The sequence below is a fragment of the Erpetoichthys calabaricus genome, chromosome 10 (assembly GCF_900747795.2).
Source record: "Erpetoichthys calabaricus chromosome 10, fErpCal1.3, whole genome shotgun sequence".
Taxonomy (NCBI): domain Eukaryota; kingdom Metazoa; phylum Chordata; class Cladistia; order Polypteriformes; family Polypteridae; genus Erpetoichthys; species Erpetoichthys calabaricus.
In genome coordinates this window covers 143,160,134-143,232,222 of record NC_041403.2, presented here as the reverse complement: position 1 = coordinate 143,232,222, position 72,089 = coordinate 143,160,134, and positions in this window count along the sequence as shown.

The following is a 72,089-nucleotide window of genomic DNA, read 5'->3' as shown; positions in this document are numbered from 1 at the left end:
GATGTGCAGCATTGCTCATAATGACACTCAGTTTTGTTTTCTTCTCCTCTGCTACCTCCTGGTTTATTCGGTGGGAATGGGTGTTACCAGCCCAGGAAACCACAAAGTAGAAAATCTCACTGGCCATCACAGAGTTGTAGAAGATGTAAAGGATGTCACCATCTACATTAAAGGAGCACAGTCTCTGCTCTGTACTTTCTTATATAGTTCCTCTGTGTTGTGAGACCAGTCCAGCCTCTCATTGATGTGACTCCCAGGTACTTGTAGGAATGGACTACATCTACAACCATAGCACATAGTGATATGACATAGAGGTTCTTTGATGCGGCCAAAGTCAATAACCTTGGTGTTGCTGATGTTAAGGTGCAGACAATTCTCTGTGCACCAAGAAACCACCTGACTCCTATACTCTGTCTCATCCCCTTTATCAATACATCCCTTAAGTGCAGAATCATCTGAGAATTTCTGCAAGTACCATGAGGAGAGAGAGAGGTTAGGAGCCCGTGCTAATACAGCACATTGCCACACCCACCACATGACAAACCAACTCAAGATCCCAGATTAGGATCCGAGTGCAGCCATGCAACGGGTGACGCTTCAGCACCACACTAGTTCAGATGGAATGGAATCAGTGTGAGTTTTTTAATGGTGGCTGGAGTGCCAATTCTGCCACCAACCCCACAAATTTTTCCCAGCAGGTTGGAGGGCCTTCATGGATGGCTGGATGAAGATTAACGTCATACCCAAGACGACTACAAGTGACATGACCTGACGTTAAATTTGTAGTCTGAGGTGTACAGAATGAAGAGAAAAGGAGACAGGACTGGTCCTTGTGGTGCTCCAGTGTTGCTCACAGTCCTTGAGTCTCACAAACTATGGTCTGCCTGACAGATAGTCCATTATCCAGGACACCATAGGTCCATCCACCTGCATATCTCCTTATACCCCTTAACAGGGATGGCTTAAGGGTATTGAAGGCACTGGAGAAACCAAAAACTCATAATCCTCACAGTGCTGATAGCTTTGTCCAGGTGAGAATAAGCCTCGTACAGCAGACAGATAACTGCATCCTCAACTGAAACTCTTTTTCTGATAGTCCAGGACTAGTCTCTCAAAGGTCTTCATGATATGAGATGTAAGTGCCACTGGCCTGTAGTCATCAGTTGAAGAGGCAGCTGCCTTCTTGGGAACAGGAACAATGCAGGATGTTTTCCATAGCATCATCTTTTTTCTTGATTCATGATCAACGTGATGCCCAAAGTCATCTGTGTTGCAATCCTTGTGGCACAAAGCATCATAGGGCATCTTCACCACTGAGAAAATTACTGCTATAGTGTTTGGAATTACTTCTATGACCCAGCTTTGGACAGGACAAGAGTAATGTTGGGGGTGAGCATGACAACCCAGAGAGAGAGGCCGAGAGCCTACTGCTATATAAGAGACACTCTCACAGACTGAACACTTGATCAATCACTGTATCGGTAGGAGTTCTCCTTCGCCTATGGTGGCTGAAAAGGCTGTCCCATAATCCAAGAGCTTCAAATTTAAGTCGTACTGCTGCTGTCCCAGGGAGAACGAATCACTAAGAGGAGGGAAACTCCATGAGCAAATTCCTCCACAAAGACACAAGGGCAATATCTTGGCGAGACTCTGTGGTGGGCATGAGGGTGAGCCATCTCATCTAGCAAAGAAGCTTATTGTAGTTTTCTGTTGTCACTTTGGTCTTCCCTTGTGCTTCCTTTACTTACCAATTTCACTGTATTTCTCTCTCTCTACATTTATTCTGGGTGCAAAGGGCTGCCATGAACACTTTAATTTGTAACTGGACCACTGTTTTTTTTTTAATCACAGAGAAACACTATAATCATGCTGATGATAGCTTAGGAGATATTTTTGAACTTTTAGAGTCCCTGTTTTAACTCTTTTTCAAATCGCCACAGTTTGTAGATTTCTGCAGTACTGCCTTGTCACAACCTTGCTAATAACTTTCCTTTTTTTTATTAATATTCTGGGAACCTTCCTGCTTCCAAACACACTTCTTAGATTTATTCCTAATTCTTAACAGCTACAGACGTCGAGACATTCGAAGTGTTAATGAATCTGCCAGAGCGCCCCAAGTTGATCTGCAAATCAGTTAAGACAGAATTAACATCTTACTACAGTAATTATCATACACATTAAAAGTTATTCTTGGGAGACGCTTTGGACTTTAAATATTAATTCACTTCTCCCAGTTTCCCATTACTATGATATGTAACAAAATAAATTAAAAGCAATTGATAAAGTAAAGTTTGAATTCACTGAATTTAAAAAAAGATAGCACAGGTTTCAAGCTTATTAATTTAAATTGATTTATTGAATTTGAAAAGTGGTGTGTGTGTGTGTGTTTGTTGGAAAAACTTTACACTCTTGTCTTTGAAATATCTGTTTTAATATTTTGTCGGTACTTTTTCTTACAATATTTCCTTTTGAATTTTTTTTTTTTTATTTAAGTTTCTGCAGCCTGCCATCGGCCCCTGGGCCGTGATGCTGCTCGGGTAGGCTTTGGTCCTCATGACTGTAAAGTGAATTATGGGGCATGGAAGGAGGGGTTTAAATCAGTATCTCCTTGTATTGAAACTGAAATGGAATTAGAAAATGATGAAAATGTTACATTGAAAAATAACTAGCGGCTTTACTCCGTTGTAACAATCAACTATCCTCAAGCTGAGTTACTAACACACCAAGGTTGAATTCTAGAACGTTCAAAAAACTATACCCCTTTAATTTACGGTGTGAAACAACCAAAATAGAGTTAGAATTCTAGAATGAATGCATCAATAACTACAAACACTGGAACATACATATCTATGGATACAGAAGTACAGAAAGACCCTGCTTAACGCAGGGGATATGTTCCAAGAAATCCCAGCGCTCAACGAAACAGCGTTAAGTGAGGTCATCTTAGCACGTAAATAATGGGGATAGGTGAAACAGGACAGAGAATAAATAAGTTTAGCATTTTTTTTGTTTTATTTTGTAATGTGTATAGTTAAATATTTTTTATTACATTAATTATTGACAGTTTTTATTGCTAATATTGATTTTTATTCATAAATCATTCATGAAAATCAAAAATATTCGAGTAAATACATCATTTATGTTTGTGATGGCTCTTAATGTCGCTGGAAATGCAGCAGTTGCTTCTGTATCTCCACTTGCCGCTTCTCCAGTAATCTGTATGTTATGAAGATTGGTTCTCCATCCTCGACTAGCTATGAAATTTTCACTGGTGTCACTTTTTTCATTCTGAATGTAGTTCAAAACTGATTTTGCTTTTTCCATTATGTTTCCTTGACTTAATGACATATTGTATTGTGTTTCATCGTCAATCCAGATGGAAAGTCGTTTTTCCATTTCCTCAATCACATTGCTTCTGGAACGGGTAATTTTTGTTGCAGAAGTTGTTGAGGTTGTAGTTGCTGATGACACGATTTTCTCTTTATTTTTTAAAATTGTCCGTATTGTTGAAGTTGACAAATTTAATGCAGTGCCGATATTAATGTGCCGTTCACCTACATCTAATCGTCTGAGCAACTGCATTTCAGTTTCCAGATAAATGCTTTTTCTTGTCACTTTACTTTCTTTTTCTTTGCAACCACTCATTTTAAAACTAAAAAGGGATAATTGTTATTTATTACACTAAAATAAAATGTTATGTTTATATCCTTACACAATAACGTTGATGACCAATCATAAATGAACAGTGACGTAGCAGGCATATGTAATGTATTGTAATGCACTGATATCAAACATGCTGTGAGACTGCATGCGAAAATCGACTGCATGCGAAAATCGACATTTTTGCCGAAAACCGTGCTTTTATGTGACTACAAAGTAAATCAATGTAAAATTAGAATTAGAAAAAAAATGCATAATACCGAAACAACATTAAACGGAGCAACGTTAAGTGGGGTCTTACTGTACAAAGTTCAAATAAAGTCAAGCAAAACGAGTCTTATTTTCTACTTTCCACCAACAAAGGGAATAGTTTCCGTTTTCATTATAAAATAGGACTGATCTCACCCTTTCCTTGTGGACCTTCTTAACTCCATCCAATGCTGGTTGGTTTTTTTTCCTTAATTTAGAGTCAAGGATCATCCAGTAAGTGTAATCCGTTATATTAGTTATCTGGAAGCTTCTCCATCCCACCTAGAACTCCACAACCACTTTGTAATACTTTGTACTTCTTTGTAATCCTCAAGCCTAGTCCTCACAGTCTACTCTTCAAGGCCTGATTTTTTTTCCAAGATGGAGGACCTCCTCTCTCTTTCCTCTTTTCTAGTTTTTCTTTTTTTTTCTCCCTTCCTCAGGATGATGAGCTTCCTGTTATACTTTCCATCAACATAAAAGTCCTTCCTGTATTCACCTCATCTCATGGCAGTCTTTTCAAATTAAAAGCTTAGAACGGAACTGGAGTTTCAGTAACCCCTCAATCCTTTCAAAGTGTAAAATTCTGGCTCACTGTGCCTTTGTCACACTGTGTGTCATTATTCCGTGGGAAGTGACGTCTCTTGAAGCACAAACCTGCTAAATCAACTGGAATGTTCCAGCAAATGATAGAAAAAAAAACAGATCTAAATCCGTTAAGTAGATTCTCTCGTTCTCTAGAAAGGTGCATGCCCCGAGGCTGGTGCAAGAGTGAGGAGGGCCCTGCTGTGTGTCTCTCGGATTCGCACAAATAAATAGCTACCACAAGTGAACTATGATGTTGAGCACAAATATCTATGCAAACATCCTAATCAATTTCCTGACATTAGTATGTCCCTTTACTTGTTAATACCATCACGTCCCTGTCTCTTCTTTCTTTTCTAAATATAAGTACTATAGAAAAAAATGTATTCTTATAATTGGTCATTTCAGGCCTAGGATCAGAACTAGTGTGGTGCTAATTCGTTGCTGCATGGCAGCACTCAGATCCCAGTTTGAGGCGGCCCATCCAGGTAGGAGTGTGGAACGTCTTGTCTCTCCAACATGATGATCATCTTCCTCTGGTGTCGGAGGAGCTATGTAAACACTACATTTCAGTGGTGATACTCTCTGAGGTGCACAGACCTGGGACTGGCCAGATCTCTGTAGGTGGTGTCATAAAATAACGAAGCTTCCACAATGGACAAAGAATGCAAAAAAGGCAAAAATGTGGTTCAAATACTTTTTACAGCAATTGACAATTGTGATTTACAAAATGGCGTTTTTATACTGGAATAAAATGGCGGATGAAAATGATATGGCAGGAGATGATGTTGTAACTGGCAGACGGATGTGATGTCATCAGAAGGAACCAAAAGTGATGTAATGGTGGAAGTGATGTCATCATCAGGAGACCGGACGTCATTGTGACATCATTGTGATGGGAGCCGGATGAGGAAGTGACGTTTGGTGACCATCTTGAGAACCCGGATGTATGGGAGGTATGTTATTTCTTTTGGCCTGACGAAAAAGAGAGAGAGGTGTTAGTACCGCAAATCAACCCCTTATCTTACGATATTTCACTCACCTCGGGGCTTGTTGACTGCCTCCTAAGCACACGTGTGTGATATGGGTACACCTTTTATTTGTCTTGTCACTCTGATGGCTGGTATACTCGGAGAGTAGCTGTTGCTGTAGCGGATCAGCTTCTTCTGATGGTGTCCGATGTCACTCCTTTCAATGAGTGGATTATGAGACTCAGATTATAGCACTCTCTGAGTGCCTTGTCTGTTGTCTCAGTGTATGCTCTGCCTACAGTGAGTGATGCCTCAGTGAGTGGGACATTTTATTCACAACTTTGGTTGGTGCTACTCTGAAGATCCAGCTTAGGTCCAGTAGGTTACCACCTACTAGTAAAATCTGTTCCTAGGAGAGTTGCAGTCAAGGCAGCTGATGGAAAGGTCCTTACGGATGACACTGCAGTTGTGGCCCCCTGGGCTGGCTACTTTGAGCAGCTGTTTAAAGCTGATTCTCCAGCTAGGACTTTGGATATCTCTGGGTCCATGTTTCTTGAGGCTGATCCTCCAATTAGCTGTGAACCACCCAATCTCACTGAGAATGCACAGGTGGTGAACCAGCTGAGGGTAGGGCAGGCTGCAGGGATCTGTGGTATTCAGGGTGAACTTCTCCAGGCTGGTTGTAAGGCTGTCCTGCTGGCATTGCAAGCAATCTTTGCTTCTTTTTGGGAGACTAGCATCATCCCAACTGACTGGAAAACGGGACTTGTCATCCCTGTCTGGAAAGGGAAGGGTGACCGCCTGGATTGTGACAACTACAGGGGGTTCACATTGCTATCGGTGCCAGGTAAGGTCCTTGCTAGGTTTGTCCTCAATGGGATCCATGACCACTTGCTCACCTACCAGCAACCAGAACAGTCTGGTTTTACGCCTAAGAAGTCTACCATCGACCGCATCCTGGCACTGAGGGTTCTCATGGAGCACAAATGTGGATATCGTCAGTTTCTTTGCAGCATTTGTCGATTTTTGTAAAGTGTTCAACTCAGTTGATAGAACTGCACTGTGGGACATCCTGAGTGTTCGCGGGATCCCCTCAAGGTTGCTGGATATCATAGCCAGCTTGTACACTGGTACTGGGAGTGCTGTGCAGAGTGGAGGCAGATCCTCTGTGTTCTTCCTGGTTGATTCTGGGGTTCATCAGGGGTGTGTTCTTGCTCCAACTCTGTTCAATGCTTGTATGGACTGGGTGTTGTGCAAGGTCATGGGGTCCAGCGGCTGTGGGGCATCTGTTGATGAAGAAAGATTCACTGATCTTGATGATGATGACGATGTTGTGATCTTCACGGAGTAAAAGGAGGCTCTGATCGGGGCTTTCAAGAGACAGAGCGAGGGGTCTGAGTGTCTGGGCTTATGAGTGTCCTGGATAAAAACCAAGATCCAGGCCTTTAATGACCTCTTGGGCACAGCCATCAGCAGTGTGTCTGTCTATGAAGAGAATGTCAACCTCGTTGAGAGATTTATTTACCTCAGCACTGATAGTCATGTGAGCGGCACGGTGGCGCAGTGGGTAGCGCTGCTGCCTCGCAGTTGGGTGACCTGGGGACCTGGGTTCGCTTCCCGGGTCCTCCCTGCGTGGAGTTTGCATGTTCTCCCCGTGTCTGCGTGGGTTTCCTCCGGGCGCTCCGGTTTCCTCCCACAGTCCAAAGACATGCAGGTTAGGTGGATTGGCGATTCTAAATTGGCCCTAGTGTGTGCTTGGTGTGTGGGTGTGTTTGTATGTGTCCTGTGGTGGGTTGGCACCCTGCCCGGGATTGGTTCCTGCCTTGTGCCCTGTGTTGGCTGGGCTTGGCTCCAGCAGACCCCCGTGACCCTGTGTTCGGATTCAGCAGGTTGGAAAATGGATGGATGGATGATAGTCATGTGTCTCTGTGACATGTCTGGCTTTGACTTTTGTCTCTTAGTATGTGTTTCTGAGCATGGTGAATTGAAATTTACCATACATTTTTGCTTTTGAAAAGAACTTAAAGGGTATAACATTATTGTGAACTCTTTGTGATGCCATTTTGTTTTATTTATGGGCCTCATCATTCTATAATTACTATAGTTAACACACAACTCCTAATTTTCAAGGAGCTTGGTCTTGGATGTTGAAGTGCAACGGGTTAAATGGTTGGCTCTGACATCCCATCTCTATCCAACATTTAAACCAAAAGAAAATCTTTCTTTTAGCTTTTCTGGTTACAAGATCATAAATACGTTTCTTAGACTTTTGTTTATTAGTTTATTAGATTATTGTTTTGTGTGTCTTTGTGCGATATTCTGGTTTCGATCTTTGCTTCATTTTCAACAATACCTCATCTCCTGACTCTTTCAGTTCAGACTGCTGTTTTCTGAAAACATCTACAGTAGTATTAATAACAGCAAGGAGATAAAGGTTGGTGGAGTGGTTTGTAATAACATAAATGCTGATGACACTATGTTGATAGCAGAAACAAAAACAGAATTACAGGATACTTTACGGCATACTTTGAATCCAGTCCTACAGACGTGCCAAGAAGATTAAGTTCAACACAAGTGGACTGTTTGGCGAATTCTTTATCTAAGTTTATCCTATCATCCATATAAAACACAAATAGTACATATATACGAGGGCAATCCCAAAAGTAAGGTCTCCTATTTTTTTTAGAAATACAAACAACCGTTTATTTTCTATAATATTTACATCATTTTAAAGGTTAAAGAATTATTTATTTTTCTACATAATCGCTATTTCGGTCGTTGCATTTTTGTAGACGCTGTGGTAGTTTTAGAATGCCCATGTCATACCAACTCGCTGCCATGACCTTCAGGAAGCATTGAACTTCATCTTTCTCCTCTTCGTCAGAGCAGAATCGCCTTCCGGACAAATGTTCTTTCAACTTAGGGAATAGGTGGTAGTCACTGGGTGCCAAGTCTGGACTAGGGTGGGTGGGTCTTCTGTCAGCATACGTGATACCCATCGTGCGCACACCTTCCGATATTGCAACTTTTCCGTTAAAATCCTGTGGGTGGTGCTTCAGGAAACCTCAGGAACCAAAATGCAGAGAGCATCCAGAGTGATCCGCCGATCTTTACGCATGTTTTCCACAACCTTCACGACTGTCTCGTCGGAAATTGACGGTCTCCCGCTCCTTTGTTCGTCATGAATTTCAGTATGACCGGCTGTAAACTCTCTACACCACTTGCGAACGTTTTTGACATCCATGCACGACTGTCCATATACTTCCGTCAATTGGCGATGAATTTCAACCGGTTTAACGCCTTTTGCGTTCAAAAATCAAATAACTGCGCGAACTTCGCACTTGGCGGTAGCATTCAATGGGAGCTCCATTTTCAAGTGCTGCCAAGCCAAGATTGAGCATCCCAGCGAAGCCGCGCATGCTTGTTTGGGAGTGGAGGAAGCACCAATCACAACAGTGTGGCCAACAGCCGTACGAACAGTTTCTCTACGTCCCCACCACTTTGGAGACCTTACTTTTGGGATTGTCCTCATATATTTTAGGAATAATTTACCCACATGACTCAACTTTTTGTACTCTGTTTATTGAGATGTTAAATGAAAACCATCATATATTGAACAGTTTTCAAGATCTTTCAGTAAAAGGTATTGTTAATGATGAAGCTCATTTGAAAAGCATTATTCAAAAAATGCAATTTAAGACAAGGTAAATATTTTATTCCCTATCTGGTGCTATAAGTCAAGTGACTAAGTTAAGTGATCATTCATACTATCCTTTCAAAACTCCTCACATCCTTGCACCCGATACCGTATAAAGAATGTATTTCTCTTAGTTTTACTAAACCTTATCCTATGCATTTACACTGGCATTGAGATACCTCAGAAATCTATTCCACATTCTGAGGAATTATTGTTTTATTAATAATACATTTGCTTCCCACTTTTGTTTTAATTATATTTATGTGCAAAATATGCTTTAATGGAAACAAAAAATGTTTACTGTTTTTATGATATGGCCATTGTTATTTGTCTGTGTATAACTGTGTTTAGCTCTGCTGTCAATATGGTAATAATCCTCTTCTTAGGTCCAAAGATGGTATTGATTTTCTTATTTGGGTCTTTGGACCCCTGACTTAGGGAAGTCATCAAAAAGTCAAGTTGTACAGTCTGATTCTGCGAACACCACTGAGAAGGCAGCTTAAGCTAAGAATCAGCAAGTGCTCTTTCCACTTAATATGTCATTTCAGGGCATAAGCGGTGTTGTCTGTGAATAATCGTCTCATGTATAGATCAGCACAGACCTGTTCTCTTCTCTTTTACTCACTGCCCATTTATTCTAACCATTCTCTATGATCACCACGTACTAGTGATTTCCAGATTAAATGGACATGAAGATGAGTGCTACCATTACCACTGATTAATTGCACTGCTGCTGTAATTATTATTTTTTGCCAGGGGCAGGCTTGGCCCAGTGTGCCAGGCTTCACCCAACTGAGGCCAAGAATTACGACTTTGTAATGCGTCAGTGGAGCACTTTCTCCATCGGTCCCAGGAAAATAAACTTAATTATATAGTCCATTCAATGGATAATTATAGTTTCTGTTTATTCAGATATTACATTGCTTCTTCATTTATTTACATTTATTGCGATGGGCTGGCTCTGTTAAACTCTTAATCGGCATTAAGAAATAAATTTGCTCCATGTGTTCGTGCTGAGACTGCCGTGTCTGGGGCTCAGCCAATGAAAACGTGCACCTCGGGGTTTTGAAAGTGCAGCTTCTCTTGGAGATGTGAACCTTCCTGCACCATCTGTTCCACGGAGGCAAAGCAAATCCAGGTGCTGATGTTAAAACTGGTCACAACGGCCAGCAGCAATTAAAGGCGCGTTTCATAATTGAGCTGATTATAGCCACCCGCTCATCTCTGGGCCTAGTAAAACTCTTATTTTTCCTTTAGGAAATCAGTAATAGACTATGCTCTGATAATTGGAGATAAACGCTGCAACAGGATACAGCAGACAGGCAAAACTTTAGGCTTTAAATCAAGAGCACCAAATATAAATGTGCCCAACTCATTTAACAGATTTGTTTTGCTATCCATTTCTAATAAAACATAAACATTTGAAGCGGAGAGTTCTTTTTCCTTGGCCTTTGTGTAACCTAAATCATTTTTTTACAGTTTGTGCTCTGTCAGTTCTTTAATAGCCATAAACATTAACTACTGTTCAGGACTGGGTAAGTGTAGTAGCAGTGCTGGAGCTACGCAAAAGCCAAGGGTTCAAATCCAGTCTTCATACATCTCTAGAGTGTCTAGCTTCACTTTCAAAGAGCCTTGAAAAAGGAAGAAGGGATGATTTAGGCATGGGCGGCTAGATTATATGGTGTAGGATGAACAATGAAATTGAAACGTTTCCATCTATCTATTATCAAACCTGCTTATTCCAGTTCTGAATTATTGAAGCCATAACGTATCTTTTGCACAGTAACTTTTTGGTTTTTGTTCACCTTTTCTATCAAGGCCCTTCCCTCCCATTTGTTCAATCTGGTCAGTTGGTCAGTTCTCCAACCATCTTCCATTTAAGAATTATGGAGGCCACTGTGCTTTTGGGAACATCAGTGCTACAGGGAACTGTTTTGTAACATTCCCCAGATCTGTGCCTCAATAAAACCCTGCCTCTAAACTCTGCTGCTGTACAGTTCCTTTGAATTCATGAATTGTTTTTTGCTCTGATACACGTTATCAACTGTGAGACATTCTACAGACAGGTGTGTGCCTTTCCTAATCATGTCCAATCAATTGAATTCACCAACAGTGGACTCCAGACAAATTGTAGAAACATTTTTTATGATGATCAATTGAATAGGTTGTGTTTGGCACAAGGACGTTCCCATATTAGAATATTAGAGAAAATCTAGATGAGAACAGGCCATTCAGCCCAACAATGTTCACCAGTCTTATCTACTTAATTCTTCTAAAATAACATCATACCACACTGCTTGGTAGCTTAGTCCATGTGTCTAAGGTTCTACGTGTAAAGAAAAACGTATTAGTGTCTGTGGGAAATTTACCCTTAACAAGTTTCCAACTGTGTCCCCATGTTCTTGATGAACTCACTTTAAAATAACAGTCTTGATCTACTGTCCTAATTCCCTTCATAATTGTAAACATTTCAGTCATGTCACTTCTTAATCTTCTTTTACTTAAACTGGAAAGGCTCAGCTCTTTTAATCTTTCCTGATAACTCACCCACTGTAGTCCTTTAATCAGCCTAGTCGGTCTTCTTTGGACTTTTTCCAGTGTGTCAATGTGATATTTGTAGCCTGGAGACCACAACTGTATGCAGGACTCCTGATGAGGCCTCACCAGTGCGTTATAAAACTTGAGCTTAACCTTCTTTCACTTGTACTCTACATATTGTGCTACTGTTTCTGTTAGCTTCTTAATGGTTCGTGAAAATTTTCTGGACATCGATAGTGACAAGTCAACTACAACTTCTGAATCTTTCTCATAAGGCGTACTTTCAATTCTTAACCTTCTCATTGCGTATTCAAATCTAGGATTTTTACTTCTTATGTGTAATACTTTACATTTACTTACATTAAATTTCATCTGCCACAAACTTGCCCAAGCCTGTATGCTTTTTGAGTCCCTCGTTAATGATTTGACAGATTCGGACTTGGTATCATCTGTGAACTTAACCAGGTTGATACTTATATTCCTGACAAAATCATTTATGTATTGTGGCCACCAAGGGATACTCCAGCTGCCCAAACACCTGACACAAAGGCTCAGACACAAGTGTATAAAATAAACAACAGAATTTTATTCATGGGAAACTCTTATAGCAAGCATTTCCCAAAACACCAAACAAAATTACAGAAGTAGCCCACAGCAAAAACTCTGCAACATTGTATCTTCTCTTCCTCTTCCTTTTTTTCTTTCTCCTCTGCTCTTCCAGCAAGCTTTGTCCACTTCCTTGTGACTCTGGCTCCGAGAGCAGTGGCAGGCAGCTCCTTTTTAGTAGTACCCTGAAGTAATTCCAGTGTCCCAAAGGCTTGGCCTGGGAGCACTTCTGGCTAAGGCGAGAGCCCCATGAAGTTGGGCCCACTAGTCCCTGCAGCACCTCCTGGTGGCACCCACGGAGCCCAGGTGAGCTGAGCCATAGAACTCTAGTTCCCATGATGCCCTGTGGGAATCCGAGGCACAGCTGCAATACTAATATAATAAAAGTTAGCTTCACTTTTAGAAAATGTCACTCTGCAACTTATAAAAACACCAAATAAAGAATATGAATACCATAAGGTCACAACAATGTAAAGTTCACTGTAAAGAAAAACAGGCAGCCAGTCTGTATCAATCATTCCATGCTGAATTGAGACATTTTAGAAAATTATCTTCTGGCGGTTGATGAGATTTATCCTGAACAAACAATCCTCTATTAAAGCCAGTAAGGAGGTCTCCAGTCTCTCTATTATGTAAAAAAATCTTGGGACGAGACGAGATGAGACTTTTTCAGAGAGATAATTTCACGTCCCGCAAGACGAGACTTTATGCCAAGAGATGAATTGAAAACCTTATAGGTCTACGCGGGGGCGGAAATAAAAGAGAAACAGTAGAAGAAGAAAAGACAAAGAATAGAAGACAAAATAGAACGTCGTAAAGAGGTTCAAAAACATTGGCGCAATGCACATGCAGAACAAGTTAGAGATTATGAAAGTACTAAAATTTGAAAGTCTCAAAAAACTGATAGTAAAGATCGCATTAGCGCTAACAAACGGAAATTATTACTCAGTGAAATAACGGAACAGTGAAAAGAGATCGAATATATGGACATAGCTGATATGATAGAGCTACTACAAGTTTAATTTCAAAGAAACCACAATTCAGTCAGGTTTATATTTATGATCATGGAGAAGCGATGCAACATAGAATCGAAAGAGTTAAACAATCGGACGTATTAGAAATTCTACAGCCAATAATGGATACATATGTCCAAAAGTATTGCACTTTACACAAAATTTATCTGCAAGACACGGACAAAGTTTTCTTGGATTTCTATATGAATTCGAAAGATCAAGCTCACATACATAATAAATTAACATGTGAAGAATTGTCAGTGATAATAGTTTTGAAAGACGGAGATATCAAAGACAGAGTTGATATTCATGTTTATCCAAAAGCACAGCATGATTCGTCGCAAGTGGCAGACTAGTGCAAAGGGCCTGCAAGGGGCTGGCGAGCGAAGCGAGCAGGGGGCAGACCCCCCTAGTAGGATGTAAAAAAACAAATGCTCATTGTTCTCCTGTCATCAACAAGTGTTAGCAATAATAATCGAGTGGGTATCTTCCACTTCTACTTTTGAATGATCCTCTTCCACAGCTAACTGCCTTGTAAGCCGAGAGCAAACTGTAGGGTGAGATTTTAGTTTCTGCCTTTCCTGATGATCAACCTTGGCTCTGTCCACAGTTTTCCTAAAGATCTTACCCTTAATAAACTTGAGAGTTTCATCTATGCAGAGAGAATATACAATATCACTACTGGCGAACACACAGCAGTTTGTGAGGTTGAGGGACCATGTATCAGAAATTGTGCTGTGTAATACTGGAGCACTTCAGGGAACTGTCATGTCTCCCTTCCTGTCCGCCCCTACACAACAAACTTGCAGTACAATACCAGTGCTTACCGTCAAAAGAAATTTTCAGATGACTTGCTCATCACAGGCTGCATTAATAATGGAGATGAGTCAGAGTATAGGAAGGTTGTGGAAGACATTGTCTTGTAGAGCAAGGTCAAAAACCTGCAACTCAACATCAGCAAGACAAAAGAGCTGGTGATGGACGTTAGGTGTTCCAAGGAGCCTCTGAGACCGGTCACCATCCAGGGGGAGTATGTGGAAGTAGTGCAGAGCTACATGTGTTTGGGGTTGACATAAGCAACAAACTGGACTGGTCTGACTACACAGTGACACTGTACAAGAAGGACCAGAGCAGACAGTACTTGCTTTTGATGTCTGGAGCAAACTGCTGGAAATGTTCTAACAGTTCATAGTAGCCAGTGTGGTGTTCAGCACTGTAGTCTCCTGGGGAAGCAACCTGAGCTTAAAAGAAACACAATGCCTGAATAAACTTATCAGGAAATCCTGCACCATCACATGGCAAACTCTGGACACACTGAAAGCTTTTGTGGAAAAACAGATGATGGTAAAATTGGATGCCATCATGAAAAACCCCCTCCATCCCCTTGTTTCTGCTGCTATATTCATTTGAATTTCCACTTGGGATTAATAACGTTTATCTGGTCTAATCTAATTATACATGTATTTTCCAGTTATTCCACGTTGGGTAGTTTTGTTTCAGTTTTATTAGTTAAAAGACTTTTCTTAAAAAATCCTGTCATGGCGGACAAGCATTGTATCGGAGTGCTGGATCGTGTTCTTTTCTCTTTTTCATTTCTGTCATTGTCAATGCACAAGTTAAGGCATTCATGACATGCTTTGTGCTGACAATTGGAGTTCTGGCTTGGGTGAATTTCGTCGGTTCTCTGTGGAGTCTGTCCTATCATGTCTGGATTTGTCTTGTTTCCTTCTTGACTCTGTTGTTTGCCTTGTGATAGGGCTCACTGTGAAAGGCATTATATTAAAACATACAGTTGCTTGAGTGGGTGAAGTTGCCTCCCCCTTACCACTATGCCAAGCCCTTAGTGTAGATACCAGCCTAATCCATTGCTTGGTAGTTGTATAGCTCCTCATAGACCTACCCATAAATACTATTCATTGTACTGCAGGCTTTACTGATAAGACTCTAAATTGATTTGAGTGGAATATAATACATACATCCAGAGGAAATATCCTCCATGCCATTTTTAGGTTCTGCTCACAATGGCATTTATTCGCAATGCTGTGAATATTTTCTGAAAGCTTTGGTATGTACACCTAACATATTCTCCCATGCCAGTGTGGATATTCTGTGGGTCCTCCACTTTCATACTAAATGTTCATTTGATTGATTGGATTTTTAAGTGAGACCTGTATGGGCATGAGAGTGCATGAGCATACCCTGGTATAGACCAGTATTTGTCTAGAGTTGATTCTTGCAATTTTTCCATTTTTTACTGGGATAAGCTCCAGCCTTCTGTTATTGCAAAATGTGGGTTCAAAAAATAAACTGAAATACCATTTCCTCCACTATCAGACAAACAAACCATCAAAAGGCCTATAGATGGATATGGCGTTTTGCTTTTGATTTACATCTAATTATAGATATCATTTTAAAATTAAGCATCAAACAAAATGTCATTGTTCGATATTTGTTCATGTAAGAATCCATAAACATATAACCATAAATGAAATAAAACGGCACTAAATGTCAAAGGAATCAGCAGATATTAATAAGCACTTCATTTTTACAGCCTTCACAATACCTAGAGTTGGATCCATTGTCAAATCTGAAACAAATAAAAAGGTCAGGAAGCGCCTTGGGGCTGGCGTTAAGATCATCAGACTAATGAACACAATTATTCCCCGTTTCCATTCTGAGGCCAGCAGACTTTGGGAAGGCAGTGTGCTTCTCCTAACGTCGTCAGAAAGGGATTAAATCTGCAGCCGTAAGAGGTCAAAAACAAAAAAACAAGTAATTCCCAAATCTCCCATCTTACCCTTTTCATTTGTAGACAGGAAATTGCCATAGATGACCTCTTTCATTCCCAATATTTCTTGCGTGTCTTCCATGCATTCTCACTTGTCAAAGAGTCAGGGTACACCACTGAACTGTGGGTAGGGTCAACTACCATCAGAAAACAGTAGTTGGATATTGCAGAGTAGTCGGCTGTTTCACGTATTGTTGTCTTACAATTTGCACCTCTGTTATGAGGCCCAAGCACCTGTAATGCCTGAATGGAAGACCATCTAGGAAAAGCTTGGGTTGCTTCTGGAAGTAGTGTGGGTGAGGTTATCAGGGGGCACTTACCTGTAATCTATGTGTACCCCACTGTCCCAGAGCAGTGACAGAGAATCTGACGGGACATTCTTTGTATGATACATAAAACTGTGTTTATGACTCTCTGAGGTCATAAAAGATTCCTGGGCATGTTTTTAGAAAAAAGAGTAAGGCTGTACCCCGATATCCTGACTAAATTTCCCCTCACAGCATCATCATGACCCTGAATCATCTTCTGTCCGTAACTGGCTAACTATCACCAGCAAATAGCTACTATAATATGTGTTGAGCGTACTGGTGCAAAAATAGCTACTGTCACATCGTCCAGGTGGGTACTACACATTGGTAGTGGTTAAAGTGGCCCCCCACTGTCTAAGTAAAGTGCTTTGAGTAGATTAGAGAAGTGCTATATAGATGCAGTTGATTAATTATTATCGAATTGCTGTGTGGAGTTTGTGTTGGTGAGACTTTTCTTTAACTACTCCATTTACTTCCACATCCCACCTTTTGTTGTTTTAGCATTTTAGATTGATTTGAGGCTCTCAATGGCCTCTCAATCATCCAGACGCTGTCACCAAAAGTCCATGTAACTAAAAACTGCATTCAGAAATTGTATAAGTTAAGCTATCAGAACATCCTTTTAACTAGCATCATTCCGACATTATACGGTTGTTCAGGGAGAATATAATAGAGCTCCCCATACCAGGCATTTACTTCATCTTGGCTGTCTTGTTTTCTTTTTCTTTTTTTTTTCTAAAGAATCTTCACTAAGATTTATTTCATCCTCTCTTTGCAGCTGTCTTAAATTTAAATTCTCTCGGTTTGTCTCTTGCTTCTACTGAGCATTTCTATTCTTTCCTCTCTCTCCTAAATAACACATATCCACTTATAATGTGTCGACGCAGTCTCTTGGGCTTAACCAACTTTTTGTTGCCGCAGCAACATCTTACATACATGCTGTTATAACTTCAGCTTTCTCATTTTGTTTTCTTTTAGGTTTATTTTGTACTTGCTCATTATCAGAAATACAATTCACTGCAATTTTCAAATTCCTTAACATGGCCTTTCCTTGGTTACCGGTATCACGCCGTCTACACCATTCTCTCTTTTAAACAGTACTTCTTTCTACTTAGTAAATGATTTGCTTGATTAATTTTGTTGCTGTTTTATTGGTACTCTTAGTGAAAAAAAAATTATATTTTATTTTTTAGTAGTTGTCATTTAGTTATCTCATATTTAAAATGTATAATTGTGTACACTGTAAATGTCAATCTCCATATTTAAAAAAATTTGGTAGTATTTTTAATTAGATTGCTACATATTACAAGGGACCACCACAGCGTTTCTTGATACATCCATTCAACATTAAACCGATTACAAACAGTTCAGGGGACAAAATTCATGCCAGCAATACCAGGCAGAAACCAACCTTAACCAAAGCACTAGGGCATTGTGGGGGATGTCTGCACCAAGGTTATTATAGTTAACGAAAACTAAAATCAAAACTGAAACTATTATTAAAAAAACATTTTCGTAAACTGAAATAAAATAATTAACAAAACTGAAATGAAAAACTAACACTAAACGAAACTATTAAAGTAGCTGGAAAGACTAACTGAAATAAAATAATAATTTACTAAAATATTTTTAGTTTTTGTTTTTGAATGAATATTCTTGCCGTTAGTCTTTAGCCCTTGTAAGTTTTAACTCTAAAACAGAAAGTCATCCACCACGAGCCGCCCGCACATTTTCATCCAGTGAACGGCGGCTGGTGATGGAGGGCGGCTGTTCACACAGCATTTGCGGTGACAGAGCAAGCTGAGTGCGGGTGCGTAAAGAAATAAGTGCGTGGGAAATAGAAAGCGATTTGCGTGCCACCTTTCCTTGTGCTTGTCAAGATGTAATTCAAATGGCTGAAATCAGAATGTGCTGGTCATCAAAACGTTTACCATATGGACAGAAAAATCACGAGTGAGTAACGTTTCAGTTTATTTCTCAGGTGTCTGGTTTTTGTTGACAACAATTCACCTGCCACTTCGCACAGGAGAAATCGTTTTTACTTTCTCATATACTAAAGTATAGTAATCATGAAAAAATTCGACCTCGATATTTTGATGAATCTTGACGTTATAGACTAACCAGTGTTCAACAATACTGTTTTTTGGAATTGTGTGTGTGCACGCGTGTGTGTGTCTGTTTCTGTGTAAACACGATAACTCAAACACAACTAGATTGATGGATGAAATTCGGCATGTGGTTGTTACACCACAATTATAGATCTGTATTAACTTTTGGGCCAAATTGATCACCCGGAAGTGGTACTTCACCTGAACACATACTCGATTTTTTTTTATTTATACAGCTGCAGAGTCCGATTTATTCAACTTTACTTTTATAATAATTGCTCAATATGTTATTCATTTGATTTGTTGTTGATGGTTTCTTAATGTTGATAATTTAAAAATATAATCATTGTCTTGCGGTTTACTCCTCAAATATCCATCCCCATATCTGAGTATACAAGAAAGTCGAGGGGAGAGCACTCCCGGTTTTTGAAAATAAAACGGCACTGATTGAGAGACTGACTAAGTCATCATACAAGATCAGCATATTGTTGTTGACCAATCACTTTTGATTTAAAAACAAAGCTTAACAACAAAGCGATATACAAACAAAGGTAGAGAGTTTGACAAGTGATGAAAAACTAAACATACTAATGGGTTTTTGTATTTATTCCATATTTATTAATTTATCTTTTTTAGTTCATATTCACAACTCAAAATACCTAATATTATGAAAGTAATCCATTAGCAGAATTATATTTTAAAATATTTGTCTGCCTTTTTTCAATGTTTTTCTCTCTCTGTCTAAATAGATAGTTGAAATACCATATTCTTTTCATCAGCCTTATCATATATATTGCATACAGGGGATTTTTCCTGCTTTGCATCCAAACCTGCTGTGGTAGGCTACAGGTTTCCTGTGATCCTACTCTGAATAAACAGGTGTAGATAATGTATATGTTGTTCTTAATCTCAGACGCTGTCTCTGTTGTTTTATGCCTGTCCGTACTCCTATTACCTGCTCTTGCTCTGCTCATTATGGGTTTACTGTCCTTTATGGTGGTCTATTCAAGACTCACTGCCCCTAACCTTGACACTACATGCTTGTTGTACTTTGTTTCCTAGGTGCAGCTAGGTGGGGTGTGCACACTCATCCAAGTCTAAGAGCCCTGTTCTTCCTAAGCCCCCGTGATTTTCATAAGAAAATATTTTAAAAATTATAAAATTGCGTAAAATTGTTCATATTCAGTGTCTACTTTTGATTATGCTTGTTTTTATCAGACAAAAACAAAACCAGATAGTAAACCAGGCAGTGCAGTAAGCTTCCACTAACGTTAAACTCGTATCCAAATCTGTTAAGTATACAGTTCTGTCTGATTGTGACACAAAACTAACTCCTTAGGCGCTCCATGCCATAATTACTAAAACTAAAACTGAAACTAATATATATAAAAATAAAATAGAAATGTTTTTGTGAAATAAAAACTAAACTAAAACTAAAAATACACGATGAAGGAAAACTAAAACTAAACTGAATTTCCAAGTAAGGTCAGAAAAAATATAGAAATAAAAACTAATATAAAAAGGCAAAACTATAATAACCTTGGTCTGCACAGAAAGACCCAGCTGAACCACAGATACGTGAAACAGAAGAACAAGTAGTGTCCTTTTTCATTATGGGTTATTGAGTGTAGAGTGTAGAAATGGCAAATTTATTCATTTAAAATTAAATCTACAACACTATAAAGTGTGCAGAAAATCAGGGCCTATAAATACTTTCTAAATCCACGGGTCATGATGTCGGGGTTTTGAATCATGAAGGATTAATTTCCACATGCAATTTGAAATTGTTATAATTTTTTACCATCGTATTATTAAATTATTTGTGCCTTTTTTACTTTTCAATGCAATCCCCCTCTTTCTGTGACGACTGCATTCATTTTGCTGTTGACAATGGTCCCCTGTTGCTACCATGTGGCAGCCTGAAGTTGGGGCACATGACCTTATTGCACGCCCGGTATAAGCTGCAGTAGCTCACTACTAACAATGATCGAGTTTGTGAACTGTTGCAGGATAGCTTAAAAAGATTTTTTGAGAATTCCGATTAACAGGTTTTGGCATTTACATTTGGTTTTGTTTCACTCTTTCGTCTCCTGGTCAGGTCTGTGCCTTTTCTATTTTGGAATGCCAGTATTATTTTTTCCTCTTCAGGTTTTGATTTTTTTTCTCAGATTTTTTGTAATGTTTTGTTATTTAGGTTAGAGGCTTCTTGCTAAATGGTGTGGCCACCAGAGGGCAGTCCAGCTCTCCAAACACCCGACACAGACAGGCTCTGGACACAAGTGCAGTAACAAAGAGGATTTTTATTCATGGGAAACTCTTTCCCAAATGTTTCCCACAGCACATGTACAATAAGTACAGCAAACACACAGCAACTCCTTGCCTCTTCTTCTCTTCCTTTCTCTCTCTCTCTACCTCCACTCCTCCCAGCAAGCTTCATCCTCCTTCCTCCCAAGTCTGGCTCCTGGAGCAGTGCCAGGCAGTTCCTTTTAAGTGATCCCTGGAAATATTTCCGATGTTCCAAATGATTGGCCCAGGAGCATTTCTAGGTTAGGCCGGAGCCCCATTAAGTAGGGTTTCGCTAGTCCCTGTGGCACCCTCTGGTGGAAACCACAGAACCCAACAGGGCTGAGTTGAAGAACTCCAATTCCCATGGTGCCCTGTGGGAATCTGTGGCACCACTACAACCCAGGAGGGCTGCCACCTGGTGATCCAGGAGAGATGATGTCCCATGTATACTATCTCTCCCGGTTCTCCTCTGCTGAGATCATCTTGGCCGAGCAAGGCTCACGGCCATCCTTCACAATGGTTATATAACTTCTGCCTGCTTTACCACAATCCTTTCAATATCCCTAAAATGATAACAGTTTACTTTGACTACTTAAATCTGTTAATATCATATTTGAGATTACATTTCTTATGTCCATTATTATTATTTTATTGTTACTTTTGTTAGAGTATCACTTTGCCATTTTGTTTCCTGCTTTTTATGGGAGCCTGCATGTAGTTGATAGAAATGGCACCTATTGATAGTCAGATGATGTGTAAATCACACGACATGGGATGTCATCTGTCATGCTATAAAGCATGGCAGTGCCATGAAGTGTCTAGAATCTGATCCAGAAAAATCAAAGGGAAAATGTAGTGTAGCTTTAGCCTGGAGGTTAATAGACCTTCTAACACTTGTAGAGAAAGAAAATCAAGACAAGAGCTGACTAGAAGGCAATAAGAGTTCATCTAGTATGAACCAGTTTATTGTAAATGTTTAAATGTATGGAAAAAATCTGAAACGGCTATACATGTAGGTGTATGAGATGTAGGTATGAGTGAAGCTCTGTCCTTTCCTTTAAAGCAGATCCATGCAGATGTGTACCTCAGGTCAAGTACCCGTTAGGAGAAAGCCAGTTTCAAGATGCCAAGCTAAATGTCATTGTCAATGCTCAGTAACACACACCACAAGACATCCTGAAAGCTGATACACCCATGAGAAATATGTGCAGAAAACGGAAACAAATACAAAGTGCTCATAGTACGCTGTGAAGCAGATTTCACAAATGCAGGATTTGCTTGATTCGAAGCCTGTCACCTAAGTCTCCACTCTCACCACTTTAGAAACACTGGATGAATCAGAGTTGATCCAAAGCCTATCATCCGGAAGCCTCCACTTTGGAATCGTTCGATGAATCAGACCTGACAAGCTGTGGTGGGCTGAATGGCTTGTTCCCATCAAAACGTTCCCTTCTGTTCCTATGAAATGAATGCAAGCTGACACTGTCTTCCTTCTCTCTGTTCATTAAGACTTTATGTTACTCTACAAGGGCTTTCAGTTGCCATCTGTCTTGGGTGGATTCCTTTTTTTATTCCAGGGGGATCGTTCTGCAGTATGAATAAGGCTCTTTGCCTTCAAATGGCATATTACACATAACAAATTTCTCTTCTTGAATAAAAGTCTCATTAGGCAAGGCAAGTTTTGCAGCAGCATTGACATTTTCACAAAATAAAACCTTTTGAAGAGTACATCAAGAGACAGCCAATTCAATAAAAGTCTAATATTTCCTGCACATTAAACATTCTCTCTGATTGTTTATTGTTCTTTATGCACAGAAGGGCTCAAAGCAAAGAAGAATTTTATTAGAAAAGAATTGCTGAGTTCCAGTATAGGCAGCCGACACAGTAATAAATTAAGCTGTCATTGTGAGTGCTGATATCTCCCTCAGTGCTTAGTTGGCAGCGTCCCTGCAGAAAGGTGCCATTCAGTGGGCTTGGTATTCTTTTCAGTGTCTGCTTCATGGGCGCACATGTGCATCTGCAGTTAAATGAAGACGTGAAGCCAAGAGAACGCCCTCTTTGTTTAACGGAATTGGTTAATGCCTTTCTCTCCAACCTTCCTATTATCTTTTACACTAGAAGATTTGTTTTCCAAAACAGTTCTGTTTTGGCATCCCTCATGCAGCTTGCAGTTTTCATGCAGCTCTTTGTGCTACTATAAGTAGCTCTCAGGGGAAAAAAGGTTGGTGACTCCTGGTATAAAGAAAGCTAATTGCTTGCTATGTCTGTATGGTTTTTTCTCGAAGTATTCCATTTGCCTCCCAAATCCCAAGGACATGAACGTTGGTTTGTCATTAATTTTGCTCTGTGATGTTCTGGCATTCGTTCAGCTCTGGTTCCTACCTCTTATCCAGTACTGTTGGATTTGGCTGTGGCTGCAGTCAACCCCGCAGTGTCTTCACCAAATGAAAGGATGGATGTTTTTTATCGTTTGTTCTAATGTGCGTCACACAGGTGCAGTAAAAAGTGATGCCACCTCGTAGCGCTTGGATCCCGTCTGAGTGCCATGTGCATGACACTGCTGCTGGGACTGGGTGACATTTCTCCAAGATCCTGACTGTGAAACAGATGTATGAACTTTTTTTTTTTCTGCTGTAAGTGGGTAAAGAGACCCATGAGATACATTAACTGACACGATTTATTATGTATTATTGAAAATGTGAAACCAATTGAAAATTATTATGCTCTTCATTAAGCCTGTTTCTTTTTTTCCTTAGGTTGAACAGTAGACACTAGTTCCCGGTTTCCAAAATGCATGACTAAAGCTCTAAATTTGTCATTTTACACATGACATCAAATCATTGTTCGTTAAAGCCACGTGCTGCTAATGTAAGTCCCAGCCCGCATTCCCTACAGCGATGTTAGAAGCCAAATCAGCATCAGCCTGGCTTCCGGACTTCTGATGTAGTCCACTGCAAGTGATCTGCAAAGCTTCCTGAAGTAATCTATTCCATAGTTTACACACTTCAGATGACCGCATTATCTACAAAGACACAGTTCACGCTCCACACCAGTGGCATTCTTGATAGCGTCATGCTGCACATCAGCAAGGGAGATGCTTTGTAGTCTCTGTGACTTCCATTTGATGTACAGGTTTAATCTTTCCGGAGGGAAATAAATGCAAGTAAAAATCATTCACCACTGTCTGCCATGCAACCTTTGGCTCGGCAGAGACTGCTGCTGCAGTGGATCTTGATTCTGATAGCATTTCTTGCCAGGGATGCCTGCAAAAGTTATTTCAGTTCCCCAGCAAATGTTCATCTCCTTGAAGATTAGTGTCGCAGGCAGCCAGGCCTCTGATGGCATTTCAAAGGTTTATTGCTGCATGCCCGGAAATTCCCACAGGGAGAATTTTTTTATGAAATAGAATTTTATTTATCCATAAAGATTGAAAGAATAACTGTAAAGAAAGAAGAAGTCCACCAAAGTCAAATAAAGAAAACAAGGTGCCCAGGGGTTCATTTCATTTCATTTCAACCAGCCTTCTGCTCATTCCCACATTTATACCAAATTTCTGAGGCTTTGCTTATAATTGAGTGAAATTTTTCTTGTTGGTAAGGATAGGCGCTTTCAGGGGTCAACTTCCTGACTCCTACACCCCGGTGAGTTCATGACACAACTTCACCAGTTTGAGAAGGAAAACAGGACCACCAGATAAGTGATGAGAGGGTTGTTTGTCCTCTTGGAGTAAACTCGAAAGGAGGATTCAAAATCAAGTCACACCCGAGCAGGAACACTTCCACCTACAGCACATTGTCTGTAATCTACTCTCTCTATATAAAATCCTAAGCCAAAAAGTGCAATCATTTTAGGTGATGTTTTTAATGTCTTTTTTTTGTCACGCTTTAAATCGGGCTTATTTTAAAACCTTTTAAAACCTTCATATAAATGTTTGGTATCATTCTTTTCAGAATTTATCGAACTTTAATGTGATATTATTAGATTTTCAAATTCTTATTCTGTTTTTAAATTATAAACTAAAATATCAAGAAAATCATTTGTATTTAGGTGATTTAGTTAGCTGAAAGTCGAGTTACGATGACCCATTGCATACTACTTTAGTTTTCATGTGATGTTTCCTGTTATTTAAATGAGTCATTTTTTAAAATAAGTTTTTTTTATCTATAAGAATGTCAGTTAAAACAAATGCATTATTTATTTAGTCTCTTATAAATACTCATTGAACATAGTGGACATCAGTTTAACGGGAATATTCCAATCGGTAAGAGAGTAAATATTTTATTCTCATTTCACGATTTTTACTCTGTTCAATAATAATTAATTTTTCTTTTACATATTGTGGCGAGCGGCTGGGGGCAGTACCCAGCCGGGACGCCTGGAAGGAGCGGAAGAGGGACTACGCCTCCTCTGGACCATGAGAGGGCAGCCGCAATGGTTGGTATGGGGACCACGAGAACAGAGCAGGGAAGCTCAACCCTATAGAGGCCTGTGGTCACCGCCAGGGGACGCCCAAATGCCTGAAGAGCCCTGGCCCTCAGCACTTCTGCCATACCTGGAAGTGCTGAGGGGAAGAAGACCAGGGACACCCGGAGTGCTTCCGGGTGCACAGCCAGCACTTCCACCACACTGGGGATTGCCGGCAGGCACTCATTGGGAAGCACCTGGAGCACATCCAGGTAGATGTAAAAGGGGCCACCTCTCTCCATTCGATAGCTGGAGTCGGGTGGAAGAAGACAAAGCCTGGAGGAGAGGAGAGGAGAGGAGAGGAGTGGAGGCGGTCAGAAGGAGAGGCATTGAGGAAAGAGGCCTGGACCAAAGGGTGTTTGGTGAGGGGCACTGTGTTGTGTGCGGTTTACCTTGTTGTAAATAATATTGTAAATAAACGTGTGGTGATTTAAATGATGTCTGCCTGTCTGTGGCCGGGCTGTTCCCCCACAATATTTATAGAATTTCGTGATTTTGGTCACAAGTGGGATGGTCTACCAGGCTGCAACTGGGGGTTGGGTGCCGAAGGCACCAGGGGGCTTGGCCCTCCTAGTTGTAATTATAAATCTTACTTTAGTTCTGCTCTTAAATGAAAGCCATTAAGGAGCTTTGAAATCTGCTTGTAATAAACCTGCCGTTTTACGTTAGAGAAGGACAGACACGAAATGAAAACAAGAAAATCAATGAAAAGTGACACGAGCTCATAGCAACCCACAATTTATGCTAGATATGGCACAACAACAAGTACTTTTATAAGCTTTCTTTTCTAGTACTTGGTGTTGCTTCTTAACCCTTATTTCTACAGGGCTATTCAAAATGAAAGAGCAGATTTCAAAAATGTATTTCAAACAAACTGTGTAAGATAGAAACACATTCCGCACATCACTGGATAGAGGAAAATTCAAAGTTTAAAAATTCAACTTCAAGAAGATTCAAATGACTTCATTTTCATGCAAGATGGTGCCCTGCTTCATTTTCACTTAGAGGTCCGCCGTTACCTGAACGACACCATTCCTAGATGATGGATTGAAAGAGGAGGACAATAAGATCTTGCTCATCGTCTAAGGCCTCCCAGGTCTCCAGACCTTACCCCCTGCCATTTTTATCTATGGGGGTACATTAAAGAAAGAGTGTTTGTTCCACCTATGCCCACTAATCTTCAAGATTTGCGACATTGAATTGAGGACGCTTGTGAATTCAGTAACTAGATAGATAGATAGATAGATAGATAGATAGATAGATAGATAGATAGATAGATAGATAGATAGATAGATAGATAGATAGATAGATAGATAGATAGATAGATAGATAGATAGATAGATAGATAGATAGATAGATAGATACTTTATTAATCCCAAGGGGAAATTCATATACTCCAGCAGCAGCATACTGGTACATAAAAACAATATTAAAGAGTAATAAAAATGCAGGTAAAAACAGACAACAACTTTGAATAATGTTAACGTTTACCCCCCGGGTGGAATTGAAGAGTCGCATAGTTTGGGGAGGAACGATCTCCTCAGTCTGTCAGTGGAGCAGGACAGTGACAGCAGTCTGTCGCTGAAGCTGCTCCTTTGTCTGGAGATGATCCTGTTTAGTGGATGCAGTGGATTCTCCATGATTGACAGGAGCCTGCTCAGTGCCCGTCGCTCTGCCACAGATGTCAAACTGTACAGCTCCGTGCCTACAATAGAGCCTGTCTTCCTCACCAGTTTGTCCAGGCATGAGGCGTCCCTCTTCTCTATGCTGCCTCCCCAGCACACCACTGCGTAGAAGAGGGCACTCGCCACAACCGTCTGATAGAACATCTGCAGCATCTTATTGCAGATGTTGAAGGACTCCAGTCTTCTAAGGAAGTATAGCCGGCTCTGTCCTTTCTTGCACAGAGAATCAGTATTGGCAGTCCAGTCCAATTTATCATCCAGCTGCACTCCCAGGTATTTATAGGTTTGCACCCTCTGCACACAGTCACCTCTGATGATCACGGGATCCAGGAGGGGCCTGGGCCTCCTAAAATCCACCACCAGCTCCTTGGTTTTGCTGGTGTTCAGGTTAACTAGGGACCAGTTAACTCATGTGTGGCAAGAAATGGTCTATTGTTTTGATGTTTGTTGTGCTACATGCAGTGCTCATGTTGAGTGCATGCAACCTCAAGGACCACAGGACCAAACTTTGAACTTTCCTCCATTCAGTGATGTGCGGAATGTGTTATACAGTTTGTTTGAAATTAATTTTTGAAATCTGCTCTTTCATTTTGAATAGCCCTGTATTTCTATAAGTATTGAACCTGACGCCCCAATCTCCCGCCTAGTGGCCTGTGCTGTCCCTGTAACCCTGAACTGGATTAAGTTCATTTGTGAATGCATGGTTGGATGGATAGATGCAGTAACAAATGTGACTATCATCCTAAGTTAACAACATTTATTTCTATAGCACATCTTATATATAAACATCTACGCGTGGAAGTGTATGTGTCTATCCGGCCCGGAAGTGAGAGGTGAAGTTGGGGTTAGGGCTCTGCGTCCGAGGAAACAGAAAACTCACTTAGCCACTAATAACACAAGCGAGGGCCAACACATCAGCAAAACGAAACTTCCAAAGAATGACAAATTCGCTTAGCCGGTAACATCATAAAAACGGTATCCCTTTTACTTTTCCTCTTGCCGCTAATGCACAAGAGAGGCGAGCACGTCGGCAAAACAAAACCTCAGAAGAAAGACAAAGTCGCTAAGTTGCTAATGCACAAGCGAGGCGAGCACTTCGGCAAAACGAATCCTCCTAGGAGAGAGATGCCCAAAGTAGTTCCTATCATTTACCTGACATCTCTACATTTCAGTTTTTTTCTGACAATTTCAATAGTTTCTAGGACCCCAGGCTTTTTACAGCATGGACTTACACAGCTAGTAGTCATACAACAACGTAGCTCAAAGTGTTTTACAAGATGACAAAAAGAAAGTTACATGAAAAGAAAAAGCATTAAGAATAGACAATAATATTTAAGTAACAACAAAAAAGGTAAGATCAGATGGTCGGGCAATTATAATTATAAGCCTGATATTCAATCAATCAATCAATCAGAAATGCTATCATGACTGCCATGGGGTCTGAAACTCTTCTCCAATTAATCTCTTTGTTGATTGACTCAACTTTGACTTTGTCTTTTTGCCTCCACAAAAGTCAAGTTGATGTACCTGTATGACTCATTCTGGTGGCTCTGCCCTTCTGGAAAACTGCTATAAATTCCGACCACTCACAGGACGTGGTGTTCATTCTTAGACCTGCAACAGATGGAGACAGAGCTCCTGTGATTTAACCAGTGCCAGTCAACTTTAGAGTCATAGCAGAGGATGTTTATTTATGCTCTTCTAACCTTTTCTTTGTTCACAATTAAAAGGGGCTACCGAGGTTGTGCTCCAGTTTTTGAACCCCTGGTTCTCTCTTCATCAGAAGCTTTAGAAATGTCATTGATAAATGATGCCCTTTCCAACACATGACACAGTTTTGTCAGCTTCTATTATCATCTGCGAATCCTTTTTCAATAATGTTCTTGCTGTTTGCACCTTTTTGATTGTTCAGATAGTTCTTTATTTCCACTGCCTTACTAGATTACATCTTTATTTCTTCACCACGGGGCCTGTTACATATTCCTATTTTGGGGAAATCTGCCACAACTTCTGATTATATAAAAAGAATGACTTTTAGGACCTTTAACCTGACAGTTTTTTTCTAGAAGAGGAGCAATTTGTCCTTCTTCTATTTCCAATGCAATGATTACACAACTTTTTGTCTAATTGCTGTTCATGGTTGTCATGAATGTGTGTCACAAAGGCTCAAAAATGGGTGCGGGCCTTCAAAAATCACACAATTAAAACCCTTCACCTAGGTCTGGTTCCCCAGAGTAGTCCTTATCACAGGCAGGCTTTAAACCTATACAAGCCCAAAAATGGGAATCAAAATGTTCACAAAATGCATACAAAACTAAGCAAAGTCCCTTTAAATTGAAATGTTTTTGCATGCTCCAAAAGGATTGCTAAAATAAAGGCAGGAGCATATGAGGGAGCCAAAATAGTTCTGCCTAAAAGGCAGCACCAGAAAGCAAGGAAATCCAATGACCTCCAGAATCATAACAGAATCATCAAACCAGACCAAGGGTCAAAATCAAGGAAATCCAAAAATCAACAAAAACATACAAACACACATAACAACATAAAAAATGTGATAAATGAGAGGAGATCATTCACTACATCCAAGCTAAAACAGTAGCAAAGCCAACCCAATATCTCCTCCAGATTCTTCTTAAAGGGTCTCAAAGTTTCTGCTTTAACTCCATGTCTCAGTAGCTTGTTCCAGAGACCCACAATGTTTTGAGTAAATTCTTTGCATCCTAAATGCACTCACCCTTAATTTCCACTGGTGTCCTCAAGTTCCTTATTCACAGTTTTGTTTGCCTTGATGCCTTTTGAGAATTTTGAAGACCTGGATATGGATCCTATGTAGTCTCCTCCTAGTCTCTGAGTTAGGACATGTCCTTAAATGCTGGGATGCGCCTGGTCGCTCTTCTCTGCACAGCTTCAAGTGCTGTTATGTCTTTATTGTAGTGTGGTAAGCAGAACTGCACACAATACTCCAGATGCTGTGACCTATAATCCGAGAATGTCTCAGTAGTTTTTTACAATTTAACTTAACATTTTACTTGCTGCTTTAATCCCTTTTGTGTGTTGTGTCACACACGTGCAATGGGGAGGCAGCTAAAGGGCCTGAAGAATAGTAGTACCACACCAGACCAGGGGGTGGCGAGCTGCACTAACTTTCTCTCTCAATCCTCTGCAGACCATTCACGGGAAATCCCACTAGGTCTCGGCGTGGCTGATGAGGTCACTTCCGGTACCGGTGCCACTAATGACATCAATTTCTGTCAGCCTTTAAAGCTGACATATTTTCCAACTCAAGTCAGTTCTGTTTTGGACTTCAACCTGAGCACAACTCAAAAATAATACCCATTTGCAGCCAGGGCAGATTATATGGGTGGCTGTCCCAAACTTTTGATGTCTCTTGGCTATCTTTGTTACAGTTGCTTAGTAAACAAAAACCTCTTAATCCTTTTCAGAGGTTGCTTCCTGTAGCACAGTGTCAACCATCTTGTATTTATAGTTGACTTTCATTTTGCCCACATGTAGCACTTTACACTTTTCTACATTAAACTGCATTTTCCAAGTGTTTGGCATTTCTCCAATTTGTGTATCATCTGTGAATTTCAGCAATTTACTAGTTATGCCAAAACCTACGTCATTAATATAAATCAGAAAAAGTAACCATACCATACCATACCATTTTTATTTGTTAAGCGCTTAAAAACACAGCATTACAACTGACCGAAGCGCTGTACAGTTAAAACAAGCAAGACTAAAAGCAAAATATTAAAAACAAACATTAAGAGAGAATTAAAACAGAGACACTAAAAAACAGGTCAGGGGACCCAATAAAACAGAGAAATAGCAAAAAGCAAGTGGAAATAAGACAGGTTAAGAATTAAAAGCCAATGTGAAGAAGTGCGTTTTTAGGTTTGATTTGAATGTGGTGACTGAAGCGGCTTGCCTAACCACTAAAGGTAAGGAGTTCCAGAGCCTGGGTGCACAGACAGAAAAAGCCCTTTCACCACGAGCTTTAAAATGTGCCTTGGGAACGGTTAGGAGCAGCTGATCTGCGGATCTAAGAACTCGAGGGGGATTGTGACGATGGAGCAAGACACTCAAGTAGGCAGGGGCTAGACCATTTAGTGCCTTATAGGTTAAGAGGAGTATCTTAAAATCAATTCTGAAGCTAACCGGCAGCCAGTGTAGGGTTTTTAAAATCGGTGTAATGTGTTGGCTTCTGCTGCTTCCAGTTAAAAGCCTTGCAGCCGCATTTTGAACCAATTGGAGTCTCGAAAGAGTGGCTTTACTAATACCATATAGGCAGGAATTAGAATAGTCGAGCCAGGACGTAATGAATGCATGGATTACTGATTCCAGGAGGTGGTAAGGCAGAATTGGTTTGAGTTTGGCAATTCGCCTGAGATGGAAAAAGCAGGATTTTACTGTACTGTTGACTTGAGCATCCATTTTCAGGACCATATCCATTTTGATTCCAAGATTGGAAACAGACGAAGTTACTGGAATGGGAAGAAAGTCGAGGCCAAGGGGTAGGGTCTGTTTGCGGTCGGGACTAAAAACAATGACCTCGGTTTTTGAATCGTTCAGGTGAAGGAAGTTTACAGCCAGCCAGTCCTTAATGTCAGATAAGCAGTTGAGAAGAGGTTTAGTGGAGTCAGTTGACTTGAGGGAGAAATAAATTTGGCAGTCATCAGCATATAGGTGATACAAGATTGCATGTTTTCTAAAAATTGCACCTAAAGGCAGGATGTAAATTGAAAAAAGTAGTGGCCCCAAAATGGAACCCTGGGGGACACCACATGGGAGTGGGACTGATTCAGATGAAAAATCGTCTAGCATGACTCTAAGAGTCCTGTTGCAGAAATATGACCTGAACCAGTCGAGGGCTAAGCCAGATACACCAGCCCAGGATTCGAGTCGGGAGATCATGATGTCGTGGTCGATTGTGTCGAAGGCAGCAGATAAATCGAGAAGAACCATAATCACGTAGAGTCCTGAGTCCAATGCCAAAAGGACATCATTTAGGACACGTAAATGCGCGGTTTCTGTGCTGTGTTGGGGCCTAAAGCCTGACTGAAAAAGGTCCATTACCTGATGGTCCTGTAGGTGGTGAATTAATTGCTCATAAACTACTTTTTCGAGTAATTTTGACAGGAAAGGTAGTTTGGAAATTGGACGAAGATTGGAGAAGACGGCAGGGTCAAGATCAGGTTTTTTCACGATTGGATGTACAACTGCGTGTTTGAAAGCACAAGGAACTGTAGCCGAAGATAGACTACTAGTTATGATCTTTAAGACATCATATCGAATCACAGGAAAGACATCTTTCAGCAGTCTGGACGGCACCACATCGTCCAGAGAGCCCGAAGGCTTCATTGAGGCGACGATTTTTTCCAGATGGGGGAGCGAAATGGGTTCAAAGCTGGTGAGGGAGCCGTGTACAGGAACGGCTAAATCAACAGAGCCAGAAGAAGAAATGGAGATCACACCCAGAACAGACCCTGAAGGGACTCCACTGATGACCTCGACCCCCATGAGGCATTCTCCTCATATCTGTATTCTTTGTCTACTTTAACCAACTTGAGATCCAGGTTTGTAGGTTACCTCTGATCCCTATGGCCCCTAGTCTTCATTGTGGGACTGCATCAAAGGCTTTATGAAAGTCTATTTTATGCTGGATGCTTTGCTTTTGTCATCTGTTGCAGTTGCCTGCTCAAAGAAATCTAAAAGATTGGTTTGGTAAGATCTTCCTCACATAAACTCATGCTGACTGTTATTTCATATATTAATTTCACACAGGTGCACATCTAACTCATTTCTTATTATAATTTTCATAACTTTGCATCATACCAAAGTCAGACTTATTGGTGCGCAATTGTCAGGATCTATTTTGTCTTCCTTTGTAAAGATTGGAGTCAACTGTCCAGTCGTCTTGCATTTCTCCTTTCTCCAGTGACTGCTCAAATATGCCTAATATAAGTTTATAGATGACATCTTTCATTTCTTTCAGAGCAACTGGTAAAATCCCATCAGGTTTGGGTTTTTTATTAGTTTTTAACACATCAGGGTCTGACTTTTCAGTTTTAAAAATCTTTCTTCCTTTATGAATACATACGTGCAATGGTTGCTTAGTTCATTTGCCAATTGTCTCTCATTTTCAATGATATCTCCTTTAGTGGCCCTGAGGTTTCTTATAATCTTCTTTACCGGAGTAGTACTCAAGTAACAAACAGTAGTTGCTGTTTGATTTGGTTTCTGTTTCTCTTTTGCTGTTTTGAATGCTTCTTTTAATCTTTTTACTGTAGTTTCTGGTATTCCTCTAAGTCAGAAGCATTTGGTGATTTTTAATTTTCTTGAAGTGTGATCTATTCATTGCTATTTTCTTAATAATGCTTTTATTTATCAATTGTGGCTGTTTTTTTTTAGTGTTCTTGTTTTATTGGTTTTAGGAATATACTTATTTTGAGCCTGGATAAGAATGTATCATTCATAGTTGTAGAGTGTTTACGTTCCCATTCTGTTTTCTTCTAAGTACCTACTCATCTGCATAACATTTGCTTTGTTCAAATTATAAATCTACATTTTAGTATACATTTGTGGGTTTTAAAAGATAATCTCAAATTTTAACATGTTGTGCTTGCTTAAAGTATGAATAAATTGTTATTTTATTACTCTGTCTTTATTGTTTCAAAAGATGAGATCCATTTCTGATGTTTTTTTTTCCTTATTTCCAGTTTAACTATGAAGCCATTTGTTATACGAGTTCGGTTTGATTATATTCAATGTTATATTCTTCAGATAAAATAAATAAAAATTTAAGAAAAAGAAAAGGTAATATGGGCAGCACTGTGGCGCAGTGGGTAGCACTGCTGCCTCGCAGTTAGGAGACCCGGGTTCGCTTCCCAGGTCCTCCCTGCGTGGAGTTTGCATGTTCTCCGGGTACTCCAGTTTCCTCCCACAGTCCAAAGACATGCAGGTTAGGTGGATTGGCGATCCTAAATTGTCCCTAGTGTGTGCTTGGTGTGTGGGTGTGTGCGAGCGCACCCTGCGGTGAGCTGGCGCCCTGCCCAGGGTTTGTTTCCTGCCTTGCGCCCTTTGTTGGCTGGGATTGGCTCCACCAGACCCCCGTGACCATGTAATTAGGATATAGCGGGTTGGATAATGGATGGATGGAAAAGGTAATATCCAGACAGGCATTACCATGTGTTGGGATCGAAAGAAGCACAATGAAAATAATGAGAGCAAATCCTCAATGGTGAAGCAGCCATGTCATTGATTTCTTTTCCTTAAATAGCAGTGGGGCTGTTCCCACGCTGCAGCATTGAGGGGTCCCGTCCCTCTGGGCTTCACATCCAAAGCACAAAGAACCATAAATTAAAAAGTGGACAATAAAAAGCAAACATACAGAAATACAAAATGATCAATAAAGAAAAATATCATCAAAATATACAACATTAAACAAAAAATAAAAAAACAAAAGTCAATAATATTTAAGAGATAGCAAAATAATTTAAAAAACAGAAACCACATTTGACTTGGGCATAAGACCTCAGGTAGACCATGGCAATGGTGTCTCTACTTGTTTTGCTCATAGGAGTTAGTTACAGTAGGCAGGTGCTCATTTCTGGGTTCCAAAGAGTTTGTTGAGTGAAGCAACTTCAATATGTTGAGTCGAAGTGTTTAACCCTGAAACCACCGGAACTGGCTAAAGTTGGTTTCCAGTGCAATTTGCCAGCACGCCAGAGCCGAGTATATTCGGCGACGTACATCCATTGAACTCTGCAACCGGCTAAAGTTGTTTCCCCGTGCAATTTTCCAGCATGCCAGAGCTGATCAGTCAGTGCCATACATTCATCGAGCAGCCATTTCATGACCACTGTCGGCCCCTGCAGCACTGCAGCCTCACTGTCCCTGGGATTGAGCTGCTGCACCAGACTAGCCTGCCAGCATCAGCGTCGGCCAATTCAAGCACATTTGGCTCAGTGATTTACTGAATTTCATCAATAATCAGTATATATCCATCCATCCATTTTCTAACCCGCTGAATCCGAACACAGGGTTACGGGGGTCTGCTGGAGCCAATCCCAGCCAACACAGGGCACAAGGCAGGAACCAATCCCGGGCAGGGTGCCAACCTACCACAGGACACACACAAACACACCCACACACCAAGCACACACTAGGGCCAATTTAGAATCGCCAATCCACCTAACCTGCATGTCTTTGGACTGTGGGAGGAAACCAGAGCGCCCGGAGGAAACCCACGCAGACACAGGGAGAACATGCAAACTCCACGCAGGGAGGACCCGCGAAGCGAACCCAGGTCCTCAGGTCTCCCAACTGCGAGGCAGCAGCGCTACCCACTGCGCCACCCATCATTATATATAATAATTGTAATTATATTGTACATATAATAATAGATTGTTCCAGTAATTTTTAAATAGTTTTTACAGTCCATTGGCAGTGTGTAAAATGATCAGTGTTGCAGTAATTGTGATGCTCTTTGCATGAAAAAAAATATATGTTCCATTAAAATTTCACATTTTCTTTGTGAATTGTGATGTTTACTTAATAAGTGCAGCAAAAATGTATTTGATGTCCAGGGGTGCATTAACCCCCAAATATGTGTCAGTTTAAGGGTTAAGGCCAAGCTAGGGTGCAGCACCACCTGTTTGGCTTTTTCCTTTTCTTTTCTCTACCTAAGATGTTTCCCCAGACCACTGCTTGTTGCGGTGGGTATGCCCAATGGCGCACATATTCAATGTACCATTAACTTATTTTAGGAAAATTGCATGGGTGTCAGAATTTCTCTGAATCTATGGATGGTGGCTTTATTTATTTGTTTATTTATGACTATCATCACAGCAGAAAAGAAACTGGTGAAAAACGCTAATGGAAAATAGAAGAAATGAGTACAGAAGAAAACACAAGAAAAAAAACTAGTAACAAGCACCCATAGTAAAGTCCCAAACAAGAAGACACTGAACAAGAGTCCAGGTAAGAGGACACAAATGCGAATTCTAACAGGCAAACCAATTTCAGGTGAATGTTTTGTGCCTTTCAGTTGCCAAGCTTTAGTGGACAAGGAACATGGACATAGTCTAGAAGAGCCAACAATAAAATATGGACAAGGGCACAAGATATCACACATCAAATTCCATTGTGGATGCTCGCCATCCTTTTACATACTTGATAGATAGATAGATAGATAGATAGATAGATAGATAGATAGATAGATAGATAGATAGATAGATAGATAGATAGATAGATAGATACTTTATTAATCCCAAGGGGAAATTCACTAAAGAACATGTGTGTGGAGGCCACCTGACAGAAGTCTGTTTTATGTATCCCTTCATGCACTGGTGATAGAGCCAATGCAAAATGGAATCAGCTGACAATGAGAGAATTGGTGATAAAGGAGGAAGGCAGTGCTGCAAGTATTGATTAGTCAGGCCCAAGACAACTAGAGGATCCTTGACATCCTTTCAGGCTTGGTGGATTAACTGGCATAAGTGCAATTTGAAGTAAGACTTGAACCATTTGTGTGATACAAGACCAACTGAAAATATTTAGATGCTCTGTGTTAGGTTCTGTTAGGGTTTGACTTCCTTTTTTGTGTTATTACTTGTGAGCTTTCCTAAGTATTAACAAAGACCTTTTTGGGCTGAGGCTCTAGCCCTAGGCAGCCCCTTGTTGCTGTAGCTGGCCCCGGGTTCCTCCTGTCTGTATCAATTACTGGGCCATGATTGGCTAATGGATTTAAGCATGCATGTAGCCAAGCCTTCTAAGTGCTTTATGACATTTTGCTATTCTTTTGCTTTTTGCCTGTTGTCTGCATTGTTCTGTTGAGTACCTTTTGCTTTCCTTGCATTGTTTATAACCTCCTGTTTTTGACTTTTCTTTCCATGTTCTACTTTCAGCTGATCTTGAGTTACACTTTCTCAATGGCTTGGATAGTCTGATGAGCTTAACTGGCTTCCTTGGGATGCCCTAGTTAAATTTCAGCCAATTTCCTCCAATGGCTTTGGATAAATTCCTTGATTTACATGTTCATTGTTCATTTTTTATTCTTTCTTTTGCATTAATTACATTTCTGTTTGTTTGCATTTTTCTATACAGTATGTCTTGGTTCCATTCCTTGTGTTTTATGTGGGGCTTCCCAAGAGGTGGGGCAGTCCAATGGGAAACCCACAGTCCCTTGCGGTTCATTTGATTGTGTGTGGGAGTGGTGTGTGTTTCTTTGTGATTTTGCTGTACTTTGTTATTTGTTGCATTTCATGACTTCATGATTTCGTTTTGACTTCACTTTCTAGATTGTGTATTAGGACTTTGTTAACTTGGATTGCCTTTTGTTTTAGGCAACACTTTTTTTTTTACTTGTGTGCTCCACTGAGCTTATTTTTTGCTCAGAGCACTTTTGTAAAAAATTTAATCCTTTCATTTTATAAAGATGCTGTGTTTGCCTGTGCCGTCTGTGTTGATGGCAATATCCCCCTCTACGGGGCAGTTTTGGGATATTTTGGTACATTGGAACTCTGAAGAATCATAACAGCGCTGAGAGTTTGAACACATCAGAAGGAACATGTGTGTGGAGGCCACCTGACAGAAGTCTGTTTTATGTATCCCTTCATGCACTGGTGTATTCACTTGAGTAGCCACTGCCATTCCTGGGATGAAGATGTCATTACTATGAAAGGGAAAACGCACTTTAGCATGTACTGTCACAGTATCTATCTTTTGTAAGTCCAAGTTCCATTAGTTAAATCCTGCGGAATTTGTTTTAAGGAGAAAGTGAAATAATTGCAAAAAAAGAGAACATGTTTTTTAATCCCAACATAAGAAATTCAATTTCAGAAATCGATTTTACACTGTTTAGAGACTTTATTTACTTTCGCTCTTACAGTCTGATGAACAGTAATCACCATTCTTCTTATTGACTGGATAAGACCTTATGATTTGACCTCTGCTGATCAAAAATAAAAATCATTACCACCCTAAATGATTGGTCATCTTATGTTACATTTGCAACACTCTGTGACTGTGGAGCCATTACAAAGTAGCCAGAATTCTAATATCATTCAGCGTTAGAGGTAAAGGTGAGCTAGAATATGCAAACAGTGAAATAGCAATTATGCTTTAAACTTGCACTTTATTGAAGTTTATATTTGTGAAGAAGTCGATAAGCTCCCTAAAGGGAAAGAGGTTGCTATGGAGGTACTTAAAGACTAGGGAATTGCTAATGGAGAAGTACTGCTTGGATTAAATAGGCTGAAATGTAATTCTGGGGATCTACTAAACGCTAGGCGAGCTAGGTGAGCTTGAGGACGCTGCTGCTGCTTGCACGCGTACTTTAAGTAAATCTGGACGATTTACCTAAATTTCCAGTGTCTGGTTTTGCTGTGTTGTGGGTCGATGGAAGAAGGATGTTAAAAATAAAAATTCTTTACATTCTGATGCTGTTGCAAAGGTGCAAAAAATAAAATAAAATAAAACTGAAGCAGAAACAGAGAATGGTGAGACAGTATGTGATACCTTTAAATGTATCATGTGATTACAATGAGGAATGTTTTGTCTTTGCGAGAAGTGGATGAAGAAAAGCAAGACATTTGTATGCCAGCATTTAAGTTTGATGATTTGCTTCACCTCATTGAACCATTCATCAAACATCAAAAGCACGCAGATTGATCCTGTTGGAGCTGCAAGCCTATCGTCACATGTTCACAGTAAACACCCATGTTAATGTCACATACCAAAACTTTAACACACACACCACCCATATTTTTTCTAGTACTGCAACTCACACATGCATTATGTTAATTTCTGATGATAATACACTGAATTAGAACCAGAAGTCCAGTTGCACCTTCTGGCGGTACCCATGGACCCTGACAGGGCTACACTTCCATATGCCAATTCCCATGTCACACTGCAAGTGTCCTAACTGGCATCAGCCTAGAGCAGCATTTCTCAACCTTTAAGTATTTGTGACCCGAGTTTTTATAACAGTTTTAATCGCGCCCCCCTAAGGTTTTTTTGAAAGGAGCCCACTAATACCAATTTGTTCTTTTTTAAATAATGATGTATCATAGAAGCATATTTTATTATACCTACTTAACTTTTATCGACATTTATCTAACTCTATATTTATTTTTCTGGTATCAGAATGTAGTTTAAGTTAATTTGTTTTGGTTTCAATAGATGTATTTTTCATATTTTTGATTCTTGTTTTCTTTTTTTCACATCTTCACGCCCGCCTTTTTGTTACTTCATGCCCCCCTAGGGGGGCCCGCCCCACAGATTGAGAACCACTGGCCTAGAGGAACACTGCCCCCTGCCCTGGGGAATGAACTGCTTCCAGAAATCTGCCTTCACACAGTCCTCCCTCCATAGCACAGATCCAGTATAATGGGTTCAAATCCTTCTCCCAGTTATTGTCCACATGGATTTTGCCCCAGAAATGTCCTCCTATATTGCAAAAGTCGTGCAGGTTAGGTTAAAGGGGAGCCTCTAAATGAGCCCTTTGATGGACTGCAATTAATGTTCCCATAATAGGTTGGGTTCCGCTGGAGCTGAATTTTCCTGTCCATTACTGCTTTGGCTGTCAAAGTGGGGTTAAACTTTAGAGAAAGTGAAAATCTGTTGGAGGCTTGCAGTAAAATAACAGAGTGGAGCAACTGAAGGTAGGGTGTGGAGTGAACTAATGGCCTCGATTTGGCATTCTTGAGTACACGTCAATTCTTAGTAACTGTGCTGGCCCATCTCATTTACTGCACAAGGCACAGCCTTTCACAGGGTTCTTTCATTTTTATATTATTACTTTTGGTATTCAGGAATTACCCTTTCCTGACATTGCTTTATTCAAGGGGTGCTCAGCTCTTATCCTGAAAGCCTGGATTGGTTACAGTTATTCATTTCAACTATTTTCTTTATTTAACACCAGCCTTGTTGTATAAAATGGCCCCATAGAATTTTTACTTTTCATGGAAGTTTAGAAAGACGCTCAGTGGTGTGTTTGGCAATGCTGAATTGTGGATTCAGTGTCCTTGGTTTAAATTTCATGCCCAGTGACAGTTTGTGTGCAGTTTTCATGTTTGCCTTTCGTGATGTTACTTTACTCTGAGCCCTTTGGTTTACATCCCCAGGATGTGAGTTTTTCGTTGATTTGTGTTTCCACATTGGCAGAGTGTGGATATGTGCGTGACTAGGACCTGTGATGTCCTGGCACTATATCACACAGCTGCTGTGATTTTAGGTACATGGAAGCCTCATTTTTTTTTTCAAATATCCTGCATGCATGCCTGGGAAACTTCTACAAGGCCCAATTAATACCATAGCAGGAGGGTATGGCAAGACATGATAGCATTTAATTCCTTCAATTTTATATATCTGCTTTCAAAATATCCATCCATCCATTTATCCAACCCGCTGGATCCGAACACAGTGTCACAGGGGTCTGCTGGAGCCAATCCCAGCCAACACAGGGCACAAGGCAGAGAACCAGTCCTGGGCAGGGCGCCAACACACCACAGGACAGACACACACACACACCCACACACCAAGCACACACTAGGGCCAATGTAGAATCGCCACTCGACCCAACCTGCATGTCTTTGGAATGTGGGAGGAAACCCACGCAGAGACAGGGAGAAAATGCAAACTCCATGCAGGGAGGACTGCTTTCAAAACATTGAATTTTAAATTTGACATTAGTACTTAGAAATTTGATTTTGAACATTTACTATTTGACATCAAATTTTTGCAATTTGATATCAACTCTTGCAAATTTGATATCGAGCTTTGAAATTTGATATCAACTGTTATATTATTTGATATCAATAGAGAATGATTAAATGCTAAATTGGCTTACAGCATGTATGACGTTTGTAGATTTTGTTATAAAATGTTGTACGTTTGATATCAATGTTTTTAAATTAGATATTAAGCTTATGAAATCAGATATCAAGTTTCTAAAATTTGATATGAAACATTTCAAAATTTGATATAGAAATTTTGAAATCTGATAACATTGTTCCTAAATTTGATATCAAGATTTTAAAAATGGAAATCAACATTGTAATATTTCATACCAGTAATGGCGCACTGCTATAACAATAACGTGCAGTGAATCCACTTGACTTGAACATTCCTAGTTTTTATTTTCTTTCTCTGTACGTTTACCATTTGTCTGCTCAGAGGTTGATGTGCTTGCTTCTTCCTGAGCAGATCTTCTTTTCTCCACCCTAGCGACCCACTTCTTCTCTTCTTTCGTCGGCGTCTTTTCACGTTAAAACTGATCAAGTGAGTGTTTGTGTTGCAATTACTTAGTAGGTTTTCTTTAATTTTTCACTTAAACTGGCACTTAAGTCTTCAATCTTCCTCAAGAATGATTTAAGATATGAAGACGTAGGGGAAGTGACGGCAAAGGTGGTATGGATGAGAACGGCGCCCTTACACATGCCCTGCTGGCTACTGCCGAGGGTTTTTTCTACAATAAAATAAAATAAAAATAAAAAGAGGAATAACCTTGAAGGTCAATCATTACCCCAAAAGCACATAGTAGATGTCACGTAGTATTTGTGTACCACATTTCAGGTCAATTGGTCAAATGGTTTGCGAGCTACAGGTGATTTAAAATCCTGGACAGACAAACGGACAGCCATGGTAGCGTATTATATAAGAAGATCAAGCTTTTAAATGAGATACCAAGGTTATTAAATTTGATATCAAGCATTTTAAATTCAAAATCAGTTTTTAAAAATTGTATGTCATGATTTTGAAAAATAATATTAAGCCTTTCAAATTTCATATCAAGTTTCTGAATGTTGATACCGGCTTTTGAAATTTGATATCATGAGTCTGAAATATGATATCAAGCCTTTCAAATTTGATATCAAGTTTCCAAATTTTGATATTGTCTTTTCAAAATTAGATATCGTGTGCTCTTAAAATAGTACTGGTCACTGTTATACAAATGTTTTATTTCTACAAAAAAATAGTAAATTCACAAAACAGACCACAATACAAAGAACGCTTGGCATGGATAAATAAAAAAATATTATTTTGTGGGCAGAACTTGATATCAAAAATGTGATATTGAATTTTTGTAATTGGATGTCACATTAATGAAATTTGATATCAAGTTTATTAAATTTGATATGACACTTTTAAAATTTTGTAGCGGGGCTACATAGTTATAGTGTTGTCAAATGTTAGTACTATGTGCGTCTTGTTTCCATCGTCCCGTTTGCTGTTTATGTGTGTGTCAGTGAATGCCGTCCCCATAAAGGAGGACGGATGGTGGAAGGAGACCGCAGCCCCAAACCTGGAAAACACCTGTTCACTATCAATTAATTACATCCATCACAGGACTATTTAAGCAATCAGGAGGGAACAGCCAAGGGAGAAAGGAGAGGAGAAAGAAGGAGACCAATTTTTTCACAACCATGGATCAACTTACCTGCTGTTTTTTCACATCGCGCTTTTACAATAGTTTGTTTTTCATTCCACCGGACTGTCTTCCATCCCTCATCTGCTGAGACCCCGGGGTCGGATCGTCATCCATCACGCGCCGAGGAATCACGGTAAGGTTGCTCCAATTTCCGGGAAAATCAAACAACTCACTTATCTCTAGTTCAGTCATCCGTATTCAGGACAGTTTTTATAACCGGACTCAAATTCACAATCATTCATTCCGTATATCATTCATTGTTGTTATTCATTGTTTGTTATATGTTACAGGAGCAAGGGAAGGTTTGTTGTATTTATATATGGTGGTGTCTCATTGTTGCTGTGGTGGAGGGATATTTATATTTATTTCTATTTTGCATTTGTCTTGTTATTTCATTTAATACAATTAATCAGTTTAATTTTACATACCTGCTTTTCTGTTGTGCTTATATTTACACCGTCGATTGTGGGGAAAAGTTTAATTTGTTAGAGGTACGGCTTGACAGTTAGATTCAAACTCGGTAAATTATCCAGGCCACAGGTCTTGGAGGTGTAGCTGCCGGCTGGGTAAGGGGTTGGCCGTTACAATTTAATACCATGCTTTTAAAATTCGATATCAACATCCTCATACTTGATATCAAATTTCAGAAGCTTGATATCAAATTTCATAAATGTGATAACAAAATGACAAAATATGACATGAGAGTTTAAAATCAACAAACATTTAAGCTCTCTTTTTTGAAATAGTTTCAGAATGCTGATATCAAAATTGGGAAAACTGCTATTGTATTTTAAACGAGTGATATCAAATTTCAAAAGCTTGATAACAAATTTCCAAGTGTGGATATCAGTTTTTCTACAGTCAGTCATTGTTTACAGTTAATATCAAAAACGTAACTCTTGATACCATATTTGAAACCACTGATATCAGCTTTGTAACTGGTGATATCAAGGAAAATGGATTGAATATTTAAACGGCCTGCCATAGGAGGGTGCAAGGCAGCCAGCTATGTTTGTTTCCTCTATAGCGCAGTGCTGTCACCTAAAGACAACAGCTAGCCCTGTCCCTGCTGGGTGTCGGAAGTGCCACCCCTTCTGGAAGGCTGATATAAACAGAGACCCCGGAGATGGAGGTTGCCTTTTGACCCTTAATAACACATCCTGGCATAGATACCAGCCAACCCATGTCATCTGTTACTATATATAATATATTGTGGCAGGCGGCTGGGAATCAGACCCAGCCGGGATGCCTGGAAGGACCGGGATGCGAACTGTACATCCCCTGGGCCACGAGGGGGCAACCGCCCTGGTTAGTGTGAGGACCACGGTAACGGAGCATGGAGGCTCAACCCCATTGAGGCTTCATAGAACCCGGGATGTCTGCACTTCCGCCATACCCGGGAGTGCTGGTGGAGGACCTTCCAGGGAAAACCCGGAGTACTTCCGAGTGCTCATACGGCACTTCTGCCACACCAGGAAGTGCCGCCGGAAGGATGTCGGGAAGCACCTGGTGAATATAAAAGGGGCTGCCTCCCTCTAGTCGACAGCTGGAGTCGGGAGAAAGAGGACATAGCTCGGTGGAGAGAAGTGGAGGCGGTGCAGGACCATTGGGGGGCCTGTGAAGAGGTTGTTTGGCGCAGGGACACTGTGTGTTGTGTGGACAAATTTTAAATAAACGTGTGCTTTTAGGAACCATTGGTGTGTGCCTGTCTATGTTCTGGGGCTGAGCTTCCACTAATATTTTATATATTTATATATATTGTGTGTTGTGTTCACCAGAGGGCATACCAGCACCCCAAATCCTAGGCACAACTACAAAAGGACTTTCCTCGGTTCAATCGTAGGTTAATTTTATTGGTAAACAGTACCTTGTAGTGCACAATTCAATCCTTTTTAATCCATTTCCTTCCTCTTCTCTTCTCCTACACTCTTCCCAGACAAGTATTCTCCAGCTCCTATCCCAACTTCAAGTGCAGAGCTCTCTTTTACCTCTGGATCTAGAAGTACTTTTAATGCTTAATCTATTGCATCTAGGATGTACTTCTGGGTTAGACAGGACTACAGCGGCCCTTGTATTGTCACTATCTGAGAGCTCCCCATGGTGGCCTCCTACAAAAACTGAAAGGGCCAGCCCATGGGACCACGACTCTCATGCTGCCCTGCAGGTATCTATAATGGAGCTTTCCAGGTTGGATGCTGCCACACAGTGTACAGGTGGAATGCTCTGCCTATAGCAGGCAGTCACCCAATATGCTGTCCTTCATGTAAACTTCTGTAAACTTTTAATCTCCGATCAGTGCATGCTCCCAACCTCCTCCTCCTCCTCCTCCTCCTCTTTGGGAACATATAAAGTACAGGGTGAGTCAAAATTATGTTAACATTTGAATGGCGGAAACAATTTATTCACAAAACATACTTCATATGTGCAAGATGATTTACAGCAATGTCTCAACCTGTTCACCATCATATTCATCAAACAAAAACCAACATTTTTTTAAACCATCGTCAATTTTTTTTAAAAGTACCATTTAAAGCCCCGGACACACATTTTGCAGGGAATAGATGATACCACAGTCCGTATTCTGTCCTTCAGGTCACTGATATTACATTTTATGCACGCTCCTTCACCATACCCCATAACCAGAAATCACAGGGTGTCAAACCAGGGGAGTGTGAAGGCCATGAATTTTGACTCACTCACTCGCTCACTCTCTCTATATCTATCTATCTATGGCCCACCGAATAAACCTGGAGGTAACAGAGGAGAAGAAAACTAAACTGAGTGTCATTATGACCAATGCTGCACATTCTGTCCAAGTCACTGTAACAATGAAAACTTCCAGCCAATGAATTATTCAGGAAAAATTAGTTAGGAAACGCTACTGGGCCTCATTTATAATAACAATATGCCTTTATATATGTCTCACTCTTTTGTATATTTGGTCAAGTAAGAATTTTACTTTCTTTATAGTAATTTTGTGTGTATTTGTTTGTTATAATATTTATTTATTTATTGAGCTTCTGTAAAAAGCCACATTTCCCCTTGTGACAAACAAATATCTATATATTCATCAAGACCTTAATATGAATTTTCTTGGAAAGATTCCTAAATCAAAGAAGATGATGACTAAGTGAAGTGAGTGTGCAAGTGACACATACACTCTGACCTGAACCTGTTCTAAAGGCAAGAATGATATAAATGCTTCATGCACCATCTGCAAATTCAAGATATACAATTTAAGAAGAGTTTAGTTGCAGAACTGCTTACATCCATGATTATTTTAAATGCTTCTTAAATGGGATTATAAAATGTATATATTTCTCTCTATACACCAACTGCAGGTTTGATACTGCTTTCTCAAATTTATTTTTTGCCCTTTCCCCCCATTTTTCTCAAATATCGGCAAAACAGATATAAGTTGTTCTGAAAGCCAACTCATTTCTTTTTTCTTTTGCAAATGTAAAATTCTGCTTTACTGCGTGGAGGATTTTAAATGAGAAACTGGCATGTAAAAGAGCCAATTAGATGTAATTATTAAGCTGCTTTAGAAAACTTGCTGAGAACATTTGAATGGAGATGTGAATGAAAAGCTGGGGTTGACTTTCCTTTCAAAGAATGACAGAATCCTCAAATCTTCCTGTAAAACTGTCAGTCTTTTATCAACAAGTTATTTTATATCAGAATCATTTTATTGTAACAAGATGATCTCAAATAGTACTTTCACTTAAAAAAATAAATGCTTTTCAGTTGCCAAAAAGGCAGTTAGTCCATGTTAGATTAGAGAATATGGTAATTACTGTTTGTTACAGCATCACACATTAAATATGAAATGTTAATTCAAATGGATGGCACAGTGGGTACCGCTGCCACCTCGTGGGTCTAGTGTCCTGGTTTTAAAGTCTGCTCTGGTTGCTGTCCCTGCAGAGCTTGCATGTTTTCCCCATCTCTGGGTGGGGCTTCCTCAGGTTGTGACAGTGAGTCATGTTACAGGCTAATTGTTATCCGCCGGTTTGTAACTACTGTAAGAGCTGTATTGATGTGAAATGGGGTGTGCGTTTGCTAATTAAGTGGCTGTCAACTGGTGCTAATGAGGGCCCAGGCTTAAAATTTAAAGCCTTACCTTCACATACAAAGGATATATTGAAAGAGATGAAAAAAGAATTTTAAAACATTAGATAGATAGATAGATAGATAGATAGATAGATAGATAGATAGATAGATAGATAGATAGATAGATAGATAGATAGATAGATAGATAGATAGATAGATAGATAGATAGATAGATAGATAGATAGATAGATAGATAGATAGATAGATAGATAGATAGATAGATACTTTATTAATCCCAAGGGGAAATTCACATACTCCAGCAGCACCTTACTGATACAAAAAACAATATTAAATTAAAGAGTGATAATAATGTAGGTAAAAACAGACAATAACTTTATATAATGTTAACGTTTACCCCCCCGGGTGGAATTGAAGTATCACATAGTTTGGGGGAGGAACGATCTCCTCAGTCTGTCAGTGGAGCAGGACAGTGACAGCAGTCTGTTGCTGAAGCTGCTCCTCTGTCTAGTGATGACACTGTTTAGTGGATGCAGTGGATTCTCCATAATTGATAGGAGCCTGCTGAGCGCCCGTCGCTCTGCCACAGATGTCAAACTGTCCAGCTCCATGCCAACAATAGAGCCTGCCTTCCTCACCAGTTTGTCCAGGCGTGAGGTGTCTTTCTTCTTAATGCTGCCTCTCCAGCACACCACCGCGTAGAAGAGGGCGCGCGCCACAACCGTCTGATAGAACATCTGCAGCATCTTATTGCAGATGTTGAAGGACGCCAGCCTTCTAAGGTAGTATAACCGGCTCTGTCCTTTCTTACACAGAGCATCAGTATTGGCAGTCCAGTCTAATTTATCATCCAGCTGCACTCCCAGGCATTTATAGGTCTGCACCATCTGCACACAGTCACCTCTGATGATCACGGTGTCCATGAGGGGTCTGGGCCTCCTAAAATCTACCACCAGCTCCTTGGTTTTGCTGGTGTTCAGGTGTAGGTGGTTTGAGTCGCACCATTTAACAAAGTCATTGATTAGGTCCCTATACTCCTCCTCCTGCCCACTCCTGATGCAGCCCACGATAGCAGTGTCGTCAGCAAACTTTTGCATGTGGCAGGACTCAGAGTTGTGTTGGAAGTCCAATGTATATAGGCTGAACAGGACTGGAGAAAGTACAGTCCCTTGTGGCGCTCCTGTGTTGCTGACCACAATGTCAGACGTGCAGTTCCCAAGACGCACATACTGAGGTCTGTCTTTAAGATAGTCCACGATTATAGTGGACTAGACAGCATATTACATCAAGCTAAGAGGATGGCCACAAGATATCTTTAAGCCCATGTTAGGGTGGGAAATGCATGCTGAGTGAAGTCATTGTCGTCTTCTGTGTTATCCATGTAGGGGAATGACTGGATCAGGTATCAGCCTGAAAGGAAGGACTGCAGTGCTGATAAATAAGCTGGGATATAAGCCGCTGGTCATGAGAGGAGCAGGAGGCCCTGTTTTAATGACAAAGACCTGTAGGAAGATCTCTCCTTTTTGAGATCCACCACTGATACTCCCTTCTATGGGTGATGAGGCAGAAGAGTCTTGGGGTGGCGAGAAAAGGAGACATTCATTACTACCTCTGCATCATCTTTATACTTCCCATTTAGTTATCTCCAATAAGAACCCATAAACTATCCCTCATGCTCATATACACAGAATATATTATACTATACTATGTGTATATAATGCTCAAAAAAGTTAAAGGAACATTTTTTAATCTGAGTATAGCATCAAGTCAATGAAACTTCTAGGTTATTGATCTAGTCAGTTAAGTAGCAGAGGGGGTTGTTAATCAGTTTCAGCTACTTTGGTGTTCATGAAATTAACAGGTGCACTAGAGGGGCAACAATGAGACGACCCCCAAAACAGGAATGGTTTAACAGGTGGAGGCCACTGACATTTTCCCTCCTCATCTGTTTTTTCACTAGTTTTGCATTTGGCTATGGTCCGTGTCACTACTGGTAGCATGAGGCGATACCTGGACCATACAGAGTTTGGTGGCACAGGTAGTCCGACTTTTCCACGATGGCACATCAATACATACCATTGCCAGAAGTTTGCTGTGGCTCCCAGCACAGTCTCAAAGGTATGGAGGAGATTCCAGGAGACAGGCAGTTACACTAGGAGAGCTGGACAGGGCTGTAGAAGGTCCTTAACCCATCAACAGGACTGACCAGTATCTGCTCTTTTGGGCATGGAGGGACAGGATGAGCACTGCCAGAGCCTACAAAATGACCTCCAGCAGGCAGGCTATTCGTGTGAATTTTTCTGACCAAACAAACAGAAACAGACTTCATGAGGGAGGCCTGACGTCCTCTAGTGGGCCCTGTGCTCAATGGAGGCACCGTGGAGCTCGATTGACATTTGCCATAGAATATCAGAATTGGCAGGTCCACCACTGGCGCCCTGTGCTTTTCACAGATGAGAGCAGGTTCACCCTGAACACATGTGACAGACGTGAAAGGGTCTGGAGTAGCCGTGGAGAATGTTATGCTGCCTGTAACATCGTTCAGAATGACCGGTTTGGTGGTGGGTCAGTGGTGGTCTGGGGAGGCATATCCATGGAGGGATGTACAGACCTCTTTTTGGTTGAATGAAGACAAGAGAAATTCCAAAATTCATGGTGTTGCCCCAGTTAATTTGTTTGGCGTCAGCATAAAACAACACAAAATTAATGGGTAGTAGTTGCCATCTAGCACATCTCTCAGGTTCAAATAGCTCAATGGAGCAGATCTGGCTTGGTAGAGTTACACCTCATCTTCTGGAGCAAAGTCATTTGTTGTTTTGGGGCATCTTCTCAGCAATGTGGATGAGAAAAGAGACAGCATTTTTAGGGACAGCCCACCTTGCTATCCTGGTGTGGGATGTGTGACTATGTGTGTGTGTGTGTGTGTGTGCATGTGTCATAATACAATCCTTACTAAAAAAATAGATATTTTTTGTTTTTAATTAAGTCTCGGCTTATTAGCAATCTATAATAAAATAAATCGCATAACACTTTTGTGACAGCTGTCTGGTCACACTTACAGGTAATCTAACTTAGTCACCATTAAAATATCCGACTACGCCACCCAGTTTTATTAAGAGACTGGGAACTCCTGAAATTTACCAATAATAGCACACAGGTTTCTTTAAATTGGGCGGTGAGTAAACACACAATGAAAGACACAACAATACTTTCAGAAAAAAAGCAACAGTAAGTTCGATTACACAAAACAATATAAAGTACATTAAAAAGATAAACGAACATAACAGAATCTAAACATATCAGGAACGAATTTCCTTTTTTAAAAGGAAAACACACAGTCCACACTCTAAAAGTCCGTTAAAAACAAGAATCGGAGGATACAACCTTTAGTGGTGCAGAGTCCAGATTGCGCACAGTGTTACCCCAACACTTAATTGTTCAACTGTCCACAGATGCACTCTGTTCACCGGACACTTGTTTCCCAACAAAAGTTGTGTCAAATCGTTGAATCCCTGTCCGCATCTCTTCGTCGTTCCCTTTTTTCCACTCTGGGCTCCTTGTGTTGCTGTGACCTAGGCACGCCTCATTTCTCATCTGCCAGCTTTGCTTGGTCCTTTCATGCGGCTTCCCTGTCTCGCTGAACCTACCACTGGTGTCTCCTTGTGGAGCTGTCTCTTCCTCCCTGGAAGTAAGTGTTACTGTCCTTGTGCCTCACGTTGTGCCAGCCACGTACCCTCGTCTATCTACGAGCCCCTGTGCTTTGTCCAAGTGTCTTGGCAGCATTCTCAGTGGACCGTCCCTCCTGTGCCTTCTCCTGCCCAGAAGTTTAAATCTCCTTCATTCCCTACAATGGGTGCCTAATGGAACCACCCAGTGTACAAAAAAATATCCCCCTCTGACACTTTCCTCATCTCAAATGAGAATTTCAGAAAAGCATGTGTGTCACAATTCTGAACTGCCGCCTCTTTGTCCAGATCCTAAAAAGATTAATTAGAAAATGTGTGACCATCATACAGGAAAAATAACACAGTAGTTTGTCAAAATTAAGTGCATTCATGAACCTTGAATGTACACGTTTTAAAGTATCAACTCAAAACATTCCAATATACATTAATAAATAATTTTTTAAGCAATTAGATTCAACAATAACCTCATTTATTTGGAACTCAAAACATTCACGTATCCAAAGAGCGACCCTACAAAGACCTAAGGCAGAAGGTGGCATGGCTCTACCCAACTTTCAGTTTTATTACTGGGCAGCAAACATACAAGCTATAAAATCCTGGACACAAATAGATGAACATACACAGGCTTGGTGCGCAATAGAAATAAAATCCTGCAGTACTTCTTTATATTCCCTGCTTTGTGCCCCTATTAATGCAAGTTATTAGCAATATACTAATAACCCAATTGTGCTTCACTCATTCAGAATATGGAACCAATGTAGAAAACATTTTAAGATGGAGAATCTTCTATCTAGCGCTGCTGCCTCGCAGTTGGGAGACCTGGGGACCCGGGTTCGCTTCCCGGGCCCTCCCTGCGTGGAGTTTGCATGTTCTCCCCGTGTCTGCGTGGGTTTCCTCCGGGTGCTCCGGTTTCCTCCCACAACCCAAAGACATGCTGGTTAGGTGGATTGGCGATTCTAAATTGGCCCTAGTGTGTGCTTGGTGTGTGGGTGTGTTTGTGTGTGTCCTGCGGTGGGTTGGCACCCTGTCCAGGATTGGTTCCTGCCTTGTGCCCTGTGTTGGCTGGGATTGGCTCCAGCAGACCCCCGTGACCCTGTGTTTGGATTCAGCGGGTTGGAAAATGGATGGATGGATGGAATCTTCTATCTGTGGCACCTCTGCAAGAGAACCACCTCGTTCAACCCTCACAAACATATGCAGTTTTTAATATCTGGAAAAGATTTGGGATTAAATTGCTTAGATCTTTATATAGACAACATACAGTGTTTGCATCCTATGAACAATTACATTCCAAATTTAACTTTCCAGCCACACATTTCTTTCACTATCTTCAAATTAGGAACTTTGTTAAACAGAACCTGCCCGATTTTTCTCATCTTGCACCCTCCTCCATGCCGGAAAAAATATTGCTCAATTTCAAGGACTTAAACACAATCTCTGCAATATATAAAATTATCTTGCAGTCCCTCCCTTTTAAAGATCCAAGAGGACAATGGGAAAAAGATCTCTTAATCAATATATCAGAAAGGGAGTGGAAAGTAGCAATGCAGAGAATTCACTCGAGCTCCATACGCGGAAAGCATACAATTATTCAACTCAAAATTATTCAACTCGAACACATCTCTCTCGCCTAAAACTGTCAAAAATATTTCCAGGGCAAGATCCAACCTGCGAACGCTGCAATCAAGTCCCAGCCTCACTGGGTTACATGTTCTGGGCCTGCACCAAATTAATATTTTGGACCAACATTTTTAAGTGTCTTTCAGACAGCCTTGGTGTCGCAATCCCTCCTTATCTACTAACAGCTGTGTTTGGTGTTCTTCCAGATGGGTTTAAAGTGGGGAAGGACAAACAAACTGCGTGCCAAAAGTGTAGTGAATGCAATCAGACTTATTTTGCTAAACTGGAAGATTCCTAACTCTCCTCTTTTAAGTCAGTGGGAAACCGATGTTTTATATTATTTGAAATTGGAAAAAATCAAATATTCAGTTAGAGGATCTGCACAGAATTTTTTCAAAAACCTGGCAGGATCTAATCAATAATATCTTAGAATAAGCTCTTAATGCACCGAGGAAGCAATTATCTCCATTTCTTTATCTCTATTGCCCTATTAAACTCATCAATTTAGGTACCATGGAACCTCGGTTCACGAACGTCTCGGTACACGTACAAATCGGTTTACAACCAAAAAATTCGCCAAACTTTTGCCTCGGTTCACAACCACACACTCGGTATACGAACAAGCCAGTTTTCCTTTCGGTTTGTACATGTTCAGTCTCTCCCTGTGCATTTCCTGTGCAACGAGCGGTTTTGGTGGGCGACTTGTTTTCAATCCTGTCTTTTTTAAAAAAATGATCTATTTGTAAGTAATGATTACAATAAAATTAATAAAAATAAATAAGTGTCAACTGTAAGTTAGGAAGTCAGCAGGGTTCTTAAGTGCAGAAATCCTTTACAACAGTTTATTCTTGTTAGTTCTGCAAAGATATAAATACCAGCATAATGTCCTACATCCAGGAGTGTATATCTTCTTGAACCATAGTCTGATAACAAGAAAGAACTTATGGGGTCTGACACAACCTGACGCCGTCCATCTCTGCACATGTGAACACAAACTCCATGATCACTTGCAGCTTTAGGCAGCATGCCCCTATCTCCATCTCTTAGGACCTGTGAAAGCTGGCCATTTCTCTTCCGTAATCTGTGGCCCTGCCCTGGTTCATGTCGTTCTATTAAAGTGGGAAGAATCCAAGGCTGAAGTCTATGTTTGCACACAATACTGCTGTAATGGATTAAAAGCTAAGATTAGTTACACTGTTCATCATGGTTACAAAGATGAGCAGTACAGTAGTTTCCTTGCCATTTTTTGGCAGACTAATCTGAGCTCGGCCTGAAAGGGTGGAAATCCAATTTCGAGTCAATCTGTTGTAAATGCAGCATATGCTAGTGTTCAGCACGCTTCAGAAGACCAAAACATGTGGATTATTGTTCCTCCTGTGAAATCCTCTGCTGCTGCATTCTCGCCTTCTCTCCAGAAAACAGATTTTCACCGCTGTCCTCTGAGAGCCAAGGAAATAATCAAAAGCTGGGAATGGGGTCACCAGGGATCCATAACATTCAAGTAATTGTAACAAAGTCTTCAAGCAAGTCTTATAACCTTAGTGCTTGTTAAACATCACATTTGCTTAAAGTGTTGAAGGAAAACATAACTATATGTGCAGGTGAGTTTTAAAGTAACTTAAAATTTTCATGTTTTTTAGAAAAGCTTAATGCCACTTGGCTCAGATGGGCAACTCGGAATAGTAAACCAGCCATATGGTCCTTTATTTCGAAATCATTGGTTCTTGTTGGTCACATCCTCCAAACTTATGATGGCTGTTGTAAATTTTTGCCTATTTCCAAACTTTTTAAATTAAAGTTGCTTTGGATCCAGATGAAATCAATTATTTTTTAAATTGCAAGGTATGTTGGTCCAAACCAGCAGATAAGGGGTCTCTTGGGTAAATATCCACATCTAGGATAGTGCCAATGAAGTTACAGTGTAGTAGGTAGTACATAAAAACAAGAACAATCAAAAGTTTGGGGTCCCAGGATGGATGAAACATTTAATTTGATGAAATAAAACAAAAATCCAAAAACCAGCTGGTTCATAATATGGCTTCATCTGCCTGCCTGATGACATCTGGTCTGGGTGCTTCTTAAGTAGTGAAAGGGACAGAACTTCCAGAGTTTGGGGAAAAAATGACATTAGAGGTCCTTCAGGGTGACCTCCTCCACTCTAAGGTTTAAGATGGAAAGGAAGATAACTGCACCACCTCATTGTGCCCCATGCTGTATTTATTTACCTTGCCTGAGCCTTCAAGTTGTGATTTCATTAAACTGGACATGCAAGGGAAGGATGAACTCAAGGGAAAGAAGGTTAAAAAAAATCTGTTCATTACAGGCCCTTTGTTGTGCCTATTGGGTGGTGCGTGTCTTTTTGGAAAGATTTATTGTTCAATTTCTTGCATTGCTCTTCTTAAAAGAAAGGGTGAGTGTGAAACAGAGTGTGAGCTAGGAATTGCATCTCCGCTACATTGTAACGTCTGCACTCGCGCTTGGAGGACAGCAGTTTACACACTTAATGAAAGTTTGAGCAAAGTCCAGACTCAGCCAAGGCAAACCATATTTACCTTTAATTGTCTCACCCCACCTCTACACAAATTATCTCTCAATGGATTACAAAACAGATGAAGTCAAAATCAAGGTTTTGTAAATGTAAAGTGAATATGTTAAAAAGATGAAATGTTAATCATACCCAGAATTTCCCGATCCCAAAATAAATGCAAATATTTCTTCTTCTTCATGTTTCTCTTCATCTTTTCTCACATCTATGTGGGGCTAATGTGCTTGATCAACCTTCTCCAAAACTGTTCATTCATGCACCTCCTCACCAATTAAGCCCTTTTTCCTTCACATTTTCTGTTTCCTTTATTCATCCACCTCCACTTTGGCCTTCCTCACTTTCTCTTCCCCTGCACTTCTATTCCCATCACTCGTTTGCCCACATATTCATTGTTTTTCCTCATCACATGTCCATTCCACTTCAACCTACTTTACTGCTCTTTCTTAGATGTCTCTCCCACTTTTGTTGTATGTCTGATTGTCTCATTTCTTATTCTGTCCTTTTTTGTAACTCCACACATCTATCCTAACCTTCTTATTTCTGCCACATCTAACTTCTTTTCCTACACTGTCTTCACTGTCCAAGTCTCAGCTCCATACATCATTGCTGGTCTTACCACTGTCTTTAAAACCTTATCTTTAACCTTTGCCTTAATTCTTTGATCACACAGTACTTCTGATACCTTCTTCTAATTATTCCAATCACACTGCACTCCAATCGTTATCTCAGCATCTAATTGTCCACCTAGGGCTACCACTGATCCTAGATATTTAAATATATCCGCTCTTTTCAATAGTTCTGAATCTGTCATTGAACTTCACATATCCTGTCTTCTTCCAGTTTATCTTCAATCCTCTATCCTCTAAAGTCCTTCTCAATTCTTCAAACTTCCTCTCCACTTTCTCTTTTCCGGTGTTACACAACACAATATCATCAGCATAAAGCCTGCATCGAGGGATTGGTCTTTAATCCCATAACTCGACATATCCATAACCACATCAAAGAGGCAAGGACTTCATGAAGATCCTTGGTGCAGACCTCCTCTAACTGGCATCTTGTCTCTTATCCAACCACTGCCTTTAACCCAAGTCCACACTCCCAAATGCATATCCCAGACAATCCTTACACACTTCTCTGGTACTCATTTCTTTCTCATGCACCTCTAGACCTCTTGATATGGCACTCTGTCCTATGTCTTCTTTAAGTCAATAACACCATATGCAAACCCTTTTGTTTGTCTCTATGCTTCTCTGTGAGTTGCATCAGGTGTTCATCTCCCTGGCTTAAAACCCAACTGCTCCTCCCCTATGGTGGTTTCTTCCCTAAGCTTTCTCTCTATAAACCTTTCCCAAATTTGCATTGTGTGTGACATGAATTTTATCATTCTGCAGTTTCCATCCCAAATATCACTTTTCTCTTTATAAGTGGGTACAAACACAGTTCCTCCACTCCTCTGGTATTCTCTCCTGTTTGCAAACTTCTGAATTAGATGTCACAAAACATCTACTCCCTCTTCTCCCAAACTCTTCCTCACTTTTGCTGGTATTTCATTCTGTCCTGTTGCCTGTTTCAGTGCCTCCTTTATTTCCTCCCTCCTTAATCTTGGTACTAGCCCTTCATTTTGAACTCTATAACCCAATACTACCCATGGATTTTCTTCATTCAACAGCTTTTCAAAGTACATGTTCCACTTATTCATGATCCTTTCATGCACACCTTGCTTTATCTGGCTAGGCTTATTTCTAGTCTTCGTTACTCTAAAAATCCTTCTCTCTCCCTCTTTTCTCTCCAATATTTTAAATACCTCCTCCAAAGCTTGTCCCTCAGCTCTTGACACTGCCATCTTTGTCTACTTGTTTTTCTGCCTATACATTTCTCTGTCTTCTTTGCCTCCTTCTTAGCCTGTGGGGGAAATAAGTATTGGACACGTCGACATTTATTTCATTAAATATATTTCCAGTGAGGCAGTTTATGTGAAATTCTCACCAGACATTGGTATTAACCGAAGAAATACACAAGTTTTAAGAATTCACTACATTAAAAGCCATAAGGGTGCCATTCCATCATGCCTTAAAAAAATAATTTCTAGTATTCTCACCAGTATTTTTCCTGAATATTTTGGAATGGCCAGTGACAAGCATACTGAATGGTTTCATCAGGACATTTCTGAAATGAAGAAGTGATATCATGGCAAGTGGAATCCCAGTGCGCTTGCTGACTACTGCTGGACTGTTAAGAGGGAAGTTCCTCAAGTTACGTAGAGAAGAAAATTGTACACTTCTACCTTTGGATGAGACACATGTGTATATTATATATATCAAATATACGTTTGTTGTTTGTGTCACTTAAGATCCTCATTTGATAAAGGAAGTTGGATTATATATTCCAACTAGCTGAAATACCCAGAGTTGCTCGGGAGGAAAATAAAGGTTTTTTTTTTTTTAATTGTTTGAGAAAAATATAATACAAAACTTTAAAAAAAAAAAAAAAAAAAAAATGAAGGCTCATTAATGTACTTGTCTTGTATGTATGTTATCCAGTTGACCGGCCAACTCTATTTAATTTCAAAAGCAACGGGTGCAGTGCTGCTCAAACATAAAGAATGCTGGCCGTCACCTCCAGTTTTGCCCTCTGGTGGTCGTTCCGAGTGTCAACTGGATGATAACATGCATACAAGACTGCAAGATCCCCCCCCCCCCCCCTCTATCTAGAAGGGGGTGGGTTAGGGTTGACTTCACCCTACGGTGTTTTTAGTCGACCAATGAGTAACATGTGTACCAAGTTTCATGAAAATCGCTCCAGCCGTTCAGAAGTGATGCTGGAACATGCATACATGCATACATACACACATACATTGACTTTTATATATAATGTATATAGATTCAGCATAAAAAACACTGTAAGATTCACCCTTATTGATTCATGTGACACAAAAAAAAGTTACATTTTGTTACCCAGTGATATGTGTCGCCTTTTGGCTACAAAATCCATGCTGTTTCTTGACGATGATCTTTGATTCCCATCCTAAGCTTTGGTTATTAATTTCACAGTTTTGATCTTTGGCTTATTATTTTAACCCCATGGCTTCTTCTGATTCCATTTCCATTGTAAAAATGCTACTGCCCAGTACAGACAGTAGAGTTGCATATGCAAATGCATGGACATTTACATAGATGTGATCCTTATGGATTCCTCCTATGAGAACTGTTGCAAAGTTAGCACAAGATGAGGAAAGGTCTCGTTCCTCTTCCACATCTACCAAAGTACCACATGTTTGACCTTCCATCGGTGATATAAAAAAATATAACACAAATAAAAATGTTGACTGATGACCCGGATGGAAAAAAGAAACACACTGTGAGACAGGGAGTGACAAAGACAGAAACAAGCTTGAAATATCATTATTTAGTGTTCTGATGTCCTCAGCTTCTCAGATAAGTCGAGCTGGCTTACTTCCAGACTCATTATCTTAGCAAATCAGTGCTGAATGATTTTACATTCTCAAAGTAATTCAATTACTTAAAAGTAGGGTAAGGTAAGGAAATGGAAAAGTGTAAAACAAGAACCATAGTCAATGCCCAGTATCATTTAGAAAAAGTAAAGCCATGACCTTACTGAGTGAAGCCATCTGGGTCACTTTGGACATTTGACGATGTATCACAGTGTTGACTCATGGTAGAATCATATAATTGGCTGTCACTGTCATCACTAGTGTCTTTAGTTCATGATATATTGAAGGCCAGAAAGAGAAAACTGATCAAGGTGCCATAGAAAAGAGAAACAATAAAAACTGGTCAGTAACAGGCAAAATGTCTATCACATTTTTATTTACTCATTGAGCAAATTATTAGACACAGTGCTTATCCATTCAAATACCTAATCAGCCAATCGTGTTGCAGCCGTGCAATGCATAAAATCAAGCAGATACAGACCAGGAGCTTCAGTTAATATTCACATCAGTCTCCAGAATGGGAAACAATGTGTCCTCAGTGATTTGAACCATGGCACGATTGTTGGTGCCAGATGGTCTAGTTTGAGTGTTTCTGTAACTGCAGATCTCGAGGGATTTTCATACACAGCAGTCTTTAGAGTTTACTCAGAATGGTGCGAAAAACAAAAAATATTCAGTGAGTGACAGTTGCGTGGATAGAAACACCTTGTTGATTAAAGAGGTCAGAGGAGAATGGCCAAACTGGTTTGAGCTGATGGTAACCCAGATAACCACTTTGTACAACTGAGGTGAGCAGAAAAGTATCACAGAATGCAGGACATGTTGGCCTTCAACCGCAGAAGACCACGTTGGTTTCTACCCCGTCAGACAAGAACAGAAAGCTGAGGCTGCAGTGGGCACAGGCTCACCAAAAACATAGCCTGGTGTGACTAATCTCGATTTCTATGGAGGCAAACAGATGGTAATGTCAGAATCTCACACCAACAGCATGAATCCAGGCATCTAACATGCATTATGTCAACAGTCAAGGCTAGTGGTGGTGTAGTAATGATGTGGGGAGTGTTTTCTTGCCACACATTGGGCCTGTTAATACCAATTACTTGAATGCCACAGCTTATAGGAGTATTGTTGCTGATAATGTGCCTCCTTTTGTAGCGAGTTCCTCCAAACGCAATATGAGGAGCCCAACACACATGAGAACATCCTACTCTTAGTCAAGGCAAGTTGGGGAGCATGCACTGGTACAGTGCATTGCCGCACCCACCACACGACAAAACAGCTCAGGATGCCGGTTGGCAACCAGCCAGGCAGACATGCAGTCCACTCCCACGTTCTGGAAATGACCTATCTGCCGCAGCCAGGTGTTACGTGGGTGACCCCTTGGCTTGGTCCAGCGACTCAGGTCCCAACAATGAGGATCTTACGAGCTGGATCACCCTCTGGAAAATTACGCTCTTTCACAATTGTGGTAATGTGTCTCATTCGGGACTCCATGAGCAACCACTCATTTGATACAAAGTCAAACCAAAGGTACCCAAGGATTTTCCGGAGAGACACAGTACCAAAGGAGTCCAGTCTTTATCTTGGGTCACTGGATACCATCCACGTCTCACAACCATATAGCAAGACAGGAAGCACCGGGACTCTAAAGACTTGGACCTTCGACCTTTTGCAAAGATATCAGGAGTACCACACAACCCTTTTCACCGACCGCGTGACCACCCATGCTCTCCCAATCCGTCTACTGACTTCATAGGAAGTGTCACCAGAGAGATGAATGTCGCTGCCAAGGTAAGTAAACCTCTCAACAAGGTTGACACTCTCTCCGCAAACAGACACACTGCTGATGGATGTGCCTAAGAGGTCATTAAAAGCCTGGATCTTGGTTTTTATCAGGACATTTGCAAGCCCTGACACTCAGACTTTTCACTCGGTCTTACAAGAGCATTCATTGACTCCGCAAAGATCACAGCATTGTCAGCAAAGCCAAGATCTTTTCTTGAATCTTTCTTCACCAACAGATGCCCCTCAGCCACTGGATCCCACGACCTTGCCCAACACACAGTCCATACAAGTGCTGAACAGAGTAGGAGCAAGAACACACCCCTGACGAACCCCAGAATCAACTGGGGAAAAACTCAGAGGTTCTGCCTCCACTCTGAACAGCACTTACATTACCAGTGTATAGGCTGGCCATGATATCCAGCAACCTCGAGGGGATCCCACAAAGTCTCAGGATGTTCCACATGGCAGCTCAATCAACTACTTTTAGTAAGAGATTAATTATATCAGGTTCAGAAGCAGACAGAACTTTAGCCCTAATTTGATCCCCTTTGATGGAGGTCTCCTTTATAAACTGCAAAAATAACTACCAGACTAGATCAGTCGATTATATTGTAAAGGGAACAAGGGGCAGAAACAGACAAAGCACATACAAAATGTAACAACCGTTACACCTTCATGGCCACAATTTACCCTTTGTCTGTATATATTATAATATAATAATGCACCATGCTACAAAGCAAAAGTCATCTCGCACTGGTTTCATGAACACGGTGTCACAGATTGAGGCCCTTGTCGTCATCTTGAACCCTCTGACTCGACTCCAGACACCAGGTAAAAGTCCAAATATTACTTTTATTTGAACCATACAGTGCACAAAGCACCCTCCACTGCACAATACTCATAAACTAATCAATAAACAATACAATAATCAATAATCAATCCTCCACACTCCCAGACACTTCGCCACCCTTCCTCCCAGCTCAGCTCAGCGTACTGGTTTCCCAGAGTCCTTTATATAGTCCCTGACCCGGAAGTGTTTCTCCCTTCTGTCCATGTGATCATGAACACTTCCGGGTTGGATAAAAAGCTCCTTTCTTCAACCCGGAAGCACGTCGTTGCCTCTTGTCATGTGATCATGACGCACCTCCGGGTTATAGGGCAAGTAAGAGTCCGGCAGCCTCCCCGCAGCGACTCCTGGTGGTCCCCAAGGTATCCAGCAGGGCTGTGCATATAAACTACAAAGTCCATGAGGCCCAGCTGGAATTCGGGGAACGTCCACGCTGTTGGGAGAGCTCCATCTGGTGGCCTGGGGGTGAGGGCCGGAATATTTAGCCGGCCACACACCACAACGGCTATGAGTTCAGTGTTGAGTGGCTTTCCCAGTCAAAGCCACTAAATCCACCTTTGCGCTGCGGTAGAGCAGGAGATTCACAGCAGGAATGTGCAGCTGACAAATCTTCAGAAATTCAGAGCGATGCTGTCAAGTCAAGATGTACCAGAATCTCAGAGTTGTGGAATCCAAGTCACAGAGACTTGAAAACAAAAAGGAGGTCCTGCCCCGTATTGGCACAGTGTACCTAATAATTTGCTCAACTCAGCGAAACCTGCAGCTTTAATAAGATGTGGAAAATGCTCAAGCCAAGGTAAAACGCCATGTTATTTCTTTCGGCCTGACTAATAATGGTTCAAATGTTATGTTTATTTTGAAGTTTCTATCACTTTCAACTCAACTGGGCAACTTTCTACTACCTTACGACCTTTAATTGATAGGGAAAACTTGTCAGGCTTAGCAAACTGTTTTCATCACTTTCTCAGGGCCACTAATGAGGTACAATTTCTCTTATTACTGTATGCATCTTTAACGCATCTCCACACCAGTAGTGGAGGAAAGTTTGCCTTCTGCACTAATTGCTTCCATCTCTTTGTTCACACTACTAGTGGGAGGAGAGGATCACGGCTTTGCCTGGATTCTTCACTTTCCCTTTCACCACACCACTTACTCCTAATGTCCCAGCCTGCTTCATTCATTTTGACACTGACGCGGCTTTGCTGTTCAATTTCTTCAGTTGGTTTATTCTGTTTCTGTTTATTTAAGGACAGGGGAAAGTTTTGCAGCTCGTGCTCCTGTCTTCTGACCTTAGTCTAGTGAGGCTATGAAGAGTCAATATGCATATGCATCATTTTTTTGTTTTTGTTTAATAATGGAGGATAGTTTTCTCATTAAGTGTCCCCATTTTTCTATAAAACTGTTAGAGCCACATAAACATTGTTCTGTTTCTCCTGTTCTACCTGTAAAAACATGGAAGGGACAAAAGAGGTGAACAGGAAGATGGAACAAATGATGACATCCTATGTCCCATATACAGTAGCAGCTTCTGACTAGTTTTGGGAAATGTGGTTGCTATGACTTTGTTACATCATGATGTCCAGTTAAGGCAATATCGACAATCACATTTCGATAATTTCAGGCCACACATTGCATGTTCTTTGAACAGAGTGGGATGTGATGAGCCGCGTCCTTCTGTGATCCTACAAACTCAGATGAGCCGAGATCAAACTCCATTGTTCTCAGCAGTTTGGCAACATTGCACTCTAAACTCATTCTTCCATTTAAAAAAATGCAAAAAAAATTACTGTATCTGTCACATTCCAAGAATATATTAAAGCAAATGAAAAGAGAACAAATTAGCATTGTATTCAAATTTATAAGATAATCATCTCATTTAATTTTCATGTAGTGTGTGTCTCTTTGACAAACTGTACGTTTTTAGAAAAATAATTAATCTTGTTAAAAATACATTACATTGAATATAAACATAAAACAATAGGCAATATCCAATGTACAAACAAATACACAGATGCATATTTAAAACATGAGTGAGTGCTGAGTCTGCCAAGATAAAGGCACAGCCAAGATAGACATGTACGGAGGGAAGTCCCAAAGCTGACCTTGAAATGAGAGGACTCTGTTTTCTTGATACAGTATATACAGCAAGGTGCTGAAGATATTCTACCAGTCCATAGTAGCCATTATATTGTTCGACTCTGTGGTCTCCTGGAGAAGCAACTTGAGTACAAAGGAAACACAATGCCTGAACCAACTTCTCAGAAAAGTCTTCTCCATCACAGGGAGAACACTGGACACACTGGAAACTGTTGTGGAAAAGAGGATGATGACAAAACTGGATGCCGTCATGAAAAATCCTCTCTAGGAGGTGCTCTCTTGGAGCTGTTTTAGCCACTGGCTCATTCCATCATGGTGTGCTAAGAAGCAAATCTGCTATCAGGTAATTCAACGCTTTCTCTCAACAACCCAGACTAAAAGTTTGTACTCCTTAATTGGATATATCTGCACAAAAATACATTTATTATCTTTTAATTATCTACAGTATCTACCAGTAACGGCACACTGCATGATAACGTCCATCCATCCATCCATTTTCCAACCCGCTGAATCCAAACACAGGGTCACGGGGGTCTGCTGGAGCCAATCCCAGCCAACACAGGGCACAAGGCAGGGAACCAATCCCGGGCAGGGTGCCAACCCACCGCAGGACACACACAAACACACCCACACACCAAGCACGCACTAGGGCCAATTTAGGATTGCCAATCCACCTAACCTGCATGTCTTTGGACTGTGGGAGGAAACCGGAGCGCCCATAAGAAACAAAATCAAGTAGATATAAAAAGTTAATGAGATGGCCACCCGGTATACGGAAATATGCAGAGCAGAAGTAAATGCGTCTTTACAGAGCATAGTTCAAAGAAGAACTGCACTAAAAGGGTGAGTCTGGCCTATTTATTTATTTATTTATTTATTTATTTATAAATCACTTTAAAAACAACATCAAGGCTGACCAAAGTGCTGTACAATAAAAACCCAACTTATCAGACAAACAATAACCAAAGGGTAAAAGAAATAGAATCACATAAGAGCTGAAGAGCTTCATAATAAAATGTACGCAGATAGTCAACATATCATACTGGGTTAAAGGCCAGGGAGTAAAAGTGCATTTTTAAATAAGATTTAAAGACAGCAAGTGAAGGAGCCTGCCTGACGTGCAACGGCAAATCGTTCGAGAGTTTTGGAGCTGCAACTGAAAAAGCCCGATCACCTCGGAGTTTGCATCGTGTCTTAAGAACAAGTAAAAGTATCTGGTCTGCTGACCTGAGAGAGCAAGACGGTACATAAGGGTGCAGCAGTTCCGACAAATAAAATGGGCCACAACTATTAAAGGATTTAAAAACAAATACAAGGATCTTAAAATGGATTCAAAAACGAACTGGAAGCCAGTGAAGGGAAGCCAAAATAGGGGTAATGTGCGCATGCTTTCTTGTGCCAGTTAATGTGGAAGAAACAGGAAGAGGTGGAATCAGGGAGGCTGAAATAGGAAGTGATGTTTTCAGGAGGTGGGTTCTGGAGGTGACGTCATTAGGAGGCATGGTCTTCCTTTGGTCTGCAGAGGGACAGAGAGAAGGAGAGAAGATCAGATGGCAGTGCAGAGAAATACCACTATTTGAGCCCATAAACCATCTCCCATGAGTATGTGTGTGACAACAGTTAGGTGTTCTGCATCCATGGGAGTGACTCCTCAGATTCAACCAACCGCAGATCGAAAAAATCCGGAAAGTTCCAAAAAGCAAACTTGATTTTGTTGCGTGCCAAACACTACGCTAAAACTGAAATGCTATGCTAAAACCGAATAGAATAGTAACAGTTCATAAATATTGTAATGCTTATAGTTTATATAAATGGCTTACAAACATCCATGCATATCTCCAGCACTGTTAGGAAGCTGCAGTAACTGCTGTACCCAGTAAATGTAAATTAACATATGGTATCAAAATATTTTATATCTTTTTTATTTCTTTGAAGAAAAGCATATTCTCTAGTGAGACGAGTGACGTCTGCCTTTCTCTGATGGCAGACAATGGCTTTGTAATTGTGGAGCTCTGCACTCATGGGATCTATCTTGAAACCTATGATTATGAGATCGCCTAGGGCTTGCAAAAGACTTAAATCAGTGCCAGAGTGTAATGGCTGATTGTAAAAGCAGTTGGTTATTAAAGTCTTTTATCCATCAAAGCCGGAGTTTGTCTGTCCCATCAGCTCAAGGCACTAAAACATCCCAAGTGGATATGCCGGTCCATCACTGGTGACACAGGTCTAATGATACCAATGAGGCTTCATCCTGGGATCTCAATTTTTATTGTCTAAACTCAATTTGGCCTTCCACTGAAGTGATGAAAATCAGAAATTTGCTCTGTGATGCTTTTACTTTTGTACTGTCAAAACGATTCCGAAAGAATTCTGTCTGCACCTCTGTGATCTATATTGTCAATCCATTTTTATTGTATATAGTGCCTGAAGATCTTAATTTTTGTGATCTGTGGAGCAGTGAGTCTTCCACAAAACTCAAGATAAAGGCAGGCTGGTGCATTAGAAAGACAAGAATGAAGGAAATGACTACAGTGTGCGTTAAAGTGTCCGCATATGCAATAAAGCTGGCAGGCATACTCAGAGGGTTTAGTTGTTGTTTGAGCAAACATTACAGCAGGAGTCTCCAACACGTCACTCGCGAGCTACCGGTCCCTCGCAACCCCTTTCCAAGTAGCTTGCCAAATGGTTACTTAATCCTACATAAATTTGAAAACTTGATTAGTCAAATTAGGGGTGGGCGATCTTTCCAGAACATCATATCACGATCCTTTTAACACAAAATCACAATCCACAATCTGAATTGCAATCTATCTTTTCAATGTGGCATACACTTAGGAGAATATCCGGACTCAAACTCATGAAGACCTAAGTAACACTTTATTTTAAATATCAAACAAAGTTGAATTCAATTGTTCTCTCATTCGCTAGCTAAGTGGAGTTAAGGAACATGCCCCGAAGCTGGCGAGTGAGTGAGGAAGGCACACTTCTCTCGGCCCATTGCAGGGATCTCGGATTTGCACAAATAAATTGTTACCGCAAGTGAACTATGAAACCTAATGAAATGAGAGAAGTCGCAAAATCAACTGGAATGTTCAAGCAAATTATAGAAAAAAAATCTGATCTAAATCCGTTAAGTAGTTCTCTCGTGAAAAGTGGACAGACATACAGACAGAGAGATATTGGATTTTATATATTATATATTAGTAAACCTTCAAAATAATGTGCAGTTAAAGTCTCAACAGCATTTCTGGAGCTTAGCAGAGCCAGATAAGTATACAAATCTTCACCAAGCAGCTCTGAAAATGTCTGCTTTGTTTAGGTCTCCATACCTCTGTGAGTCTGACATGAATGTCATGAAATCAAAGTTCAGAACAAGACCGACAGATAAACATTTCAATGACTCCATAAGAGTGAACTTCCGTGGCTCCACTCCACCAGACACCTGCCTCTCTTGTTGACCCCATGCAGTGCCAGTCATGTGACTAACTAAAACACACATCACACATGCAACTGGACCTGCGAATAAAGTGACACAGTCACATGGAACAAAATGAAAAATGAATAAGTCATATCTGTGTATTTGGAATTGCATTGTTTTGTTTTGACAACATTCATGTTTTAATTCAGTAGTGTGAGATACACTAGAAAATGCATACAGACATCCAAAATGCACTTGTAGGTGAGCTAAATACTTTTTGTGAAGTTTTAATGCAAAATGTGAGTTGTAGACACCAACATTTTGTAAATGTTCAGGCAAAACAAGCTTATTCAGTGGTTTCAGCAGTGGTTCTCAAACTGTGGGGCAGGCCCCCCTAGAGGGGCGCAAAGTAACAAAAAGGGAGGCGCGAAGATGTGAAAAAAAGAAAACAAGAATCGAAAATATGAAAAATACATCTATTGAAACCAAAACAAATTAACTTAAACTACATTCTGATACCAGAAAAATAAATATAGAATTAGATAAATGTCGATAAAAGTTAAGTAGGTATAATAAAATATGTATCTATGATATATCATTAATTAACAAAGAACAAATTGGTATTGGTGGGCTCATTTCAAAAAAACGTTCCGGGGGCACGATTAAAACTGTTATGAAAACTTGGGTCACAAATACTTAAAGGTTGAGAAACGCTGGGTTACAGCATCTCAGAAAATGCCCTCCTGGGATTTTCACATCTTACAGTCTCTGAGAATGATGAGATACGTAGAATAAAGACCTCACTAATGAGTGATGTCAGAGGACGATGCAGAGACTCTTTACAACAGGAAAGCACCTCTTAATGAACACTGTTTTGGACCTTGAAGCTGATTAGCTAAATCCTGAAGGTTGGGTGACACATTGGTGCACTGATTAGTGGTGTATGGTGTCCATTTTCGGACATCCTCCCTCTGACAAAAACTCCATCCTTTCTCTGGCAAAACCCCATTCTCCCTCTAGCCTTTTCCAAACCGCCATTCATCCTCTGATTTCCGACAATAACTGGCATTTGCATTCTGCCCTCTGACAAAGTGCCCCCCTCCTTCCTACCTCAGACATACAGTAAAAGAAAGAGATCGGGGCGTTTCAGAAAGGGGTCTCAAATTATTTTGACATGGGAGGGAATACGTTGTAGACAGCCAATCACGTTCATTCCCTTTAATCTTTTTTTTTTATTTTTTCATTGAAACTCCTCCATGCTGGAGCTTCTTTACACCATATGGTGCTTTGGTTATATAATACTATTTGTAATATAGACTTTTATATTCTGTGGAACTTGTCACTTTCCAGCTTTCCCTGAATTTGATAATTTGATTAGAAAATAGATGGATCAATTGCTTTTTACTCATTTAAAATTCTCTTGTCCAAATGTAAATGACTGCTATATACTGTGAAATTTAGGATTATGTTTACTATATAGCACTTCAGTACATTAAATATACCCCCTTACAGTATGTATATGTTAGATTAAATAGGAATGCACTTTCTTTACTGAAATATGGGAGCAGTTTTTGTAAAGGATTAAAATAGTAAAAAAAAAATGTGCCACTGTACTAAAACCAGCAATTTTAAATGACAGAAAAAGGAAAATGACCGGTGCTTCAAATGTCAAGGAATTAAACATCATTGTTGGGCTCTTTAAATCATTTTAAGATGTGCAGAATGATGCAAGGTTACAGTATATAAGCAAAGCACCATAAGGCGTAATAAAGCTCCAGAGTGGAGGAGTTTCAAAGAAAAAAAAGATTAAAGCGGAAGAATGTGAATGGTTGTCTAAAATGTATTCCCGCCCATGTAATGATGATTGACAGATGTCACACCTCCAGCTTGCGTTGTTCTCATTTTTGTGTCTGAGTTAGAAGTGAGGCGGAAGATTTTGGTGGAGGTCGGAGGCGTGAAGTAGGATGGCACTTTGTCGGACGGAGTAATGCTGATGCAGTTTTGTCAGAAGATGAATGCCTTTTTGAAGAAGGATGGACATTTTCCTTAAGGGAGGATGGAGTTCTATTGTAAGGAGGAGGTTCTCCTAAAAAAGTACACTGCAATGGTGGTACTTTACAGTTCCTGCGATTCAGGATTAACTCTTAACCCTATCACTCTTTTTGGGAGGTTTGCGTGTTTTCCCTGTTTCTGTGGGTAAGCCAGTGTACATCTCAAAGACTTCCATGTTAGGTTAATCAGTGATTCTAACAAATGAGTGAGGGTGCTCAACAGAGGACCGATGGCTTATCCAGGACTGCACCTAAAATTGCAGACTCCTTGAGATGCCTGGGTGGGAAAATAAGGCCATAGGATTATCTTCCAGGTTCACCTAAAGTAAGTAATACCATCTTGAGAGAAGAGGGGGTACTGCTACTAACATTCTTCTCTCCTTTCTCCCTCACAGCTTTGAGAAACCACCCCTTGAAGGCGCCAAGATGTAGGAAGCCCCACCTCCTTCCACTCTACCCAATATAAGAGGAGCTTTCTCCTGGAGGATGGTGTCTCACGTTTAGACATTGACCTAGTTTCTGCGCTGCCCCAAGCAGGGCTACATCCTTCCAGATGTTCAATTGAAAGGACTATTTGTTAATAAGATAACACATATTGAAGTGCTTGAGTTTTGCTGTTTCTCATGCCCTTTTTTTGTTGAAATTAAATGGACAATTTACCCAGTTGGTACCCCAAGTAGCCTGCTTAGTCCTGGAGCAACAGTTTGCACCGCTACAATAGGCAAGTAAAGCTAAATGCTCAGAATGAAGCTATTGATGACACAAGCACATGGCAGAAGGCTAGAGTAATACTTAATTTCATGCTATTTAAGACTATTTCATTTAATGGCTTATACCATTATAAAGTCAAAGATTTTTCTTGCAGCATCAGGCACAAGCAGTGTTGTATAGTAACAAGTTGTATTAAGTTTGTTTCAAACATATTTCTATTGTGATAAAGATGAGACAAAGACATCGTAAAGGTTTGGGGCAGAGATGTTCACTGATCTGAGTCCAAGACAAAACTGATTGTTTGGAGGCAAGATGACGGTCAGTGGTACCAGAAGTGACAATACGGACAATTGGACTTCCAATACAACTCGGACTCCTGCTACGTGCAAAAGTTCGCTGACGACACTGCTATCATGGGCTGCATCAGGAGTGGGCAGTGATGAGGAGTATAGGAACCTAATCAAGGACTTTGTTAAATGGTGTGACTCAAACCACCTACAACTGAACACCAGCAAAACCAAGGAGCTAGAGGGGATTTTAGGAAGAGCAAGCCCCTCATGGATCCCATGATCATCAGAGGTGACTGTGTGCAGAGGGTGCAGACCTGTAAACACCTGGGAGTGCAGCTGGACGATAAATTGGACTGGACTGTCAATACTGATGCTCTGTGCAAGAGAGGACAGAGCCGACTATACTTCCTTAGAAGACTGGCGTCCTTCAACATCTGCAATAAGATGCTGCAGATGTTCTATCAGATGGTTGTGGCGAGTACTCTCTTCTACGCGGTGGTGTGCTGGGGAGTCAGCATTAAGAAGAGGGACGCCTCACGCCTGGACAAACTGGTGAGGAAGGCAGGCTCTATTGTAGGCACGGAGCTGGACAGTTTGACATCTGTGGCAGAGCGACTGGTGCTGAGCAGGCTCCTGTCAATTATGGAGAATCCACTGCATCCACTGAACAGTATCATCTCCAGACAGAGGAGCAGCTTCAGTGACAGACTGCTGTCACTTTCCTGCTCCACTGACAGGAGGAGGAGGAGATCATTCCTCCCCCACACTATGTGACTCTTCAGTTCCACCTGGGGGGGTAAACATTAACATTATACAAGATAATTGTCTATTATATCTGCATTTTTATTACTCTTTAATTTAATTTTGTTTTTATCAGTATGCTGCTGCTGGAGTATGTGAATTTCCCCTTGGGATTAACAAAGTATCTATCTATCTATCTATCTATCTATCTATCTATCTATCTATCTATCTATCTATCTATCTATCTATCTATCTATCTATCTATCTATCTATCTATCTATCTATCTATCTATCTATCTATCTATCTATCTATCTATCTATCTATCTATCTATCTATCTATCTATCATCAAAGGGCCCAGAACCAGAATTGATATCATTGGAACCAGAAGTGACTTCATTATTTTTGCTCGGAAACTGAAGTGATGTCATTGGAACCAGAAGTGACTTCATCAGAGACGCCTGAATCTGACGGGATTTCCCATGAATGGTCTGCAAGGAACTGAGAGAGACAGTCAGCACAACCCGCTACCCCCTGGTCTGTTGAGGAATTACAATTACTCAGACTCTTTAGCTGCCACCTATTCGCACATGTGTGACACTGTTATTTTCCTGGACAAATGGTAAATATACACGTTTCACTCAGTCAACTGTCTAAAATAAAGTCTATATCCACTGTATGAAAATCCCCATATTAAAAGAATCTGGGATGACTATTAATTGTGTGACATTGGTGCAAACACCCAAGTATATATGCAGTTATGCCAAGTAAACCTTGCTGCAGGGTGCAGTCTGGATATTTCTGGGCGGGGTTGGATTTTTGAGGGTGGGGCTGTACTTTGGTGACATACGATCCCAGTCTCAGTGATTTCCAAAGCTCATACTGTAACTTTGAGATTTTGTCCTCAAGGAATGGTCCTGAATAGAGTCAAGCTTGATCCGTAATAGGCGTTCTCACACTATCCTAGACATAATAACACCAAGACAGATCGTGAACTATTTGGAAAAGTCCAGGCAATAACAAAAGACAACGGAAGTGATAAAGTCTCGATAAGGTACTTTATTAAACATTATATATGAGGGGTGATGTCTTATTAGGGTTTTTTTCATGACTAATATAACTATTAAACTAATTCTGCCAGGGTTCATGTAGTTCAGTATTGTTTGAACAAAAATGGGATAAACAGATGTTTGCAGTATGAGATTGCGGTTCTTTAAAAAGGGGATTTCAGGAATCGATTAAAGCCTGAATGCCTCTCGTAGTATCTACTCCACTGAATCCACTGTTGTAACTTAATACAACATTAGGCACAAGGCCCAGATAAATTATGTATAGGGCACAAGCCCACTAAAGCACGGTCATAGACATGTTGATATCGTTCCAGGATAAATTAATGCAGTAATAGGGAGAACAAGCAAACTGAACACAGACCCTGACTGAGCTGAAATTTGAACAGAGGAGCGGTCAGGCAGCAGCACTAAGTACTGCGCTACCATGCTACTCATCCTGAGCAGTCTGTCACTTTGAACCATTTCTTGACGCAGCTTTCTTGGTTTAGAAATCCCCTTTGTGTCCTTAGATCTGAACACTCAAGCATTTTTTTTTCTTTTTTTTATCTAGCAATAAGAAAAATTTCAGCATTCACATTTTTTCAGTTTGGTCAGTTTCCATCTTTAGCAGAGGAAGCTTCAAATGTTATGGTGAAGAATATTAAACTAAAGTCACCTCCAGGACAAACATTTGTGTTTTTTTTTTTCTTTAATAATTGTGCAAATAGCAAATACAGATGGTGCAATTTGGAAGAGAACTTCCTTCCTAATGAGATGAGACAGCTTGACTACACCTGCTCTTGTGCCTTATCACAAACTGTAAGTACAAACTTAGCCATTTTAAGTCTCTGTATATTTTTCCATTTTTATTTTTCTGCAGCCATGCAGGAAACAATTGAACGTCACATTCTATAAACATCTCGGAAAAAAGCAATTGGCTCAGTTTTCATCTTGTAACGTATCTAAGCCTCTGCTCAGTGGAAACAGCTACAGCCACCATAAAGTGACGAATAAATCTCTCAAGCGGTGCTTTCGCAATTACTCCGGGTGACATATTTATTGACCTAAAATAGCAATAGACACAAAAGGAATGTTGGTTTAGGCGGTATAGAAGACTGCCTTTTATTAAAACGTAACTCACCAGTTGAGTGCGGCACATCCTGCAACAATTTTTCTTTTGTCATAGTTAAAAATGTGATTTAAAGTTTGGGGACTGAAGAGCAGACGGGTGGCAGTGACGCTCTGGGCGATGGTGATGGGTGAGGTACAATGGTGGAACAGGCCAAGGGGACCTGATATCTCCGATCACAAGAGTGAGCAAGACAGCTTAGAAA